The sequence below is a fragment of the Arachis hypogaea genome, chromosome 17, assembly GCF_003086295.3.
Source record: "Arachis hypogaea cultivar Tifrunner chromosome 17, arahy.Tifrunner.gnm2.J5K5, whole genome shotgun sequence".
NCBI lineage: Eukaryota > Viridiplantae > Streptophyta > Magnoliopsida > Fabales > Fabaceae > Arachis > Arachis hypogaea.
In genome coordinates this window covers 124,192,970-124,265,058 of record NC_092052.1, presented here as the reverse complement: position 1 = coordinate 124,265,058, position 72,089 = coordinate 124,192,970, and the positions used below count along the sequence as shown (strand labels likewise).

Sequence of the window (72,089 nt, the reverse complement as noted above, 5' to 3'; positions counted from 1 at the left end):
TAGTGTCAATTTATTTATTTGGTTATTGACTTTTTTACTTTTATTTAGTAATTAATATTCTATATATATAGCTATCCGGTTTATAAATGAAAAATTTATAAAGAATTTTTATACTTAAAAAATGATATACATTCTCAAAAGTTTGTGTTGATTATTGTGGTGAAGCTGTATAGAACTTTCCGATTTGTTGAAATGAAAAACAAAGGATAGGGTTTTTGCTTAAAAGGAAGAAGACCAAGTCGTCTGGTGTTTAATGCTAAGCGCGGACGCACCGTAACGAATCCAAGATTTTTGTGCGCTCTCTCTTTGGAGTCAAACCTTGACTTTATTTGGTTTTCTCGTCCACATGCTTTCAGGCTTCGTTCGGCCTTCTTTGAATTTTCTTTAACCCCAATCTATTGGCTGACTTGGGATTTGGGAAATAAAAATTTAGAGAAAATTTTGGTAACAAAAAATATCCAGTCATAATTAGTCAAAATTTTTCATAATTTATTTTATTTATATTATTTAATAATAATTTTATTTTTTATTTCACTCTTTTATCATTTTACTTATCATATTTTAATTAACTTTACTTATTAATAATATTAATATAATATTATATCCCTTATTATTAGACATTTTTGTAATTAATACTTAATATTTATTTTTATAATTTAATTTTTATATTTAAGAATATATTAAATATTAATAATAATAATAATAAGAATGGACGGTAATGATAATATATATTAATTGAGTTAATTGCAATTAATTCTTTATTTCTCTTAAGGCATTTAATATCAACTAATAGAGATACAAAAAAAATCATTAACTCTTTGTTTCCGTTAAGGCATTTTAATTACACTTACTTTTTTGTAATATATACCTTCCATTAATTCAATTATGATCATTAAAAAATCATGACTCTAATACCATTGCAAGCACAATAGTGTATAAGCCAAAAACTTTTACAAGAAGTCGCATTTATTGTAACACCCTATCACACAGGGCTTTACACCTATGATGTAAAACAGAAGTAGCGAGGCGCTACGATCTCTAAAAATAAAATACATACATATAATAGTAGAAAGAATATAATAAACTAGGAGCCTTGAAAATTGGGTAAAACAAAAATTCGTAAAATAAAAAGTGCAACGCTCAGGACGTAGAATTGCTTGTGTGCTAAGAAACCTGAAAGTTAAGGATAAGAATAAGCGAAAGAGTAAAAGAAGGCAAAGGAATACAACATAACTAGCTCCTGACTCAGCCTGCGAATCCAAAGGCTGGCCAGAGGATATATATATAGGTATCCCAAAATACATCAAAATACCAAAATGAGTTCCTATCTCTCCCTCAACCTCTAAGAGGAACAGCATACACAAGTTACTTGGAGAGTAAACTAAACACATATATACATATATATATAAACAGGAACCCAAAATACACCCAGGTGCTACTCTGCTTCAAAGATCCAGGCGCCTAGCGAGGAGCCTCTCGACCTGCATCTGAAAACAACAACATAGTATGGGATGAGAACTGGAGGTTCTCAGCATGGTAAAGGTGCCACGCGTATAATAAATAAGGTCCTAGGAATGCCAGAGGCAATCCTAGAACTCCGTTATCACAATTACAGAACTTAATCTCTAAGTAAAAGCCATAAATAGGGGTAGGTGTTCTAAGTACACTATAATCTTTTGTCTTAAACTTAACACCTAACACTCAACCCATTCACCATTCCTCCATCTCTCCGTCTTCCATAAATTCAACAGAGACAAGCAACCAAACAAATTCACGCACAAATAATAAGCAGATAGTGCAAATAGTAAGAATAGCAGGTAACAGGACATATATGTTCAATTAGGCAATCTCAGATAATGCATAGCAATCACACAAACAAATGCACATGATGCATGTCTGTCCTATGGCTGATGAGGCTCATCTGTCGGTTATCCAGCCAACCCGACAAGTCCGAAAACCTTAGACTGTCCCCCGTCGCGCATCTCCAAGAGTCTATGCATAGATTTCACAATCAATTATCATTCAAATCACTCAATGGGGGCTATCCATACCCGGGAATTTATACGTGTCCGGTCACCCTTACGACGTAGGTTCAACAGAGTATCGAGATTCAACCTGGAACATGTGATGGCGAGCCACGATTCTGTTACCCAGGGAAACTCGTATCTCAGATATCATTCATAAGCCATTTCATATTTATAGTAATTATTTAATCATCCATCAAAGCCATGGCATATTAACTTCATTCATTAACCACTTTTCTTTCCCACTTTTCATCACATTTATCTCTTTCTTTACTCCCAAGTTACCTTAAATTCCTAACTTCATTTAACTACTGGACTTGGTACTATACTTTAAGTCTTAAAAGGAAGAAAATGGAGGTTTAGAAGGAAAATTTTGGTTTAGAACAGCTAAAATCCGGATTTGCAGCAGGCGGTGGTCACGCGTACGCGTATGCCCCGCACACGCATGGAGCGAACAGCAAGTCACGCGTACGCGTGATCATGCGTATTAGCTTTTCACGCGCACGCATGGCTTCTCGCGCATGCGTCGCTAAAATGCCACGCCACGCATACACGTGGGCCACGCGTACGCGTGGATGGACGTTTTCCCAAAATGCAGAATGCCTAGAAAAGTTGTTACAACCAGATTTTGTGACCTTGCAAGCACAGTTTTTATACCAAACTTCCATCGTCCATAACTTCCTCTACAAAATTTCGTTTTTCACAAAATTAGTATCGTTTAAAAGCTTATAAAATCATCTTTCATTTGAAACAAAGCACAATTCCATCCAAAATTTGAGGGGTAAGTTATGAACTTTCAAAGTTCACCAAAATTCACTTTTTACCATTTCACTTCCAAACCTCATTTTCACCAATTCCATATTCCTTACCATGAATACCTACATATCATTAACATATAAGCCCATTTCATTAACAACCTCTACCAAATTACCTTTAACCAATTCAATAAGTCTTAACCACCAATCTATATCAACATATATCTACACTTTACATATATTATCCCTTCAACACATACATCAACTCTTTATTAACACATATCAACATCTTCATCAACCCCTCATTAATGATCTCAAGCACACATATTTAATACTAACAAATCATGATCATAACTTCCAACACTAGCTCAATCACAAGAATACATACTCAACAATTTCAACAACTCACAAATTCCAATACAAGTTCATCCATAAATTTATCCAACAACTTCACAAGACTAATCATGTAATGCAACTAACCAATTCAACTTAACCTATGGTTCTTCTAGTCTAGGTTTTCACAACACTTTAAATGTTAAACGCGTGAAACCTAAACCATACCTTGGCCGTTCACTTTATTCCACTCAAGGCAGCCTCACAAGCAAGAACCCAGCCCCCTCCAAGCTCAAATAGACTAGCCACCAATCGAGCTTGAATCACCAATATCCCTCCAAATACTCACTTTTCACTTCCAATGCATATATGATCTTAATTCATACCTAATACACACATATATTACAATTTCAGATTTTACCTAATTGATTAAAATTAAATTTAAGTTTAGGAAACCTTACCGCTTCTACACATGTAGCAACTCAAATCCAGTAAGCTCTACAAGCTAAATCGAACCTAGAACATCAAAATTGAACGATTTTTAACATAATTGTTCATGAATTTTCGAAATTGGGAGAAGCTGGCTGAGAAGGAAATAGTGAGTTACCTTCCAAATCATTCCATGGGTTTCGTAAAGCTCGTCGCGGCGAACGCGTAGCCGCAAACGGTTCGTTAATCGGAATTCCGGATTAAAAGTTATTGATAAATCAAATTTTGGGTGATGATTTGAAAGTGTAAGGCCCACATCGGTTGGGGAGGGGAACGAAGCATGCCTTATAAGGGTGTGGATACCTCTCCCTAGCATGACGTGTTTTGACGAGTGAGTGTGGGGGGCTTCGGCTAGCATCCCTATCGTCAAAAGTAAAATCGTGAGGCCTTGTATGCCAAAGCGGACAATATCGTGCTAGCGGGTGGTCTGGGCTGTTACAGATGTTATCAGAGCCGGAACCCGGATCGATGTGCCAGCGAGGGTGCTGGGCTCCCTTAAGGGGGTGGATTGTAAAGCCCACATCAGTTGGGGAGGGGAATGAAGCATGCCTTATAAGGGTGTGGATACCTCTCCCTAGCATGACGCGTTTTGACGAGTGAGTGTGGGGGGCTTCGGCTAGCATCCCTATTGTCAAAAGTAAAACCGTGAGGCCTTGTATGCCAAAGCGGACAATATCGTGCTAGCGGGTGGTCTGGGCTATTACAGCGGACAATATCGTGCTAGCGGGTGGTCTGGGCTATTACAGAAAGCTTCACACGTTCTTCCTCCCTTTGCTGAGCTTTCAGCGCTGTTCAACATGCAAAATGAGAGAGAGGGATCTGAGCTCTCTTTATTAAGTGAGTAAGTTGGGCCCACAGGCCCGGTTCGGGTCCAGTTCGATCGGTTCGCCCCGTTCGTTCCAATTTTGGGCCAAATTTTTTGAATTTGGTGTCAAAATTCTCGTTTTAACGAGCTCTATCTTATTTTAATATTAGATTTATATTTTTAATTTTCCTGATTAAAATTCGATTTATTGACTAATTATTTACCGATTTTAGCGGGGTTTATATTTATCATTGCAAATAATATGGCATTTGAATTTGACTTTAATACGGTACCTATGGTAGAAGGTGGTGATGAAGAATTTGAACAACAGACGGACTCACCCGACGAGGTTATTCTCAGTCAACCAATTTTCAAGAATATGGAAAACACACGAACTTTGATGAGGTATAGTAATAAACTGATTTAATTTTTTTTTTTGTATTTTTATGTACATTTATAATTATATTGTACTAACTAAGTTCATACATATAACATTCATATGTTCATATACATAATATCCATAATTACATACAACTAACATCTAAAATTTAAATTCATGTTTATTAGATATTACATCCATACACATCATTTTTTAGTTATTGCATAAGTAACTATAAAGTTAACACAGATATTTTTAAATTTTATCATAATTGAATTTAAAAAAAATATCAAATTTTTAAATTAATTTATTCAATTGATAAATTTATTAATAACATCCATAAATTCATACACATAACATCTATTATTTTATGATAATAACATCCATAATTTGTACTCATAATATTCATAATTCCATACCTATGATGTCTGTAATTAATAAATTTTTATAATTAATATTATCAAATTTTAAACTATACGTCTTATTGTATTTTCTAAATTATCTCATGTGTGCACTAATAGGTCATGATTTTAATTATTTTAATATTTTTATTTAATATTCATATGTATGCTTATTTATTGATTTTAATATGATGAGTTAATAATTATTTTTAAAAATTTATTTTTTAATTTTTATTTATATTTTATATTTTATTTTTTATTTTTAATAGTCTATATGTAAAATATAAGTTGTATGGTAAAAATTGTTAAAAATTTTTAATTTAATTTTCATATTTTTTGTAAAGAATTATTGCATTTTAATAGATAATAATGTGATTGAGAGATGTTAGGAATTTGATTTAAAAAAAATTAAAATTAATTTTAAAAATAATATTAATGACTCCAAATAGATAACAAAATAGTAATAAGTAAAAAAAAGATAAATAATAAAAAGATGTTTGCCATTTACTTATTAAAAAAATAAAAATTTTTATTTGACATTTTTATATTATAATTATTCTTTAGATAGCTAGCAGTACTCAAAAATTTAATATACTCCCTTCGTTGCGTATGAAATTTGTATGGATCAAAACTCTGGAAGGATTAATTAATTAATCTATTATCCTATTTTTAACTTTGAAGGACAAATTTATGATTTTAAATTTTTGAATGATGACTTGTCCTGCTGCCTATTTTATTAGTTAGGAACTAGATTAAGAGTTTATTATTATTAGAGTATAGCATCGCATGAGATGTGGTCTAGTTAGTCTTTATAAGAGCTTGATTAACTCCACTTATATTATTTAACTTGTCGGATTGAATTAAATGCATTCAATAATAAATAATATGGTGTTGTTTCTAATTTTTTATTTTTTCGTGCTGAGGTATAATATGTATTTTTTTTTTTTTTGTCAATAAGTATAATATGGTTTATCTTGTAATTCTTTTGTTTTTATGGGAGCCCAACGCATTCAATTTTCTTTTTCTAATATTAGCGGGTAACGAATTTTGTATCCAATAAAGAACAACCAAAAAAATTTTCTATATCAAACAAATTAGTCCCTATTAAAAATATTCATTACTTTTTAGATCTGATAAATTAATTTTTAATAAAATATATTAAAAAATTAGTTTATTATTATTTAAAATATAAAAAATTTAATCTTTGAATTATATTTTTTAAAAAATTAAAAACTAATTTATCACTTTTTAATAAATGTTGAGGATACATTTATTTTTTTATTTTTATCCGATATTAATTTGTCTAATATTTTAAAAAATCAAGAACCAATTTATTAATTTTTGTAGTTAGAAATTAATTTATTATATACACAATTGTTAGAAACAAATTTAAATATCACTCAGTTTGTTTTATATAAAATAGTAAAACACATAGACGATTAATGGGAAAAAGTTACTTATTTTTTTTAAAAAAATAACATTTATATCATTTTTATATACATTTCTTTTATATATTTTTTATGATATATAAGATAAATCTTTTTTTTTTCTCACTTCTTATCAATAATTTCTATTATTACAAATAAAAAACACTTAAAAAATATACACAATGTTATATATAATATTTTTCAATTTTTTTTATTATCATGACTCGTGAAATATCAGGCTTTTGGCTCAAGTTAGTTGGCTATTTTTCTATTATAACTTTATAAGGCTGATTAATAGGTAGAATTTAATTTTCATATGCTGAAAATTTAATTATAAGTATATGTAATATACTAATATTACATTAATTAAAATAATTATTTTTTTTTCTAAAAAACATTTTTCACTTATTCTCCCCAGTCCCCACTGTCTGATCCTTTCCCGTTCCGAAACCCAGCCAGCCACCGCCGTCAGCCACTTCCGCTGTCCACAACCACTGTCTGCCTCCATGTAAGTACTGCTTTCTGCTTCCATGTGATCTCTTTCAAATCTTGTTTTTCTTCTCTGTTTTCCTTCGCTCATAAAAAAAGAGAATGGTTTTTGTTTCTTTCACCGAATCACTGTGTATGTGATTGATTCAATTTCTATTATAATTAACTCTTTAGTCACTTCTTGCTTCTCACACTCACATGAGTTGGTCCCCTTGCTTTTCTCTTTAGAACTTGGACCAACAATCTCCATGAGTTTCACTCAGCCATTTATCCCCTTAACTTGAAGTAAACTTCCATTTGAAATTCCGAAGATTCGTTAGAAGAAATTGTTGTTGTTATTGTTGTTGTTGTTGTTGTTGTTGTTATTATTATTGTTTGGTTTCCCACGGTATCCTTGGCCTGCTACTAATCTTTTGCAGATCGGAATTCCATTAAAGGTTTGCTGAGCAATGCACAAGGCGAGATTCGCCCGCGTAAGCAGGCGAGTGAGCTAAGCTAACCACTCGACCAGCCCAAATTGGTTATTATTATTTATTATTTATCCCCAAAAGGTTCATAGTTATAATGTGTGATTTTAATCTTGCATAAACTGCCATATTGACGTTCTAAATATTAGTTCATTGGCAAAATAGTCCTTACTTTGGGTGGATTTGTCAAGCAGAATTGGGTAATGAATATGTGAAGGACTATTTTTTGGGAACTAATCTTTGGAAGGTCAAAATGATGATTTTACTATTGTGAATCCGTTGCCATTCCTAAGTATGACTTCGCTTCTTTTTTCTTCTTTTTATGATTTTTGACTTACTGAGATGCACATGCTTTCTTAATTTAGAGTTCTGGTAGCCTTCCCCTCAAGAGCCATAGAAGTTGTCTCCATGGCTATGCCTACAAGGGCCCTCTTCCAGGATTCGCTGCGATCCAAAAGCACCCCACTCTTCAAATTCATGTTGTTCCTCTTTTTACTGTCTATGGTATAGAACAACAAACTATTCTCTCATTGTTTGCAACTTCCTTTACCTTGCTTTTGTCCTCTTCATTGGAGTGAAAGTGAAAATACTCTAAACTCAATACTTGAATTCACCAACATTGATCAGTTTCCTAGCTAGATTTCTCATTTATCAGTAAACCCTCTTATTTATTTTAATTTTTTCTTTGATGTCTGGCATTATTTCCACTAGGTGCTGGGACATGAAACTGTGGAAGTGGAGCACTACCCGCTGGTTGTGAGTACTTGGCCATTTGTTGAGGCCGTTAGAGCTGCTTGGAAGGTTGCTGATGGTGGTTCAACAGCTGTGGATTCTGTGGTTGAGGGTTGCTCAACTTGTGAGGAACTGAGATGTGATGGAACAGGTGCAAACTGAAACTATTTCGAAGATAACTTGGATTTTTTTAATAAGTAACACGTTTTCTTTTTCCTCTTGGTTAATTGCTTGGTTGGGCTACTGATTGTTCTTCATCATATTTGAGTCATTGTGTATCGAATTTATTTTGATTAACATGTTTTTCAACTCTTATTGAGTGTTTGATTATAATAATACTTTACCTAAGAGGTTTCATAGAGTGCACTATAAACAACTTGCTTCTCTTTTTGCTTCATCGTAGAATATCATTTAGATTGCTTCAAACAACCAGTTTGTTAGATTGTTTAGCATTGCACACAATCTGTGTGTTTTTCTGCTTGATATAATAACTATTCAATTTCATTGGAGGATTTCATATCGATGATAAAGCTTGTTTAGTTGGGGATTTATTAAATTTTTTTTTCAATTTTGTCATATATGGAAGGGGAAGAATAGATTTCAATGCTGTTCTCTATACTGAGATTTTCTCTTCTGGAATTTTTTTTCCCTGCCTTCTGCATATCTTGTTCCAAAAAGTTGGTCCGGGTGGAAGTCCAGACGAGAATGGAGAAACTACAATTGATGCTCTGGTCATGGATGGGGTAACGACCAATTACCATGTTCTATAGTAATTGAATTTATTAGTATTTTCTCTTTCTTGTGATACATTTTTGTGTATCGGCATGACTTTTGGTCCAATCTTCCTCTAAGGAGATACATAGGCGACTATGGAAGTAGGAGCTGTCGGTGCCATGAGATATGTAAAGGATGGAATCAAGGCTGCTAGGTTAGTAATGCAACATACTGAGCACACATTGCTGGTAGGAGAGAAAGCATCGTCATTTGCGATATCAATGGGTCTTCCAGGACCCACAAACCTGAGTTCATCAGAATCTATAGAGAAGTGGGCTAAATGGAAAGCTAATAACTGCCAACCCAATTTCTGGAAGAATGTCTTACCTGAAAACAGCTGTGGTCCTTATCGCCCGACAAGTTACCTGGAGCATACCGACGAAACGTGCTTGAAGACTTATCCGATGCAAACTACTGATTTAAGATTTCTTGATCTTGGTCATCGGATCCATGATACTATATCAATGGCCGTTATTGATAGAGTAAGATTTTCATAAGAAATAACATAAAAGTTTATCACTTTTATATCTCATATCGCCGATGCAAATAACTTTTTATTTGGCATAGATGGGACATACTGCTGTTGGCACATCGACTAATGGGGCGATGTTCAAGATTCCTGGCAGGTATGCTTGTCAAAGCCAAAAATTTAAGCAGGCATATCTTTTCATTTCTTCAATGACTGGTTTTCTTTCTTTTTTAGCCAATTTTTGTCTTCCTTTTGTAAGATGCACTTGTGATTTATTTATATGTTTTCTGTTGTAAGAAGTGCATACTAACTCTCATATTTGCAAAACTTAATCTGTTATCTGGACTCTTATTATACTGAAGTTTCTTTTTATTTTATTATTTGCTTACAGGGTAGGTGACGGTCCGATAGTTGGATCGTCTGCATATGCTAATGAAGAAGTTGGTGCATGCTGTGCAACTGGGGATGGTGACATCATGATGCGCTTCCTTCCATGGTACCATACTGCTCCAAACTCCATAGTTTTTAACTGGTGTAGATCAATATCTAATTTGAGTTGCCTTTAGTTTTATTTTATTTTTAAACATTCAGCAGTAAAATCAGAAGTGTTGCTCCTGACGAAATTTGGTCTATTCATGTAGAGAGCAATGTCTGATCTTTCCAATATAAATTGAAGGCACAGAGATATGTAACAAATTGGCTTGATTCTGAAATGCAACAATGTAGTGCCATTCTGATAATACTAGTTCAGAGAAGCGTAAGAAAAGAACATAGCAATGATAGAGAGACAAGCTGGAAAAGAATAAAAAATGTGTTATTCAATTCTGTACTCTAGAACCATTTTGATCTGCAGAAAAAGTTAGTATTTATAGAGGATAAATGTTTTCTATACTTTCTTGCCCCGCATACTGAGCTGATATTCACGTCTTTACCATTGAATGGAAGTCATGGGTCATCAAGTTCACATGAAATTGGTCCCACACCCATCCAATGGTAGAGAAATGTTTGTTTGCTCTGTGTATAAAGTAAAAGTCAGTACAAATAACAGATTTCTTTATAAAGACTCAAATTGAGTGTTTTCGAGAGTCTCTGTTGAAGTTCCTTATATATATTCTTGCCTCCATTTCCTTATCAACCTTTAATACACAACCATATTCAATAATCGTCATTGAATTGCTAATTTTGTTTAAGGGAAATATTGGAAACCAACTTTTTCTAGCCACAATGAGCCAACATTTTTCTTTCCCTTTAAATTTCTCTCATCTCCCCTTAATCCTTATTCATCCACTATTCTGTTGGCAGATTACTGGTTCATAAAAAGTTGGTTTCCTCATAAAACAGGTTACGTTATATGGAAACTTTATGGAGACAAGAGTTTGTTGGTATTTGGAAACTTTATAAAGGCGAGACTCTGTTGAATTCTTTTACAGCACACTTTCCTAGCCCGTTAAAATAAGTGAAAGTAAGAAGAGAATGAACAGAGTATTGAGGGAATTTAGAACTATATCTAGGCCTGACTCTGCTGGACTCTTTCATAGCACCCTTTTCTTTGATAAAACACTTGCCTCTGTACTTTGTAGTTGTTTGTACCTGATCTTGAAATTCGAACTCCTTGCAGTAGAAGCTTAGAAACTAGGACGTAGAAACAGTATAATTGAAGTTAAGGTATAACATGGTACTTCTGGCCACCAGAATGATTTCCATGACACTATGACAGTGAACATTACGTGGAAGCAAGTCGTCATTCATGATTGCATATGTTATGATAAGCAACTTCATCTCCATGATATTAACCATGTGATTACATAAACATAACCTTAATGTTACGAAGCCTAGGATGCTTAGATGGACGAGTAGTCACACAAGATTAGCTAGGATTAGGAAAGATTGCATCAGAGAGTGTCTTGCAGTGTCAACTATTGAAAAGGTGATAGAATCATATCTTACATGGTATGAATATATTCAGAGAAGGTATGTCATGTAATGAGGAAATTATTAAAAGAGATCTAAAAATAAATGGTTTAAACACTGATGATGATTATGATAGGGTATTGCAGTGTCGTTTGATCGATATAGCTGACTCCATTTAATAGAGCAAGACTTAGTTATTGTTACACGTTTTTGACAACTTTGTTAAAATTTGTTAATCTTGAGAATTTACCATTATGGTGAACACACCTAATCCATCATCTGGAAATGTAAATGGAAACCCTTTTCCCCACTTCCATACAGCTTGAACTGAAAATAGACACTACTGTGTTGGTAATTCTATAGTATGGTTTACACACAGATTTATAGGGCAATTTGCCGGGGTTTGATTCATATATCTAACCCCTCGTAGTGACACAAGGCTTTGTTGTTGTCATAGTAGTCATCGTCCTTGTGTAGTTACAGCTTTAATTTCTAGTTTGTATGTGTTTCCTCTTAGTGTGTTTTCTTTTACAAATATCAAGATTAACAACAACCATATTCAATTTCAGTTATCAAGTTGTTGAAAGCATGAGGTTGGGAATGAATCCGGAACTTGCTGCGAAAGATGCAATAGGGGGAGTAGCAAGAAAGTTTCCAGATTTTATGGGAGCCATTGTTGCTGTTAACAAAAAGGGGGAACACCGGAGCTTGCCATGGATGGACATTTCAATACTCAGTGAGGAGCCCTGCAATGAAAGATGTGCAAGTCTTTACTGTGCTACCCTGAAAGGTAGAACACTATTCAATAAATTAGCCTTACAAATGTTAAGGTTAGTTAGTAAATTGGGGACTCTAAAGTGTGAAATATCGGGAATGTTAGAGAATTTGGTGTTTTACTTAGATGTGGGACTATTATGCAAATATGCGATACGCCAGGAGCGAATTGCAAATAACTATTATAAAGTATAAAAATACTTGATTTTGAAGTTTACCACGTGTGTAATTTCGTAATTTCACACGTTTAATAGTAAGGAGGATAGCTGCAAATGTTCATTGTGAAGAAGCCACCATCAATTTCCCGCTGTAACTTCTCACAAGATAACATATTAGCTGAAACAGTTGTTTTCATGTGAAGTTCATAGTTGAGGGCCATTAAATGAAGTTGATAGATGAAAATCTTTACGAAGATCTTCATATTTAGCCAAACTTATCAAATTATTTAACAGTTTTCAACTTCAACTTCACATGAAGACAAATATACACGAGTTTTTACCAACATATTAATATCAATCATTAACTTGTGCATAAGCCATGAGACTTCGATTGAGAGGATCTTGCAAGTTTGAGGATAATTTGAGAGTAAACTAAACTAACCAGTAACCACCACAAGCTTTGAGTGGTGCATTGGACACTGATAGTGTAGGTCGGAAGGTTGTTGAGGCAGTGGCAGCCTGAGGGCGAAGCTGACGGAGACAATTAACAATTGGATACTTTGAAGAAACAAAAGTTTCTTTATAGATAATTCTTTTATGGATAATTTTGTTAATTTTTTATTTTTTTATGGATAAAAATAATAATTTATTCAAGTTGAAACCATAAAATGTACATATACTGTAGATTATTTGTAGTGTTATCGTTGGTATCAACTACTTAGTAGGAATAGATTGACACCATTAATCTCACGCTAAATATTGCAATATTTAAGGCTTTGCACTCCACTTTCAAAATCAATGTGCTTTAGTATTTTTATTACTTTAAATTAATTAATGTTTAATTTTAAATTATAATTTCATATATCTTAAATAATTTTAACCAATCTAGTCAAATTAAACTAAACAAATTTTATTAAAAAATTTTTAATAACCATTCATTATAGATAAAAACAATATATATATATATATAGTAATTAATTTAGTGTCTGATTTTTAGTATACATATAATATTTTTTTATATATTTTTATTTGTTTTGAAAAATATTTTTTATGAAAAATTTTCTGATTTTTGCATAACCTTTCATGCAAAATTATAAGAAAAGATTGAAAATTAAATTTTTTTAGCTAATAATCAGCTAACATGTTCCTTTTTCTATTTTTTTCTTTAATATTTACTTATTCATTACTTTATTGACTAATTGTTAGAAAAAATAGATGATTCTTTGACAAAATCGTAAAATTATATATTCCCTTGATAAAAAACAAAATCAATGAATTTTCCCCCCAACTATAAAATAAAATTGAACAAGTATGATGATTATTGATTAGGTATAACATATGAGCAGATGCTCCATAATTTGGATGCCAGACAATTGCAAGGAAAAATTGCTTAAAACTGTGTCATATGGCTGCTATCACCAACCACTTTTTGCCTTTGGATGAAAAAAAGTGCGTCTATATATTATTATAATCAATTATGTTGGATGTGAAAAAAAAAATAATTATCAAATTAATTATTTATAAAAAATATATAATAAAATATAAAATATACATTAAAAATAATTTAAATAATACATATATTCACATGCAATTATATAGTAGTTGATTTTCTGTATGCACATAGTATTTTTGTATTATGATTTAATTGTAACATTTGTCCTCAATATATTTGAATTTATTCAATTTGTAATTGATGAAATTAAAATAAATAAATTAATAAATAAATAGAATTAATCTAATCAAATGAATTAATAGTCCAATATTCATTTTTTTATGATTTACATAAAACAAAACATTTAAAAATATAATGGACTTCCATGAAGCTACCCCTATAAACCGCCATAATTTTCCACGAAGATATCTTTGTGAAGGGGCAGAATATATTAATAATCAGCTGAAAACTTGAGAGAAGTATCTGTTTTCTCCAATGAATCATGTTTTTTGTGTGTCACCCGAAGAATAATAATGAAAAATGAAATCTGCATGAAAAGAAATCAATCAAAATCAAATCTCTAAGAAAGTTCAATAGGTGCCTAAATCAAAAGACCAAATGAAAATGCAGAAAGATTATATCTGTATGTAAAATATGAAAGTAGTCAAAAACAAAGAAATTTAGAGCAACCATGTTTTCGGCGCAGCATGCATGTATTGCCATTAGTCTTCGGAAAAGTATAGGTAAACAATGAAAATACTAAACAATATGAACAATAGATATATCGGATGTTTATTTTACTAAGTGTGTGGATGGTTATTCTAATATTAAGATTTAGGTGGATAATTTGGAAGTATAATGTATTTTAATTTAATTGGTAATTATTCATTTTATTCAAAATAGTTATTGGTTACCTAGCATTATCCTCTGCTCCCAATCAAGAACTGAAGATCACAACCAAAAAGGAAAGCCTAAGAATGTGCTTCTATACTTCTTTTTGTCTTAGGCTGTACCAAACTGCAACCACTTCTTCGGAAACAGTGACAATTTTACATGACAAAGCGTCTTCTTTTATAATTTATGTAATATTCTTTTTTTTTTTTTATCAAATTAGAGGATTTTATTTATTTTTTATTGAAAAATTATAAAACATGTACATATATCAATTTTTTAATAGATCCAAAAAAATAAAGAGACAATTAATTTCGAGAGAGAGAGAGAGATTATAATGTTGTAGTTCTATTTGGTTTGAACTATACTGCAATATCTGCAATTATTACTAAAAATTTGATTAATATAATATAACCTAATACAAAGAATTAAAAAAGACAAAGACATCCTAAGAGTGGGCCAATTTAACTGAATTTCAAAAATTATCTAATAAATGAAGGATATTTGTGAAATCTTTTTAACCATATATATTCTTAAACAATGTAAAATTTCTTAAATCTAAGTATGAATAAATGACCATTTGTATTTATGAGAGATGAAAACGCTGACATTTGTACCCATGATAGCCTGAAACTAAAGTTATACCCATGATAGATGCTTTCCGTGTGACAAAAATACCCTGACTTGGATTGAGTTTGGTTCGCGGGAATCCGATCCTACGTGGCACTCCAAACCCCCAAACCCTTTAAATATAATCTAATTTTAATTTATAATTTTATTCCCCATCTTCTCTTCCCCAATTCCAAACTCTCTGTCCCTACCACCGCTCTCATTTCTTGCTACCACCACAGCCATCAACATCATCGACCCACCGTTCTCCCTTCTCGACGTTTCTGCCTCTTCCTCAAGAGCCTCTTTCTCCTCTCATCCTCAACATCAACAACCTCATCCTTATTAAGGTTTTTTGAATCTTTCAAATTCCCAAAATTTTTCATCATTTCTCACTTTTCACTGGCGCCACTCACGAAGGGCGTAACCTTCCTCTGATCCCATCTCTGTAGGCGCTGGAAGCACTGGTTCGTCTGAGACAAAAACGCTGTCATCGTGGTAGCCGTTGTCGTTACCATTTTCTGCTACATGCACCAGTTCGAAGGGAGACTGGGAGTAGCTTGGATCCAGATCGCTGAACCCGAAGATGTCTAGTGAAGCAGACGGAGAAGTGTGGTCGACGACGGGGCATTGTCGCCGGAAAAGTTGGAGTAGCCGCCGTATCCGGAGAAGTTGTCTTCGTCGGCGTGGTTTTGGTGGTGATCGGAGTCGACGCTGTAGGTATCAAAAGCAGACATGTCTTCTGTCTCTATGTTGTTTTTGTTCTCTCTCTCTTCTGTACAATGATGGGTGCTTCATTTGCTTAGCTTAATTGAATAATTGTATTCAGAGAAAGAGAGAGATGCTATTAAAAATTAGAATGTTTATTTGAGAAATAAATATTACCAACACGTTCATATCTGCGTTCTTCAATCGCGGGTCCTTTTCTCCTTCACTTTGATTTTTTGTGTTACTGATTTGTGGAGTGCCTGATTTTTTTCAAAGTTTGAATTTTTTTTTTCCATAATTGATGAAGAGGAGAATGAGTCTGGGGAAGAGATAGATGAAGACGAGGGGGACGATGATGATGTTGTTTTCCTTGAGAATTCTTACTACTTGCACGGTTACTGGGCTGGCTTGGTTGACCGGTATGAAGAGATGGTTGAGAAGTACCATCCCAGATTTGGAGTGCGGAAGACGAAGGGGAGGTGGAGAAGGTGAGGATGAAGGAAGAGTGGTTGGAAAGCATGAGAGTGAGGAGGGTGTCCTTAATGGGGTCAGAGGTGGTGGGGAGGGAGAAGAGGGTGGCTTTGTCGGCGTGAAGGGCGGAGTGGATGGTGAGGGAGCGAGTATTGAGGAAGAAGGGGCCAGAGTGGGGTTTAAAGAGTGAAGAGTGGGGTTTGGAGAGAGAAAGAGGGGTTGAAGATAAGGAAGGGAGTGCCACGTAGGATCGGATTCCCACGAACCAAGCTCAGATCCAAATCAGGGCACTTTTGTCACACGGAGGGCATCTATCATGGGTATAACTTTAGTTTCAGGCTATCATGGGTACAAATATCAGCGTTTTCATCTCTCATGGGTACAAATGGTCATTTATTCATCTAAGTATACAGTATAAAATGTATGTAATATATATTAATAATATATATATTTTAATAATTTTAATTGTTAATCTCAATTATAAAAAGTATATAATATATATTAATTAAAATCAACTATTAAAATTACTGAAACGTCGGTATTTTAAGTAGAAATTTAGATCTTTTAAATTTTAAATTTTTATTTTAGAAGGTAAAATGTAATCTTTCGAATAGTTTCTCTCTCATATTTTCTCTTGGTCGTACTTATAAAATAAATGTGAGAAATCACATTATTTTATTTTTTAAAGTGAATTTCAAAATTTAGAAGATCTAAATCCTTAAATACATGTAAAAAAACTTTTTTATCCTACATTCATGATAATATTCCCAAAAAAGGGTCAAACCTACTAGCTTGACTAAACCCTAAAATGTTGAATTTCTATGCTAGTAGTATTAGCGAAATGGTAACTGTATGGAGTCAAAGTCATAATCTGCGACGATTCTATAGATTTTCATAATCTTGTCTTACTTACCTCGGAAACAAAAATCTTATTGAAGACGCGGTTCCACAAGGAAATAAAGTGGTTTGCCATTCACGCTGCAATCATCCTGAAGCAACAAGCTAATTTCCATAATTCAAATATTCTTGAACATATTATAAAATAAAAGATATATAAAATAAAGATGTATAAATAGAAGACTCTAGTATTAAAATAATTAACTCAATAATAATTTATATATATATATATAATAATATTATATATTGTAATATATATATATATATATATATATACAAAGATAGAAAGGAGTATAAAAAGTAAAGAGAGATAGAATAGTATTTGCTTTTATTATTGCTATGTGTATAAAGGGAGAGAGAATAATATTCAGTTGTTGTTGTTGTATAAACTGAAGCGAGGCTTCACCTATTTATACAGGTGATAGGCCTTAATTTTCAACCTTCATTAACTACTAATATGCTTTGAAAAGCAATTCCTTTAGATTAGGAAAAGTTAGCCGTCCAATCTCATAAATGGGCATTCAATTTGTTGTTATCATAACACTCCCCCTTGAATGTCCATTTAGGATTATTGCCTCGTTAAAACCTTACTAAAGAAAAATCCAGTGGGAAAAAACCTTAGTGAAGGAAAAAGAGTACAATATCCTTTAATGATGGGGCTGCCTCATTAAAACCTTGTCAAGAAAAATCCAATGGGAAAAAACTTGACCAAGGAAAAAAGAGTACAGTCTCCCCCTCTTGCTGACATTATTTAATGTCTCGAAATCGGCGCATCCCAATCTCATGTACCAGTCTTTCAAAGGAGGATTTTGGGAGTGACTTTGTGAATAAATCTGCCAGATTGTCACTTGAACGGATCTGTTGGACATCAATTGTCCCTTGATTTTGAAGGTCATGAGTGAAGAAGAATTTGGGAGAAATATGCTTTGTTCTATCACCTTTGATGTATCCACCCTTAAGGTGAGCAATGCATGCTGTATTATCTTCAAACAGGACAGTTGGAGCTATCATATGATCAATCAGTCTACATGATGATAGAATATATTGGATCAAACTCCTGAGCCAAAAACATTCGCGACTAGCTTCATGTATCGCAAGTATTTCAGCATGATTAGAGGAGGTTGCAGCAATCGTCTGTTTCGTGGACCTCCATGATATAGCTGTTCTACCATATGTAAACAGATATCCTGTTTGAGATCTCCCTTTATGTGGATCAGACAAGTATCCGGCATCTGCATAGCCAACTAGTTGTGACTTGGATCCATAGGGATAAAACAATCCCATATCAACCGTCCCATGAAGATATCGAAAGATTTGTTTGATTCCACTCCAATGTCTTCTGGTTGGAGAGGAACTATATCTTGCTAGTAAATTCACAGCAAATGATATATCGGGTCGCGTATTATTAGCAAGATACATTAGCGCTCCAATGGCACTAAGATATGGTACTTCAGGACCAAGGATATCTTCATTTTCTTCTTTAGGACGGAATTGATCCTTTTCCACATCCAAAGATCTTACGATCATTGGGGTACTTAAGGGATGTGACTTATCCATATAAAATCTTTTCAATATCTTTTCTGTGTATGTTGTTTGATGAATAAAGATCCCACCTTTTATATGCTCGATCTGCAGGCCGAGACAAAACTTGGTCTTTCCAAGATCTTTCATCTCAAACTCTTCTTTTAGAGTTTTTATAATTGTTAGAATCTCTTCAGGAATCCCAATGATTTTTAAATCATCAACGTACACAGCAATTATAATGAACCCAGATGTAGTTTTCTTTATGAAAACACATGGACAGATATCATCATTTTTGAATCCGTTTTTGGCCAGATACTCAGTAAGACGATTATACCACATTCGTCCAGATTGCTTTAGACCATATAAAGATCTTTGCAATTTGACTTAGTATAACCCTTGCGAATATTCATTGGATGGTTTAGATATCTTTAGTCCTTCAGGGACTTTCATATAGATATCCCGATCTAATGAGCCGTACAAATAGGCTGTTACCACATCCATTAGATGTATATGCAGTTTATGATATGCAGATAAACTGACCAAATAACGCAATGTTATCGCATCCACTACAGGGGAATACGTTTCTTCATAATCTATACCGGGCCTTTGTGAAAAACCTTGTGCCACAAGTCGGGCTTTATAGCGCACAACTTCATTTTTCTCATTTCGTTTTCTCACAAATACCCACTTATATCCAACAGGTTTTACATCTTCAGGTGTACGGACTACAGGTCCAAAGACTTCACGTTTTGCAAGTGAGTCTAATTCAGCCTTCATGGCTTCTTTTCATTTTGGCCAATCATTCCTTTGTCGACATTCTTCGACTGATCTTGGCTCAAGATCCTTACTTTCATGCATGATATCTAATGCCACATTATATGCAAATATTTCATTGACAATTGTCTTATTTCGGTCCCATTTCTCTCCTGTAAAGACATAATTTATCGAGATCTCGTCATTTTCACAATTTTCAGGTACCTGAACGTCTTCTGGCGTTATATCAGAATTTTGGACAACTGCAGGTGTCCCTACTATGTCTTTTTCAACAGGAATATTATTTACCTCTTTTCTCTTTCGAGGATTTTTGTCTTTGGAACCGACAGGCCTGCCACGCTTTTGGTGTGAATTTGCTTCAGTGGCTACTTGTCCTACTGGGACATCAATTCGAATTGGGGCATTTTCTGCTGGTATATAAGATTTAGTTATCCTCTTTGTATCGGAAAATGCATCAGGCAAATCATTTGCTATTCTTTGCAAATGTATAATCTTTTGAACTTCTAGTTCACATTGCCCTGATCGAGGATCTAAATGCATTAATGATGATGCATTCCAGTTAATCTCCTTTTCAGGAAGCTTATTCTCTCCCCCTAATGTTGGAAATTTTGATTCATCAAAATGACAATCCGCAAACCGGGCTTTAAATACATCTCCAGTTTGTATCTCAAGATACCTCACTATAGAGGGAGAATCATATCCAACATATATTCCCAATTTTCTTTGGGGTCCCATTTTGGTGCGATTAGGTGGTGCAATGGGAACATATATCACACACCCAAATATTCTTAAATGGGAAACATTTGGCTGCTGGCCAAAAGCTAATTGCATAGGAGAGAATTGATGATAACTCGTTGGCCTCAAACGAATAAGTGTTACGGCATGTAAAATAGCATGCCCCCAAACCGAGGTTGGGAGATTTGTTCTCATAAGCAAGGGTCTAGCAATTAATTGGAGGCGCTTAATAAGTGATTCTGCTAACCCATTTTGTGTGTGAACAAAAGCTACTGGATGTTCAACACTTATTCCATTAGCCATACAATAAGCATCAAAAGCTTGGGAAGTAAATTCACCAGCATTATCAAGACGAATTGCTTTAATTGGATTTTCTGAAAATTGTACTTTTAATCGAATAATTTGAGCCAGTAATCTCGCAAACGCCAGGTTGCGAGAAGATAATAAGCACATATGTGACCATCTCGAAGATGCGTCTATCAGGACCATAAAATATCTAAAAGATCCACATGGTGGATGAATAGGTCAACATATATCACCTTGAATCCTTTCTAGGAATTCAGGGGACTCAAATCCAATCTTTACTGGTGATGGCCTTAAAATTAACTTCCCTTGAGAACATGCAGCACAACAAAATTCACTAGTTTTAAGAATCTTCTGGTTCTTTAGTGAATGTCCATGAGAGTTTTCAATAATTCTCCTCATCATGGTTGTTCCCAGATGACCCAAACGGTCGTGCCAAGTTATGAATTCATTTGGGCTAGTAAACTTCTGGTTTATAGTGGCATGTGATTCAATTGCACTAATCTTGGTATAATACAACCCAGATGAAAGTGAGGGTAATTTTTCTAATATAACTTTCTTATTTGAATCATGAGTTGTGATATATAAATACTCATGATTTCCCTCATTCATAGTCTCAATATGATATCCATTTCGGCGAATATCTTTAAAGCTCAACAAGTTTCTTCGAAACTTGATAGACAATAGTGCATTATTTATTATAAATTTTGTTCCTCCAGAAAACAAAATTATAGCTCTTCCGGAGCCTTCTATCACATTGCCTGAGCCAATAATAGTATTAACATATTCCTCTTTTGGCACAAGATGGGTAAAATATATATCACTTTTGAGAATAGTGTGCGAACTTGCACTATCCGCAAGGCATACATCTTCATTACATATCCTTGCCATTCTCTTCAAAAACAAATAATAATAAAATGAGTAGTATGCACAGTTGAATTGAATACTTGATCAGAATTATTTTTCTAAGAAACACTGTACATAAAATAATGTCATATACTGAAATTTTATTTTAAAATTTGACACATTTAATAATTTCAAAATTCATAAACATTAATATTTCATTATTTATGTACATCACATTTGAAACTTAAATACATAGAAAATAAAACTTAACAATAAGTTCTTTACATTATTTATTTACATATATACTTCACAATCCCATATATTAAACTATTCCATCATTGATCAAATGACCAATATTTCCTTCAGGATCCTCAAAGAAATCAGATACATCATAATGAGTGGTGGAGTTCTCAGCATCATTTGAAACAAAATTTGTTTCCTTTCCTTTGTCGTTCTTTTTCAAAGATGCCTGGTAAAGATTGACTAGGTGCCTTGGGGTACGACAGGTACGTGACCAATGGCCCTTTCCACCACAGCGGAAACACTTATCCTCGGTTGATTTATTCTGCCCGATATTCCTTTCTTTATCCCACTTCTGGTGAGATCCTCTCTTTTGAACATAATTCTTTTTTCTTCCATAATTTTTCTTATTATTAAAACCTTGCCATTTACCTCTTCTGGGGTAATTTGCCACATTTACTTCAGGAAATGGGGCAGCGCCAGCTGGGCGCGCTTCATAATTTTTCAATAACAACTCATTGTTGCGTTCAGCAACAAGAAGGCAAGAAATTAACTCAGAATATTTTTTAGTGATTTTGCATGCGGTTTAGTTGGTGGTTTAGGGTAAGTGGTTTATGTAAGTGGTTTATTGTGTGATAATTTTTTTGGTTACCAGTATTGTATGTGGATCTAATAATGCGGTCCATTTAATGTGCAGCCACAGCGATGCATCAGGAGCATGCGGCGGCAACAAGGCATGCCACTCGATGAGCGTTATGTTCCCTACTTGCAGATGGTCGGGTTATACCATCTGGCTAGGCTGAACGATAGATGGTTCCGGTTAGATGAGCCCCTTGTCAGCGCCTTTGTCGAGTGGTGGCGTCCTGAGACGCACACCTTCCATATGCCCTTCGGAGAGTGCACGATCACGCTTCAGGACGTGGCGTACCAGTTGGGGTTGGCAGTGGACGGGCGTTATGTCAGCGGTTGCCTTACTGACTTCCATTTGTATATCGAGGGTGGACGTCCAGCTTGGATTTGGTTCCAGGAGTTGCTTGGAGTGATTCCTCCTCCGAGCCAGGTTTAGAAGTTCGCAGTAAACTGCACCTGGTTCCAGGAGACTTTCGGACAGTGCCCCAAGGGAGCCGATGAGGAGACTGTGCGGCGCTTTGCTCGTGCCTATATCATGATGTTGTTGGGCACTCAGCTGTTTGCCGACAAGTCTGGCAACCGCATTCACATTCGATGGCTTCCCTATGTAGCTAGGCTTGAGGAGATGGGTTCCTACAGTTGGGGGTCTACAGCATTGGCATGGTTGTACCGGTGCATGTGCCGAGTGGCAAACAGACATGTGGTCAAGTTAGCGGGCCCACTTCAGCTACTTCAGTCCTGGATCTTCTGGCGCTTTCCTAGGTTTAGGCCTGCTGGGTATGATACGTGCAGCTGGCCTTTGGCATCCAGGTACGCCACTCAGGCTTTTCTATTTCAAGTTGAGATAGCTGATGTCAGTGTATGATTGTACCGTATTACAAATCTGTCACACTTCTGATTAAACATAACACACTTGTGCGCTGCAGGTGGTCAGGTTACAGCCCTTCCTACAGTCAGAAGGGTCCTCGACTGCAGAGCACGAGACTGCAGATAGACATGTTACAGGCCAGGGATGTAAGTGTTGTTCCGGTTACTTTTATTTGAATAACTAGACATCAGATGTTTCTGTAGAGGGAGTTGACGTGACATATTTGGTATTTTTTTGTGCAGTTTATCTGGATGCCGTATAGCTCCCCTGAGGTACTCCAGGTTGTGCATCTGGAGGCGTTGGAGCCTCGACACATGGTGGTGTGGCGGTCTGTCACGTCGCTGATATACTTTGCCGTCATAGAGTGGCATCAGGTAGATAGGGTGCTATCGCAGTTCGGTGGTGTGCAGCCCCTTCCGCGTCCCGCCCTGAACATCGACTTTCTGATATCGAAGGATGGGAGAGGCGGTGATCGTTGGTTCCCGTCCACTTTACCGGATTGGCATATGCTTTGGGAGACTCGTGTGGACCACGTCCTCCGGCTCGATGTTGTTGCCGATCCTGGACCTTCGCACGCCTACCTAGACTGGTGGACTCAGCATAGAAAGAGGTTCTTGTCACCGGAGTTTTATCTGGGGGATCCGAAGGGCGTTCCTATTCCTATCGAGGCGTCACAGAGGGGTCCTGGCCGAGTTCTTGACATGGATCGAGTCGACGACGTCCCTGATAGGCGTCGGGTTGAGAGGAGAGCTCGTGTCGGGACACGACGGAGCCAGCGTGAGTGGAGGTGGCTAGAGCAGGCTATCGACGCGGCTGATGAGGCAGGTAAGGGTGGTCGTCGAGGACGAGGGCGTGGAGGCAGGCGGAGGGCACCCGTTGCGGGCCAGGACGATGGTCAGGCTGGTGGCCTTGGTGGACAGGGGTACGCCAGTGGAGATCCCACCGCCCATGGTGAGGCTGGACTTGAGGAGGTGCCGCTCGGAGATTACTTCGTTGGAGTTCCCCCCGACGACCACACAGAGCAGGAAAGTAGGCCATGGGTGAGTCCAGGCAGCACGTTTTCAGACTTACTTGCCGGTGTTGGATTTGATGGGGATCTTGGATCTCCCTTCTTTGATGACATCAGTGCCATCATGCATGATGATGAGGCCGTCCCTCGGCGGAGTCAGACGACGGGGACACAGGCACAGTTAGATGTCGATCTGAATGAGCCGCCCTCCGTGCCTCCTCCTGAGTATTTAGCTTTGGGTGGTACCCTAGCTTCGGCACATACTGCTGCGTCACATTCAGTTGTCGGCCCGTCGTCATCCCGACCGGTACATGTCCTGCCTAGGACGCTTGCACGGCCAGCCCCGCAGGACGAGGACGAGGACGAGGAGATCGAGGATAAGGAGCCGCTTATTCAGAGAGTTCAGAGGACACGGGTTCCACGTCACTGCTTCACGGGGTCGCACCTTTTTAGATGATTTCTGTGCCGAGTTGTATGTTACATATGTTCATCTATGTATTTTGCTATCAGTGTTACTTCGTATCCACCTTTAGGTGTATGTGTGTGTTACTCTGAAAACATCTGTACTTTGCATTTTGATGTTATTTAATTTCCGCATCATGTCTTGATTAATTTAACTCGTAGACTAATTTATTCCCATGCGTGTTCAACATACATTTCGTTTAATTCTGCTTAAACGAAACATATTCATCAATTACGATCCCATGCACATAACATATTCAACTCTGTTCCTTAGTAATTCGAACCATCTTGGTTCAATTTGCATTTCTAGTAATTCGAACCAATTAGGTTCGAACTATGTAATGCACAAGTCTCATGTAATTCGAACCAATTAGGTTCGAATTATGTTGAAATTGAGTTCGAACCAAATAGGTTCGAATTGTATAAAAACATGCTTTGGCTGATTCGTGAGTGAGTTTTCCATTTGGCTGATTCACGTAAAAAATTTTCTCCCATGGTTTATTTGTGTTTTTTACCCTAAAAAATATCTATGGATAAAAAGAAAAACAAAATTTATAAAAAAGTCCGTGTTCACCCTTCCAAATTTCGTGTCCATCATTGTCCTTCGTAAAAGAGTGGACACAAAAATATAAAAAACTGTCTCGGAGACAATGTGTTTCGTGTCCATGTCTCTCCTTCCAAACACATTTTAAACATGTATTGTCCATGTCTCTGTGTCCTGTCTCCAAAAACAAACACTACCTTAGGGACTGATTTGGATAATTACTCTTACGAAAATTATGGAATAGGAAGCATAATTCACAATGAAAGAGTGTATGAGAAGCACATGTAGCAATGGGAAACAATTTTTTTTTTTTAGTAGTTAAAACGGGGGTAGCAATGGGAAACATGAACACATGCAGTTTGCGCAACAAGTAGTGGACCGTGGAAATGTGTAAGAGAAACCCATCTGCCCATATAAGAGTGCACCTAGGCTTTGGCAAAAAATGTTACTAATAGACCTTGACCCAGAAGAGAGGTCCAGACCAAAAAAAAAAAGAAGAGGTGAAAATTGCAATGATGTGATTAGAAAATCATACCATATTTCTACTCAAATAAGATGAAATAACTGTCATTTTATCAAACTGTAATGTAATATTTTAATACATCTACAATAAAAAAATTAAGCATTCTTGACATTTATCTGCTATATATATATTGGTGCTGTCTATCAAGATTTTAAATTTGATCAAAATGATCAAATTATACCTGATCTTATTTTCACATTTTCAGTCATTTTCTCTTATTTAAATCATCTATATCCATCATTTGGTGTGTATATATATAAGCATTATTAACGATCCTCTATGATGCACAATTGCACATGAATTATGACAAGTAAAAATGAAGCATGCAGAATCGCGAATATAGTTATACACATGGTATAGATTCATAGAAATAGAACCAAACAATAGAATGTCTTCACTAAAGTTTCACATTACTAATACTTCTCCTGTCTCTTTCTTATTTTATGGTAAAAAAGAAATTGTAATATACAGATTAAGAAAGAAGAAGAGTGTTTTAGTTGAAGGATTACAACAAAAAAAGGGAGAAAACTTTTTAAAATACAGAAGCCCAAATGTCCCAAAAAATAAAAATTAGACGAAAGCTAAGAACAGCTCAACCACTCTAATAATATGATCAGAAAACTTTTTTTATGAACCAAGTGCAAAATTCTGTAAATAAGCATAGAAAACCAATCAAATGCACCTTCATTATGGCAAAGAGGCATAGCTTCATAGCACCCTATGCTCCTTTCATCTCCTAAAATCTCCCAAATAAATTATGAGAATAAAATTCAACATAGGGATCTAGAAGGACATCCCAATACTTACAAATGATCCTAACAAATTTCTCCAAACAACCTTGTAAGTTGCAACCTCACAGCAAAATATAGCTAACACATTCTAGCACCAAGTGGAAGAACCGAAAGAATACCTTGTCCATGCCATCCAAGTGTATTAAGAATCATTTTCTTTTGTTCCAGGAATTCCCAGTATTCCACACTCAAAAAGAAAACCCTTATAAGGCCAAAAATTTAATGAAGATGCTCATGCCATATTTAGAAACACTGAGAAGCAGCTACCTAAACTATAATACCAAATCATGTTGGCTACTTGCTCACTAACTTCACCATATTTTGATAACCAACCTTCTATAAATTTGTAGAACAAGATGAATCTGCTGCTATGACGGAACCAAATCCGATTTTAGACAAAATACACCAAGAAATGGTCCACTGTCAATTGGTTAACATTTCCAAGTTCACTAACTGGATAGTATACAACGTAGAAGCATACCTTCACAATGGATAAACTGTTTCCGGTTGAAAGATCCGAGGAAAAAGTGCACCTTGATGTGTTTACACTAACATGGTTAAACAACAATTTCTTTAACATGCTTTTCACTGCACCTCATGAGACACTCTCTAACAATATCCTATCAAATTCAGCTGCATTCAAATTTAAATTATTTGCAACAGATTTCAGGAAGATATCCCACATGTCATCATCAACTCCAGCGGATACAGCCAATGCAACAACCTTGTTAATTTCTTCCACCATCCCTCTTGCACAAGAAAGCCCATCAATCAATATCGTGTATGTTGATTTATCAGGCAAACATCCACTTTCAAACATCTCTTATATAATCCTTATTCCCTCCTTCACGTTACCAACCTTACAAAATCCTTCAATCAACATATTATAAGTAAATGCATTAGGTACGCGACCCTTCTCCACCATATCATCCCACAACCTAGCAGCCTCACAGAGCTCCCCTTTCTCGCAGATTCCGACAATCAATGTGTTATATGTCAATAGACTTGGAACCGCACCACCCCCAAATTCATCAAGCGCCTTCCTTGCCTCAATCACCTTCCCCTTCTTACACAGCCAATGAACAAGAGTACCCGTGACAGCATCATCGCGGCTGCAATTCATCCTCAAGAGCTTCCTCCAAACCTCACAAGCGTTCTCAACATTCCCTTCCTTGCACAACATATCAACAACCCTACAACACAGTGCCGAACTCGGCACATGATTCTTCCCAAGCATATCGTCGAGCACATTAAGTGCCTCCCCGGACTTCTTTCCCTTACAATACGCCACAATCATAACACTATAAGTAACCTCATTAGGCTCAAGCCCATTCTCCTCCATCTCATCCATCACCTTAATTGCATCAACAAACATCCCTTGCCTACAAAACCCACTCACCAAGACAGTGTAAGTAGTTGCATTAGGTAACCACCCTTTCCCCAAAATCTCCATAAAAACCCTCTTTGCACCCCTCATGTCACCCCTCAAAGCATACCCACCTAAAACAGTAGTGTAACTCACCACATTGGGCACCACACCTATTGCAGGCATCTCATCCAAAACCCTAACCGCTGCATCTATATTGTTCCCTTTACAAAGAGCCTTCCGTAAAATATTGCAACTAACCACATTGGGCACAACCCTAAATTTGGCCATACAATTCTTAAAAACAAAATGTGCTAAATCATAGCGCTTGCACTGAACCAGGGCATTAAGCGTGGCATTCAGGGCCTTCGTGGAGGGTTGAATCCCAAAAGATTCGATCCTCGTGAAGGTCCTGAGTGCCAATTTTGGGCGTGACGGTGAAGGACGTGAGAGTGGTGGGTGCAGGAGAGGCGGCAACAGTGATGGCGGCAGAGGTTGCGGCAGAGGTGAAGAAGGGGTGGGAGTGATGGAGGATGTGTGTGGAACGGGACATGCCTGCAATTGGCAACTCCTTTTCCTAGTTACATATTCATAACCTGCAATTTATGGCTCATTCTAAGTTTTTTTCAACAGCAGAGGTGGCGAGAGAGACGTAGTAGTTAAAGCATGAACGCTGTCCGGCTCCGCAGGTGAAATTGTTGCCGTGAGTGAAGGTTGGGTTTGGTGGAGACCAATGAAAACCAGATCAGTCCTCAAACCGCACTAGTCACTGGTTCACTGGTCCAACCGATCTAACCGAAAAAATTGTTCCATAATAAAATAATAAATAAATTATAAATAAACATCCTAAAATATCTTTCAAATTTAAAACCCTATATAAAATATCACCAACTAAATGTAATTAATCATCAAAATATGCAAAAACTTGCTGCAAATTTGTTGACAATTAACATAATTATACTTCCATTAAAAATAGCTGGATTGAATTACAATTCACAAACCTACCATACTCAAATTATGTTTGTTTTTTAAATCCTTCACTATTCTCATCTTTCCGTCACCCCATAACCCCCTAACATTCCAAGAACTGAAATTCATTTAGAACTATTAGTACACACCTGTTTTTAGTTTTGGGTTTGTAACGCCTCATCTTCGCCTTTTGTTTCGCCAATTTCCTCCTCAGTGCTATTTCTTCATTCTGTGCCTGAAAAATTGCCATTATGTCATCTTCCTCATTGTATAACACAGCACCTGATTCCTTTGCCAGCTCCCAGGTCAGTTTATTTTCCAACATCTGGTCCTCTAGGCATTGAGAGTCACTGACCTCGCCCTCTTTGTCACAGTCACGCTGCCCAGGTCCGGGACTTCCACCACGTTCCACAGTCCGTCCAACATCCCCACTACCTCCATTGTGGGCCAGGGCATTCCCTCGACTAACCCCCAGCCCAACGTCATTTCTGTCTGGGTCCTCGAATACTACTGTCGCATCAATCACCGGGACCATAGCCGGCTGCCATTCGCCCTCCATCAGAATATCATTCCCCTTTCCAATCACCCCTCCTTCCACCAACCTCGGATCCACACCGCTACTGGTGTCATCTTCAACAACCCAACCTGGTGAGGTGGCTTCCTCGCCAACAACGCCAGCCCCGTCAGTTCCCCCTCTCCAGCGTCTCCCTCAGTTCGGGCCCAGCCATCCCGACCACGGCCCAGGCGCCTTCCTCGTTCCCTACCGTTGCCGCCTCCGACGTCGGTGTCAGCGACCCCGTCAAGTGAGCTCACCCCAACCAGGTCTCCTTGCTGCTGCGCAGGAGGAAGACGAAGTCTCGGACCCCCCTCCCAAACCGAGTCATGTCCATCAGGCATAGGAGTGCGGCCCAAAGCGGGTCCAAAGTCCCTTGTCATGCTGTTTTTTTTCCTTAGCCCAGCCCTTAGGACAACCTTCTTTTTTTGTTTTCCTTTGCTAGTAGCCCTTTGCAGCCCATCAGCCCCTTCCAGCCCATAACACCCAGCACGGTAATTACAAGTAACCGTTCTGTCCGAGTCAGCCTCATAGCTATCACCGTAATCACCTCTAAAATTAAGGATTCCTTGATTGATGCCAGTAACGGTATGATATGTTCCTAGTTTTCCGCAATTGTGATCGGTATTGCATTCCCCATTCATTCAAAATATCATCAGAAATTATTAATCTGCCCTTATCCTCTTCCTCTCCCCGTCGCACCACCATCATCAACCCTTCATCATGGCCGTCCACCTTAGATGGGTCCGGCTGCCTTCTCTGCCATGTATCCTTTACTGTACTCGGATTTGTTATATCATGGCTCAAGATCTCACAGTTGGTGCTTTCGTTATCAATAAGAACCCCTTTACACTACATGTTACACGCTTCATGACCAACCTCCTTGACCAAAACGTCATATCTCTCCGAATCAACTGTTATATGAATCCTCTCTTGAATCACTTCCATGACACATGTATCAATCTGCACTCGACCTACCGTGAACGTGCTGCACAAATGGAGAATGCATGGCTACCTCAACTCATAGGAGACAACCTCCGACGACAAAGCCTGCTACATACTCCTGTGATCCCTTCCACTTCCACTAGACGACAAATTCAACATCTATGTTACCACTCAAATATATAACTATGTTCATGTTATTCTTAAACCTGCAGATACCAGCAATAATTACAAGTTGGATTTTTTTTTTGAAATAAAAAGCTCAATACAATAAGGTGGAGCATCAACAAAAAAGTACTAAACACATGAAATAAACTAATTTTTAATTTTTTTGACTAAAGTCATCAACAACCCAAAAGATCAAATATCAATCGACTCTTTGTAACTCCTAATCGACCTGTTGACTACTCCTGCAACACCCGTTTCTTTATTTCTGAAGATTCTGTCATTCCTTTTTACCCAAATGCTCTAAATGATAACAATAAAACCAAACTCACCATCATTCTATCAAATCGATTGCACGATTGACTCCTGAACCACGTAAACTTACGGTCTCTATATCCACTAGTTCCATATTGCTCTTAACACATTAGCGCCTTTTCTTTCTTCCAACTGTACAACCTCATTGAAGACACCCATGTAACAAAGTGGAATTTGACATATTCTCGATAAAAAAACTCAACTCTTCCCACGCAACAAGCTTCTCTTCCCTTGTATATACACCATACACCAAGCAAACCGCACAACTGAAAATTATTTTTTGTCAATTCCCCTTCTAAACACAACCATCTCTCCTCTTTGCGACAATTACTCGACCTAAACATCATATCATCCCCAGTATTAATAAACCTCCAGAAGCACCTTTCGATCCCACAAATTCCAAACCCACCGCATCATTACCCCAAACTTGCATTACATTAAACTTAGTAATCACCTCCTTCTTTATCTCTATCAATTCTAACATATTCACATTATTTTTACACTTAAATTTTTACCATTTTTCACTTTTCAACACCCCCTAAACCCCTCGTATTCCACGAACTAAGATCATTTAAAAACTCTATTACACACCTTATTCCGGTTTTTGGGGCGGCTCCTTCTTGCTTTCTCTTTCTGTTTTGCTTGCCTTTTTTTGTGCCAATACTCCATTTTGAGCTTGAAGAATAGCCATAATGTCCTCATCCTCGTCATATAAAATAGCTCCTGATTCGACCGTCAGATCCCAAGCAGCCCTATTTTCAGCCATATCTTTATCCTAACTTTCTCTGTGCTCATCTTGATTAGTTTCACCGTCAACATCCTGCTCTGAGTCCCCCGAATCTTCCAAATCTTTTACAGCCCCTTCATTAGGGGTGAGCACGGGTAGCGGGTACCCGATTACCTGTCCGAACCCGAACCGAACTAATTAAATTGGTTCTAGAACCAACGGGTAATCGGGTTCAACTCAAACCAAACCGATGGTCTTTGTTAGTGATTGGTTCGGGTATCGGTTCTGGGGTGCGGAACCCAAACCAACTCGCGAACCCGATCATATATTAATTAAATAAAAAAATAAAAAATATATATATGACTTTTTCATTAGACAAAGATTATTCACTATTAATATCTTTGGATTTTAATGAGTTTAGTTTTTAATGTATTTAGTGTTTAATATGTTTGGATTACTTTTATTGATGTTACATGTTTATTGTACTTGTTGAATTTTTAAGATAAAAATTTGATTTTTTTTTATGAATTTCAAAGTCATCGGGTATCCAATTACCCGAACCGAACCAATTCGTTCTTAAACAGTTTGGTTTGGTTCGGGTACATGTACAAAAAAATACAAATCCAAACCAAACCGAACCAATTATATTTTAATTAGTTCGGTTCTAGTTTTACCATGAATTCGAACCAAACCGATCCGTGCTCACCCCTACCCTTCATCTTCCAACCCAATTTTCTCCACCACTGTATTCTCATCCTCTAAATCTGAATCCTGCACTGCATTACCTCTCATTAGACGTATGACAACATACTGCTTACCACTCCCCTCTAAACTAGCGTGGATCTCATTAACTATACTTGGTAGAATGTTTTCCTCCGCTGTGCTGTTCGAACAATTACAAGTTGGATTGTTGAGCATTAAATTGATCAATTAATTAATTAATAAACCATAATAATAATAATAATAATAATAATAATAATAATAATAATAATAATAATAATAATAATAATAATAATTAGGTATAGGATAAATATTTTAAGATTGATTAAAAACATTTTTAAAATGATACGATCATTAAGTATAGGATCATTTTGAAAAATAATATTTACATAAATTTTTATGTACATCTTTTTCTTAAATTCTTCCTTATAGTATACAAGACAATTGTTCTGTATTTTATATTTTTCATTTTTTATCAATTATTTTTAACACAAAACACAAAAGATTTTCTATATAGCATAACTCGATCCCATTATAATATGTTTAATATGAAAGTCATTAAAATTTCACTCTTTTTCAATTTGTTATCCTCTTTATGACTTTTGCGATTTAAAATTTCATTTTTACATCTTGAAATAAAAAATAGAGTAATTACTTAAATCAGTTTTTAAGTCAAATATTTTAGTCTCTTAAATTTTAAAATACATAAAATAATTCTTAACGTTTATTTTTGTCAAACAATAATACAGTCCCTTTTCGTTAGTCACTAATGGTGACTGTTGATGTGAAACGTTAACTTACACACATAGCCGTTAAATATCTATGTATGTATTTTGGACAAATCAGTCCCTCAATTGAAGTACAAAATAATCTTCAAAGAGTTTAAAAAAAAATCAAAACAGTCCCTGAAAATTTTAAAAAATTTTAAAATAGTACTTTCGATTTATTTAGATATAATTATTTCTAAATTAATAAATTTTAATTTCTAACATTTTCGATCTATTTATCTCAAATTTAATTATTTACATATAAAATTTTTCTATGTATTTTCAAAATAAATTATAAATTAATTTTGAAAAAGTATTTTTTCAAAAAAAAATTATTTTTGAAATAAATAAACCAATATTTATTTTTGACCATGCACAATATTAATTTAATGTAATTTATAAGTATCATATTCTATGATCATTCTTTAATGATAAAGAAGAGAATGAGTATTGCTGTTTAAAGAGATAGGAAAACTTTCATTTAACATAAATTGTTCACATAAACAATTAAAAATATTTGTACAAATGCTTATGAACGCAATATTTTGGAACTTGCATGCAATGTGAACCAATTCATATATATGAAGTCAAATTTGTATGTGTTGATCAACCACAAGATCAATATAAATGATTTACAAAATTTCAATGTGAAACTCCTCGTACTTTGCAATACTTGAAAAAGAAATGTCTTAACAAATCCTAAGTGTTCTGTTTATATTCTTTAAAAAATTTTGGAATTTAGTTGTTGTAATGTTGCACAAAGTAGGCTTAGAGTTAAAACTGTTTGTGTTATCACAGTTAGCAATTATGCTAAAAAAAAAATATTTTTTTCACATAGGAATATTTTTCTAAGTTTATTTAGGGTCAATATCTTAGGAGGTTAGGTATATAAATAATGACCTTCATAATTCAATAACCTCTTAAATTTAGTTGTTATTATTATGGTTTCTACAACACTTCAATGTAGATATCATATGTTAATGATTAAATAATGTAATTTCTGATGACATTTTAGTGTTAATAAATAAAATTATATTTTGGTATATATTTTATTAATTTTTGTATTCTTTATTTATTGTATATTTTTAATAATATTTTATATTTTTATTAACAAAAATATTATAAGACGATGATTTTTGACAAAAATAAAAAATATTCAAAGAGATTATTTTAAAAATTTTCAGGGATTATTTTGAGTCTTTTTTTAATTTTTCGAGACTGTTTTGTACTTCACTATGGGGACTGATTTGTCCATAATACATACGTAAATACTTAACAGTCACATGTGCGAGTTAACATTTCACATCAGCTAGGACTAGACGTGAGTAGGGTCAGCCCATATAACCCGCCAAAAAAGGCGGGTTGGGATGGAAAATTGGGACCGCCAAATAACGAAAGCTCGCCTAACCCGCACCGCTTAAACCGCGTATTTTGGCGGGGCAGAGCGGGCTTCTCCTTCGAGTTTAGTATTTTTTTGGTAAGGGAGTATTTTTACAATTTTTGGGTCAAAATCTAACTTTCTCCCACCCAACTGACTAGAGAATGAAGATGAAAATTAAGTGTTTTGAATTATGTTCATTTTGTTTTGGAGACAATATTTATAATTATGTTTTGGATTATGTTTATTTTACTTTGGAGACAATATTTATAATTATGTTTTGGATGAAAACTTAGTTTATAATTATGTTTATTAGATATTTATAATTACAAACACTTTAATGTTTGTAAATATAAAAATTATAATCTTTTTATACTTTTTAAAATTATAAATTTATTAAAATGATTGTAAAATTATATATATTATTTAATAGTTAATAGTAAAAAAAAAATAGGAGAGCCCGCCAGCCAGCAGTTAGGCAGTGCAAGGTGAGATTTTAGGACCGCTTCACTAGGCGGGGCGGAGCGGGCTTCCTCACTTGCCACCCCTAGACGTGAGTCAAGCTAGACCAAGTTTAAACTCGACTCATGAAAATTGAGCTTGGCTTATGATTCGACTCATTAACAATTGAGCCTATTTCTTAAACTCAAGCTCGGCTCACCAAAATCTCACGAGCTGGTTCAAATAATAGGAACATAATTTATAATTTTATATCAATAAATTATAACATATATTTTAAAAATATTTAAAAAGATCAATTTTATATATTGTCTATCTATCAATAAATTATAAATTTTTTATTTATATCCTACATCAAAATATATACGAAAATAAATATAAAATTTCAAATAATTAAGATCATATATATACGAACTCAATTTCAAATAATTATCCAAGCTCAAGCTCAGTTCATTTAATTTACGAACTCAATTTCAAGGTTAAACTCGGCTCATCAGCTCACGAGTTCAATTTATCAAGCTATTAATGAGTCGAGTTCAAGCTGGCTCATGAGCTAGCTTGACTCACTTCCAATCCTAGCCGTCACCGTTAGCGACTAACAAAGGGAGATTGTATTGTTTAACGTAAGTAAATATTAAAAACGGTTTTATATATTTTAAAATTTAAGCGACTAAAATGTCTGATTTCAAAACTCTTAGGGACTGATTTGAGTAATTACTCTTACGAAAATTATGAAATAGGAAGCATAATTCACAATGGAAGAGTGCATGAGAAGCACATGTAGCAATGGGAAACAGTTTTTTTTTTTTGGTAGTTAAAACGGGGGTAGCAATGGGAAACATGAACACAAGTAGTTTGCGCAACAAGTAGCAGACCGTGAAAATGTGTAAGAGAAACCCATCTGCCCATATAAGAGTGCACCTAGGCTTTGGCAAAAAATGTTACCAATAGACCTTGACACAGAAGAGAGGTCCAGACCAAAAAAAAAGAAGAGGTGAAAATTGTAATGATGTGATTAGAAAATCATACCATATTTTTACTCAAATAAGATGAAATGGCTGTGATTTTATCAAACTGTAATGTGATGTTTTAATACATCTACAATAGAAAAAATTAAGTATTATATATATATTGCTCCTGTCTATAAAGATTTTAAATTTGATCAAAATGATCAAATTATACTTGATCTTATTTTCACATTTTCAGTCATTTTCTCTTATTTAAATCGTCTATCTCCATCATTTAGTGTGTATATATATAAGCATTATTAACGATCCTCTATAATGCACAATTGCACATGAATTGTGACAAGTAAAAATGAAGCATGCAGAATTGCGAATTATCTATACACATGGTATAGATTCATAAAAATAGAACCAAACAATAGAATGTCTTCACTAAAATTTCACATTACTAATACTTCTTCTGTCTCTTTCTTATTTTATGGTAAAAAAGAAATTGTAATATACAGATTAAGCAAGAAGAAGAGTGTTTTAGTTGAAGGATTACAACAAAAAAAGGGAGAAAACATTTTAAAATACAGAAGCCCAAATGTCCCAAAAAATAAAAATTAACCGAAAGCTAAGAACAGCTCAACCACTCTAATAATATGATCAGAAAACTTTTTTTATGAACCAAGTGCAAAATTCTGTAAATAAGCATAGAAAACCAATCAAATGCACCTTCATTATCGCAAAGAGGCATAGCTTCATAGCACCATATGCTCCTTTCATCTCCTAAAATCTCCCAAATAAATTATGAGAATGAAATTTAACATAGGGATCTAGAAGGACATCCCAATACTTACAAATGATCCTAACAAATTTCTCCAAACAACCTTGCAAGTTGCAATCTCACAGCAAAATATAGCTAACACATTCTAGCACCAAGTGGAAGAACTGAAAGAATACCTTGTCCATGCCATCCAAGTGTATTAAGAATCATTTTCTTTTATTCCAGGAATTTTCAGTATTTGACACTCAAAAAGAAACCCCTTGTAAGGCCAACAATTTAATGAAGATGCTCATGCCATATTTAGAAACACTGAAAAGCAGCTACTTAAACTATAATACCAAATCATGTTGGCTACTTGCTCACTAACTTCACCATACTTTGATAACCAACCTTCTATAAATTTGCAGAACAAGATGAATCTGTTGCTATGACGGAACCAAATTCGATTTTAGACAAAATACACCAAGAAATGGTCCCATGTCAATTGGTTAACATTTCCAAGTTCACTAACTGGATAGTATACAACATAGAAGCATACCTTCACAGTGGATAAACTGTTTTCGGTTGAAAGATCCGAGGGAAAAGTGCACCTTGATGTATTTACACTAACATGGTTAAACAGCAATTTCTTTAACATGCTTTTCACTGCACCTCATGAGACACTCTCTAACAATATCCTATCAAATTCAGCTGCATTCAAATTTAAATTATTTACAACAGATTTCAGGAAGATATCCCACATGTCATCATCAACTCCAGCGGATACAGCCAATGCAACAACCTTGTTAATTTCTTCCACCATCCCTCTTGCACAAGAAAGCCCATCAATCAATACCGTGTATGTTGATTTGTCAGGCAAACATCCACTTTCAAACATCTCCTCTATAATCCTTATTCCCTCCTTCACGTTACCAACCTTACAAAATCCTTTAATCAACATATCATAAGTAAATGCATTAGGTACGCGACCCTTCTCTACCATATCATCCCACAACCTAGCAGCCTCACAGAGCTCCCCTCTCTCGCGCATTCCGGCAATCAATGTGTTATATGTCAATAGACTTGGAACCACACCACCCCCAAATTCATCAAGCGCCTTCCTTGCCTCAATCACCTTCCCCTTCTTACACAGCCAATGAACAAGAGTACCCGTGACAGCATCATCGCGGCTGCAATTCATCCTCAAGAGCTTCCTCCAAACCTCACAAGCGTTCTCAACATTCCATTCCTTGCACAACATATCAACAACCCTACAACACAATGCCGAACTCGGCACATGATTCTTCCCAAGCATATCGTCGAGCACATTATGAGCCTCCCCGGACTTCTTCCCCTTACAATACGCCTCAATCATAACACTATAAGTAACCTCATTAGGCTCAAGCCCATTCTCCTCCATCTCATCCATCACCTTAATTGCATCAACAAACATCCCTTGCCTACAAAACCCACTCACCAAGACAGTGTAAGTAGTTGCATCAGATATCCACCCTTTCCCCCAAAATCTCCATAAAAACCCTCTTTGCACCCCTCATGTCACCCCTCAAAGCATACCCACCTAAAACAGTAGTGTAACTTACCACATTGGGCACCACACCTATTGCAGGCATCTCATCCAAAATCCTAACCGATGCATCTACATTGTTCCCTTTACAAAGAGCCTTCAGCAAAATATTGCAACTAACCACATTGGGCACAACCCAAAATTTGGCCATACAATTCTTAAAAACAAAATGTGCTAAATCATAGCGCTTGCACTGAACCAGGGCATTAAGCGTGGCATTCAGGACCTTCGTGGAGGATTGAATCCCAAAAGATTCGATCCTCGTGAAGGTCCTAAGTGCCAATTTTGGACGGCCAGCAAGGCCGTACCCGCGAATAACCGTTATAAGCGGTTGTTCGTCGGTGATACGGGGATCACAGAGGATGGCATCGATTTGGGGGAAGTGGCGGGCACGGGAGAGCTTGAGAATGATGGCGTTGAAGGGAATAGGGTGGTGGGCGAGGTGGTTGTTGATGCTATTGGGGTGGTGGGTTAGGGCGTAGTGGAAGATTTGGAGGGAGAGATTTGGGTCGTGTTGGCGGAAAATAAAGGAGGCAAGGGTTTTAGGAGTGAGGCGGCGGGGCCAGGGGTGCACTGGGGGCGTGACAGTGAAGGATGTGAGGGTGGTGGGTGCAGGAGAGGCGGCAGCAGTGATGGCGGCAAAGGTTGTGGCAGAGGTGAAGAAGGGGTGGGAGTGATGGAGGATGTGTGTGGAACGGGACATGCCTGCAATTGGCAACTCCTTTTCCTAGTTACATATTCATAACCTGCAATTTATGGCTCATTCTAAGTTATTTTCAACAGCAGAGGTGGCGAGGGAGACGAAGTAGTTAAAGCATGAACGCTGTACGGCTCCGCAGGTGAAGTTGTTGCCGTGAGTGAAGGTTGGGTTTGGTGGAGACCAATGAAAACCAGATCAGTCATCAAACCGCACTAGTCACTGGTTCACTAGTCCAACCGATCTAACCGAAAAAATTGTTCCATAATAAAATAATAAATAAATTATAAATAAACATCCTAAAATATCTTTCAAATTTAAAACCCTATATAAAATATCACCAACTTAATGTAATTAACCATCAAAATATGCAAAAACTTGCTGCAAATTTGTTGACAATTAACATAATTATACTTCCATTAAAAATAGCTGGATTGAATTACAATGCACAAACCTACCATACTCAAATTATGTTTGTTTTTTAAATCCTTCACCATTCTCATCTTTCCGTCATCCCGTAACCCCCTAACATTCCAAGAACTGAAATTCATTTAGAACTATTAGTACACACCTGTTTTTTAGTTTTGGGTCTGTAACGCCTCATCTTTGCCTTTTGTTTCGCCAATTTCCTCCTCAGTGCTATTTCTTCATTCTGTGCCTAAAGAATTGCCATTATGTCATCTTTCTCATTGTAAAACACAGCAACTGATTCCTTTGCCAGCTCCTAGGTCAGTTTATTTTCCAACATCTGGTCCTCTAGGCATTGAGAGTCACTGACCTCGCCCTCTTTGTCACAGTCACGCTGCCCAGGTCCGGGACTTCCACCACGTTCCACAGTCCGTCCAACATCCCCACTACCTCCGCTGTGGGCAAGGGCGTTCCCTCGACTAACCCCCAGCCCAACGTCATTTCCGTCTGGATCCTCGAATACTGCTGTTGCATCAATCACCGGGACCATAGCCGGCTGCCATTCGCCCTCCATCAGAATATCATTCCCCTCTCCAATCACCCCTCCTTCCACCAACCTCGGATCCACACCGCTACTGGTGTCATCTTCGACAACCCAACCTGGTGAGGCGGCTTCCTCGCCAACAACGCCAGCCCCGTCAGTTTCCCCCTCTCCAGCGTCTCCCTCATTTCGGTCCCAGCCATCTTGACCACGGCCCAGGCGCCTTCCTCGTTCCCTACCGTTGCCGCCTCCGACGCCGGTGTCAGCGACCCTGTCAAGTGAGCTCGCCGCAACCAGGTCTCTTTGTTGCTGCGCAGGAGGAAGACGAAGTCTCGGACTCCCCTCCCAAACCGGGTCATGTCCATCAGGCATAGGAGTGCGGCCCAAAGCGGGTCCAAAGTCCCTTGTCACGCTATTTTTTTTTCCTTGGCCCAACCCTTAGGACAACCTTCTTTTTTTGTTTTCCTTTGCTAGTAGCCCTTTGCAGCCCATCAGCACCTTCCAGCCCATAACACCCAGCACGGTAATTACAAGTAACCGTTCTGTCCGAGTCAGCCTCATAGCTATCACCGTAATCACCTCTAAAATTAAGGATTCCTTGATTGATGCCAGTAACGGTATGATACGTTCCTAGTTTTTCGCAATTGTGATCGGTATTGCATTTAACCCATTCATTCAAAATATCATCAGCAATTATTAATCTGCCCTTATCCTCTTCCTCTCCCCGTCGCACCACCATCATCAACCCTTCATCATGGCCGTCCGTCTTAGATGGGTTTGGCTGCCTTCTCTGCCATGTACCCTTTACTGTACTCAGATTTGTTATATCATGGCTCAAGACTCACAGTTGGTGCTTTCGTTATCAATAAGAACCCCTTTACATTGCATGTTACACGCTTCATGACCAACCTCCTTGACCAAAACGTCATATCTCTCCGAATCAACTGTTATATGAATCCTCTCTTGAATCACTTCCATGACACATGTATCAATCTGCACTCGACCTACCGTGAACGTGCTGCACAAATGGAGAATGCATGGCTACCTCAACTCATAGGAGACAACCTCCGACGACAAAGCCTGCTACATACTCCTGTGATCCCTTCCACTTCCACTAGACGACAAATTCAACATCTATGTTACCACTCAAATATATAACTATGTTCATGTTATTCTTAAACCTGCAGATACCAGCAATAATTACAAGTTGGATTTTTTTTTGAAATAAAAAGCTCAATACAATAAGGTGGAGCATCAACGAAAAAGTACTAAACACATGAAATAAACTAATTTTTAATTTTTTTGACTAAAGTCATCAACAACCCAAAAGATCAAATATCAATCGACTCTTTGTAACTCCTAATCGACCTGTTGACTACTCCTGCAACACCCGTTTCTTTATTTCTGAAGATTCTATCATTCCTTTTTACCCAAATGCTCTAAATGATAACAATAAAACCAAACTCACCATCATTCTATCAAATCGATTGCACGATTGACTCCTGAACCACGTAAACTTACGGTCTCTATATCCACTAGTTCCATATTGCTCTTAACACATTAGCGCCTTTTCTTTCTTCCAACTGCACAACCTCATTGAAGACACCCATGTAACAAAGAGGAATTTGACATATTCTCGATAAAAAAACTCAACTCTTCCTACGCAACAAGCTTCTCTTCCCTTGTATACGCACCATACACCAAGCAAACCACACAACTGAAAATTATTGTTTGTCAATTCCCCTTCTAAACACAACCATCTCTCCTCTTTGCGACAATTACTCGACCTAAACATCATATCATCCCCATTATTAATAAACCTCCAGAAGCACCTTTCGATCCCACAAATTCCAAACCCACCGCATCATTACCCCAAACTTGCACTACATTAAACTTAGTAATCACCTCCTTCTTTATCTCTATCAATTCTAACATATTCACATTATTTTTACACTTAAATTTTTACCATTTTTCACTTTCCAACACCCCCTAAACCCCTCGTATTCCACGAACTAAGATCATTTAAAAACTTTATTACACACCTTATTCCGGTCTTTGGGGCGGCTCCTTCTTGCTTTCTCTTTCTGTTTTGCTTGCCTTTTTTGTGTGCCAATATTTCATTCTGAGCTTGAAGAATAGCCATAATGTCCTCATCCTCGTCATATAAAACAGCTCCTGATTCGACCGCCAGATCCCAAGCAGCTCTATTTTCAGCCATATCTTTATCCTAACTTTCTCTGTGCTCATCTTGATTAGTTTCACCGTCAACATCCTGCTATGAGTCCCCCGAATCTTCCAAATTTTTTACAGCCCCTTCATTAGGGGTGAGCACGGGTAGCGGGTACCCGATTACCTGTCCGAACCCGAACCGAACTAATTAAATTGGTTCTGGAACCAACGGGTAATCGGGTTCAACTCAAACCAAACCGGTGGTCTTTGTTAGTGATTGGTTCGGGTATTGGTTCTGGGGGTGCGGAACCCGAACCAACTCACGAACCCGATCATATATTAATTAAATAAAAATAAAAAATATATATGACTTTTTCATTAGACAAAGATTATTCACTATTAATATGTTTGGATTTTAATGAGTTTAGTTTTTAATGTATTTGGTATTTAATATGTTTGGATTATTTCTATTGATGTTACATGTTTATTGTACTTGTTGAATTTTTAAGATTTTTTATGAATTTCAAAGTCATCGGGTACCCAATTACTCGAACCGAACCAATCCGTTCTTAAACAGTTTGGTTTGGTTCGGGTACATGTACAAAAAAACACAAATTCAAACCAAACCGAACCAATTATATTTTAATTAGTTCAGTTCTAGTTTTACCATGAATTCGAACCAAACCGATCCGTGCTCACCCCTACCCTTCATCTTCCAACCCAGTTTCCTCCACCACTGTATTCTCATCCTCTAAATCTGAATCCTGCACTGTATCACCTCTCATTAGACGTATGCCAACATATTGCTTACCACTCCCGTCTAAACTAGCGTGGATCTCATTAACTATACTTGGCGGAATGTTTTTCTCCGCTGTGCTGTTCGAACAATTACAAGTTGGATTGTTGAGTATTAAATTGATCAATTAATTAATTAATTAATCCATAATAATAATAATAATAATAATAATAATAATAATAATAATTAGGTATAGGATAAATATTTTAAGATTGATTAAAAACATTTTTAAAATGATACGATCATTAAGTAAAGGATCATTTTGAAAAATAATATTTACACAAATTTTTATGTACATCTTTTTCTTAAATTCTTCCTTATAGTATACAAGACAATTGTTCTGTATTTTATATTTTTCATTTTTTATAAATTATTTTTAACACAAAACACAAAAGATTTTCTATATAGCATAACTCGATCCCATTATAATATGTTTAATATGAAAGTCATTAAAATTTCACTCTCTTTCAATTTGTTATCCTCTTTATGACTTTTGCGATTTAAAATTCCATTTTTACATCTTGAAATAAAAAATAGAGTAATTACTCAAATCAGTTTTTAAGTTAAATATTTTAGTTTCTTAAATTTTAAAATATATAAAATAATTCTTAACGTTTATTTTTGTCAAATAATACAGTCCTTTTTCGTTAGTCACTAATGATGACTGTTGATGTGAAACATTAACTTATACACATGGCTGTTAAATATCTATGTATATATTTTAGACAAATCAGTCCCTAAATTGAAGTACAAAATAGTCTTTAAAGAGTTTAAAAAGAAAATCAAAACAGTCCCTGAAAAAAAATTTAAAAATAGTACTTTCGATTTATTTAGATATAATTATTTCTAAATTAATAAATTTTAATTTCTAACATTTTCGATCTATTTATCTCAAATTTAATTATTTATATATAAAATTTTTCTATGTATTTTCAAAATAAATTATAAATTAATTTTGAAAAAGTATTTTTTCAAAAAAAAATTATTTTTGAAATAAATAAACCAATATTTATTTTTGACCATGCACAATATTAATTTAATGTAATTTATAAGTACCATATTCTATGATCATTCTTTAATGATAAAGAAGAGAATGAGTATTGCTGTTTAAAGAGATAGGAAAACTTTCATTTAACATAAATTGTTCACATAAACAATTAAAAATATTTGTACAAATGCTTATGAACGCAATATTTTGGAACTTGCATGCAATGTGAACCAATTCATATATATGAAGTCAAATTTGTATGTGTTGATCAACCACAAGATCAATATAAATGATTTACAAAATTTCAATGTGAAACTCCTCGTACTTTGCAATACTTGAAAAAGAAATGTCTTAACTTAACAAATCCTAAGTGTTCTGTTTATATTCTTTAAAAAATTTTGGAATTTAGTTGTTGTAATGTTGCACAAAGTAGGCTTAGAGTTAAAACTGTTTGTGTTATCACAGTTAGCAATTATGCTAAAAAAAAAATATTTTTTTCACATAAAAATATTTTTCTAAGTTTATTTAGTGTCAATATTTTAGGAGGTTAGGTATATAAATAATGACCTTCATAATTCAATAACCTCTTAAATTTAGTTGTTATTATTATAGTTTCTACAACACTTCAATGTAGATATCATATGTTAATGATTAAATAATGTAATTTCTGATGACATTTTAGTGTTAATAAATAAAATTATATTTTAGTATATATTTTATTAATTTTTGTATTCTTTATTTATTGTATATTTTAAATAATATTTTATATTTTTATTAACAAAAATATTATAAGACGATGATTTTTGACAAAAATTAAAAATATTTAAAGAGATTATTTTGAAAATTTTTGAAAATTTTCAGGGATTATTTTAAGATTTTTTTTAATTTTTCGAGACTGTTTTGTACTTCATTATGGGGACTGATTTGTCCAGAATACATACGTAAATACTTAACAGTCACGTGTGCGAGTTAACATTCCACATCAGCTAAGACTAGACGTGAGTAGGGTCGGCCCACATAACCCGCCAAAAAAGGTGGGTTGGGATGGAAAATGGGGACCGCCAAATAGCAAAATCTCACCTAACCCGCACCGCTTAAACCGTGGGCTTTGGCAGGGCAGGGTGGGCTTCTTCTTCGGGTTTAGTGTTTTTTTGGTAAGGGAGTATTTTTACAATTTTTGGGTCAAAATCTAACTTTCTCCCACCCAACTTACTAGAGAATGAAGATGAAAATTAAGTGTTTTGAATTATGTTCATTTTGTTTTGGAGACAATATTTATAATTATGTTTTGGATTATGTTTATTTTACTTTGCAGACAATATTTATAATTATGTTTTGGATGAAAACTTAGTTTATAATTATGTTTATTAGATATTTATAATTACAAACACTTTAATGTTTGTGAATATAAAAATTATAATCTTTTTATACTTTAAAAATTATAAATTTATTAAAATAATTGTAAAATTATATATATTATTTAATAGTTAATAGTAAAAAAAAAAATAGGAGAGCCCGCCACTCGGCAGTTAGGCAGTGCGGGGTGAGATTTTAGGACCGCTTTACTAGGTGGGGCGGAGCGGGCTTCCCCACTTGCCACCCCTAGACGTGAGTCAAGTTAGACCAAGTTTAAACTCGACTCATGAAAATTAAGCTTGGCTTACGATTCGACTCATTAACAATCGAGCATATTTCTTAAACTCAAACTCGGCTCACCAAAATCTCACGAGCTGGTTCAAATAATAGGAATATAATTTATAATTTTATATCAATAAATTACAACATATATTTTAAAAATATTTAAAAAGATCAATTTTATATATTGTTTATCTATCAATAAATTATAAATTTTTTATTTATATCCTACATCAAAATATATACGAAAATAAATATAAAATTTCAAATAATTAAGATCATATATATATATATATATATATATATATATATATATATATATATATATATATATATATATATATATATATATATAATCGAGCTAACTCACGAGTTAATGAGATGAGCTTATCCAAGCTCAAGCTCAGTTCATTTAATTTATAAACTCAATTTTAAGCTTAAACTCGGCTCATCAGCTCACAAGTTCAATTTATCAAGCTATTAATGAGTCGAGTTCGAGTTGGCTCATGAGCTAGCTTGACTCACTTCCAATCCTAGCCGTCACCCTAACGAAAGGAGATTGTATTGTTTAACGGAAGTAAATATTAAAAATTGTTTTATATATTTTAAAATTTAAGCGACTAAAATGTCTGATTTCAAAACTCTTAAGGACTGATTTGAGTAATTACTCTTACGAGCATAATTCACAATGGAAGAGTGTATGAGAAGCACATGTAGCAATGGGAAACAGTTTTTTTTTTTTTTTTTTTTTGGTAGTTAAAATGGGGTAGCAATGGAAAACATGAACACAAGCAATTTGCGCAACAAGTAGTGGACCGTGGAAATGTGTAAGAAAAATCCATATGCCCATATAAGAGTGCACCTAGGCTTTGGCAAAAAATATTACCAATAGACCTTGACCGAGAAGAGAGGTCCAGAGTAAAAAATAAATAAAGAAGAGGTGAAAATTGCAATGATGTGATTAGAAAATCATACCATATTTCTACTCAAATAAGATGAAATAGCTGTGATTTTATCAAACTGTAATGTGATGTTTTAATACATCTACAATAAAAAAAAATTAAGTATTCTTGACATTTATCTGCTATATATATATATATATATATATATATTTTGGTCCTGTCTATAAAGATTTTAAATTTGTGATCAAATTATACCTGATCTTATTTTCACATTTTCAATCATTTTCTCTTATTTAAATCGTCTATCTCCATCATTTGGTGTGTATATATATAAGCTTTATTAACGATCCTCTATGATGCACAATTGCACATGAATTGTGACAACTAAAAATGAAGCATGCAGAATTGCGAATACAGTTATACACATGGTATAGATTCATAGAAATAGAACCAAACAATAGAATGTCTTCACTAAAGTTTCACATTACTAATACTTCTCGTGTCTCTTTCTTATTTTATGGTAAAAAAGAAATTGTAATATACAGATTAAGCAAGAAGAAGAGTGTTTTAGTTGAAGGATTACAACAAAAAAAGGGAGAAAACTTTTTAAAATACAGAAGCCCAAATGTCCCAAAAAATAAAAATTAGCCGAAAGCTAAGAACAACTCAACCACTCTAATAATATGATCAGAAAACTTTTTTTATGAACTAAGTGCAAAATTCTATAAATAAGCATAGAAAACCAATCAAATGCACCTTCATTGTGGCAAAGAGGCATAGCTTCATAGCACCCTATACTCCTTTCATCTCCTAAAATCTCCCAAATAAATTACAAGAATGAAATTCAACATAGGGATCTAGAAGGACATCCCAATACTTACAAATGATCCTAACAAATTTCTCCAAACAACCTTGCAAGTTGCAACCTCACAGCAAAATATAGCTAACACATTCTAGCACCAAGTGGAAGAACCGAAAGAATACCTTGTCCATGCCATCCAAGTGTATTAAGAATCATTTTCTTTTGTTCCAGGAATTCCCAGTATTCGACACTCAAAAAGAAAAAGAAACCCCTTATAAGTAGGGGTGTCATCGGTTCGGTTTGGTTCGATTTTGGACCGAAAACCAACCGAACCGACCTGATCGGTTGTACGTTGATACTAACCATTCGGTTGGCTGTTTTCTGGACAACCGAACCGAACCAAACCGAACCAACAGCAGTTTGGTTCGGTCGGTTTTTTTATACCTAATAAACAGAATTTAAAATATCATAAAATGAAGTTTAAAACCTTCAATAAACTAGAATAACAAGAGTATATCACATCCAAATCCAATACAAATTCAACTTAATTAAATATAAAACAAAGGCAATTAAAAATGTCTAGCAAAACAACAAAAATAAACACACTTTAAACCGCAACAGTCACTTTAAAACAAATAAAAACCAAACAGCCAGTCAACCACCATGCTTAATCTGAATCCACACCAGACTCATCCTCATCTTCTCCGGTTGGTGCAATTTCTACAAAAATAAAACAAGAAAATCAATATAGATTATAAATATAATATAGATTATAGATTATAAACAAAACAATAAGAAATTAGCATTTTTAATTCATGAACAAAACACCAAAAGTTTTGTTTCCAGCAACAAAACCACAACAGCTCATAAGCAGCTTATGAAAAATTAGCATTTTTAATTATATGCAGCCATATATATGCAGAACAAAACCACAGCAGCTCATAACAGTACAACTAGCTAGTTTATTTGCATCATTTAATACTCACTAACTGCCATATAATCAACAGATTTTAAATTCATTAACAGCTCTAACAGTCCACCAAAACAAGCATCATTGGATGTAAAAACAACATATTCTAACAAGTAGAAGGCAAGTTATTATTTCACAAGCAATGTATTCAATGAATGTCTCTATTTTTCATCCAGGAAAAAAATTAAAATAAAAAATAAAGCGATGCATTATCCAGCCAATTCTATTTTATATATAACAAGATCCATCCAATTCTATTTTATATATACCTTGTTATGTATATGACATTATTATTACAGAAAATTACTCTACACAAATGACTCTAATGATTCATCCATTGCACAAAATCTTCACATTAAAGGATCTTGGTTCCTTATCATATTTTCTTGGAATTGAAGTTCATAGAACAGATTCTGTGCAGTTTGTCCCAAACAAAATATATAATAGACCTTCTATCAAAATTGGGAATGAGTGAAGCTAGTCCAATGCCTATCTCAATGATTTCATCCCTAAAATTACTATCAACTGGATCAGAGAAGTTTAATAGTAACGAAAGTTAGCCAATTCATGGGTTTAGAATCTACTTCAAAAATTAAACATCAAACTTCATATTAGAAACACTGAGAAGATGCTCATACCATAATTAGAAACACTGAGAAGCAGCTACCTAAACTATAATACCAAATCATGTTGGCTACTTGCTCACTAACTTCACCATATTTTGATAACCAACCTTCTATAAATTTGCAGAACAAGATGAATCTGCTGCTAAGACGGAACCAAATCCGATTTTAGACAAAATACACCAAGAAATGGTCCCCTGTCAATTGGTTAACATTTCCAAGTTCACTAACTGGATAGTATACAACGTAGAAGCATACCTTCACAATGGATAAACTGTTTCCGGTTGAAAGATCCGAGGGAAAAGTGCACCTTGATGTGTTTACACTAACATGGTTAAACAGCAATTTCTTTAACATGTTTTTCATTGCACCTCATGAGACACTCTCTAACAATATCCTATCAAATTCAGCTGCATTCAAATTTAAATTATTTGCAACAGATTTCAGGAAGATATCCCACATGTCATCATCAACTCCAGCGGATACGGCCAATGCAACAACCTTATTAATTTCTTCCACCATCCCTCTTGCACAAGAAAGCCCATCAATCAATATCGTGTATGTTGATTTGTCAGGCAAACATCCACTTTCAAACATCTCCTCTAGAATCCTTATTCCCTCCTTCACGTTACCAACCTTACAAAATCCTTCAATCAACATATTATAAGTAAATGCATTAGGTACGCAACCCTTCTCCACCATATCATCCCACAACCTAGCAGCCTCACAGAGCTCCCCTCTCTCGCACATTCCGGCAAACAATGTGTTATATGTCAATAGACTTGGAACCGCACCACCCCCAAATTCATCAAGCGCCTTCCTTGCTTCAATCACCTTCCCCTTCTTACATAGCCAATGAACAAGAGTACCCGTGACAGCATCATTGCGGCTGCAATTCATCCTCAAGAGCTTCCTCCAAACCTCACAAGCGTTCTCAACCTTCCCTTCCTCGCACAACATATCAACAACCCTACAACACAGCGCCGAACTCGGCACATGATTCTTCCCAAGCATATCGTCGAGCACATTAAGTGCCTCCCCGGACTTCTTCCCCTTACAATACGCCTCAATCATAACACTATAAGTAACCTCGTTAGGCTCAAGCCCATTCTCCTCCATCTCATCCATCACCTTAATTGCATCAACAAACATCCCTTGCCTACAAAACCCACTCACCAAGACAGTGTAAGTAGTTGCATCAGGTATCCACCCTTTCCCCAAAATCTCCATAAAAACCCTCTTTGCACCCCTCATGTCACCCCTCAAAGCATACCCACCTAAAACAGTAGTGTAACTCACCACATTGGGCACCACACCTATTGCAGGCATCTCATCCAAAACCCTCACCGCTGCATCTACGTTGTTCCCTTTACAAAGAGCCTTCAGCAAAATATTGCAACTAACCACATTGGGCACAACCCTAAATTTGGCCATACAATTCTTAAAAACAAAATGTGCTAAATCATAGTGCTTGCACTGAACCAGGGCATTAAGCGTGGTGTTCAGGGCCTTCGTGGAGGGTTGAATCCCAAAAGATTCGATCCTTGTGAAGGTCCTGAGTGCCAATTTTGGGCGGCCAGCAAGGCCGTACCCGCGAATAACCGTTATAAGCGGTTGTTCGTCGGTGATACGGGAATCACGAAGGATGGCATCGATTTGGGGGAAGTTGCGGGCACGAGAGAGCTTGAGAATGATGGCGTTGAAGGGAATAGGGTGGTGGGCGAGGTGGTTGTTGTTGCTATTGGGGTGGTGGGTTAGGGCGTAGTGGAAGATTTGGAGGGAGAGATTTGGGTCGTGTTGGCGGGAAATAAGGGAGGCAAGGGTTTTAGGAGTGAGGCGGCGGGGCCAGGGGTGCACTGGGGGCATGACGGTGAAGGAGGTGAGGGTGGTGGGTGCAGGAGAGGCGGCAGCAGTGATGGCGGCAGAGGTTGCGGCAGAGGTGAAGAAGGGGTGGGAGTGATGGAGGATGTGTGTGGAACGGGACATGCCTGCAATTGGCAACTCCTTTTCCTAGTTACATATTCATAACCTGCAATTTATGGCTCATTCTAAGTTATTTTCAACAGCAGAGGCGGCGAGAGAGAGGTAGTAGTTAAAGCATGAACGCTGTCCGGCTCCGCAGGTGAAGTTGTTGCCGTGAGTGAAGGTTGGGTTTGGTGGAGACCAATGAAAACCGGATCAGTCATCAAACCACTCTAGTCACTGGTTCACTGGTCCAACCGATCTAACCGTAGTTTAACCGAAAAAACTGTTCCATAATAAAATAATAAATAAATTATAAATAAACATCCTAAAATATCTTTCAAATTTAAAACCCTATATAAAATATCACCAACTAAATGTAATTAATCATCAAAATATGCAAAAACTTGCTGCAAATTTGTTGACAGTTAACATAATTATACTTCCATTAAAAATAGCTGAATTGAATTACAATGCACAAGTTAAAAATAGAGAATATTGTCTTAATGTAGCTGAGTCAAAAAGTAAAACAAAAAATGATAGTGTTGCACAACAAACACACAACAGAGCCTGAAACAAAAAGAATCCAACACGGAAGAGGGGCAGTGAGTTGGCGGAGATCGAGAGCAGGGACAGTGCAACCAAACAATGAACAAAACAATGAAAACAGAATCTTTTTTATATAACAGAACAATCAAAACATGAATCATACAATCACTAATTGCAAATTTTTTCTTCATAAGAACAGAACAATGAAAACATGAAGCATATAATAAATCAAAAGATCACAAATTGCAAATTTTTTAATAAGAACAGAAGTTAGAACAATGAAAACTGAAGAAGATTAACAGTTTTCAACCCAATTTTAACAAAGCTCATCACAATGATTAACAACAAAAAAAAAAAGCAATGAAGGAACAGTGAATCAGTAGCATAGGCAGTGCAAATTCAAGAAACTTTAATAAAATTTAACTACAGAAACAGACAGTAAAGCAGTAATAGAGTTATCAATTTAAAATTTATCATTAAATACAATCAGTGAGCAAAACTAATCAACCAAGCACTGACTGGGCATTTGAAAAAAGAAGAAAGAATCTTTCATTTAAATCACAGCAACAACACAACAACACCAATAGGAACATTTAAAACAAAGCAACCAAAAAAAATATCTCAAAATCACCATTGCTGAAAACAATAATTTGATACGTGTATGCTCAAAGAATAAAAGCTAAGCTTCCAGGAAAGTGAAGAATACCCAAACCAAAGAACCTTCAATCACAGCTTAAACCAAGAACAGAAAATCACAACAAAATGAAAAAAAAAATTAAAGATAACAGAACAACAACACAAGAACAATTAGCAAATTAACAAGTTCACAATAACAGTTAAAATTTACCAGTGTGCAAGTGGAATCATTATGCTAATATGTTTTCTGCAAAGACGCTATTTGTGCAGCTAAAATTTCCTAATTACTAAGATCCAACTATTCTTAATTTCACATGCAATCAACTTACCAAGTTTCTAAAAGCTAGAAATTATAAAACCAACCAGAAATATGGTTAAAGCATTTCATCAAACATGTTGAATGCGGTAAAATTAAAACGAAATAAGAGAACTCAAAGCTTAATATCAATGTGATAGAGAAGAGAACATAACAATTGTATAATCTATGAAAAAAATCCAAACCACTACCAAATCAAATAGTTACTTATTGTAAATTTGTAATAGAAATCAGAAGTTGCAGAGTTTGAAGCAGAGTATTGGTGGCGGGTTTAGGGAACTCACGGCGGCGACAAAAGAGAGCAGTTCGACGGCTAGGTAGAGCGCGCGGGTTGGTCACAGAGTTTGAAGCAGAGCAACGTGGCTTCCAGACGAACGCGAATGCGAACTCGAACGGTGAACGGTGAACGGCGAGTGAACGCGAACGGTGAACGCCGAGCGAACGTGAACGGCGAAGAACGCGAAGGAATACGGCGGCTGAGCGAAGAGGGGAACGTGAACGGCGAAGAAACGGCGGCGGAAGCGCGGCTGAGCAGACAAAGACGACGGACGCCGAGCTCAAGGAAGCAGCTGCAATCGGTGACAGCGAACAGGGGTTGAAGGCTTGGAGCACGACGGAAGCTAGATAGACGGACGGACGGCGGCAATATGCCACTCCTTGCGGCGGTGGTGTAGGCTTAGTTTTTGTGATTTTTGTGATTATGAAAGAAGGAAAGGGAGAAAGAGAGAAAGGGGGAAAGAAAGGAAGTAGTAGCTTGGCTTTTGGGTAAACCGGCCGGGTCTCGGTTCGGTCCGACCGGATACCGGTTTAGCGGTTCTTCAACGATTTTCTAATCACCAATTTTACATGTCTAACCGGATTGTTAATGTTATCGGTTCATAATTGGACCGGTCTAATGGCTGTTCATTCCAATTTTCAGAAATCATGCTATTAATAGAATATTTTAAATATTTTTATTTAAAAATAAATCCATTAAAAACTGAAATTCTTTATTTTTTTAAATTTAATTTATTATCTTAACATATACCCTTTAAGTAGTGAGCTGAATTAGACTAAATTCAAACTCGACTCAAAAAAATTGAACTTGATTCACGGCTCAACTTATTAATAATGGAGCCTATTTCTTAAGCTCAAATTTGGTCACCAAAACTTCATGACTAACTTGACTCACTTCCAACCCTACCTTTTAATAAATTATATTTTTATCAAAATATTTAAAAAAATAAATAATTAATTTATCTTTTCAAAGATATCGTTCAATAATTTTTTAATTATTAAATTATAATTTTACCAATATTTTCGTTAACAATTATAATTATATTTTACTATTAATTTTCCGATATCAATATATATTATTTTAACATTAACTAAAAAAAAATATGGTAAGATTATTTTCCGATATATATATATATATATATATATATATATATATATATATATATTAACAGTAGTAAGATTTTTTATATTTAATGTTAAAATAATATATATTAATATAAAAAAATTAATAATAAAATATAAAAATAATTATTAACAAAAATTTTGATAAATTACAATTTAATAATTAAAAAATTATTGAAGAGTATTTTAAAAAAATAATTTAATTGTTAAATTTTTTTAAAATTATTTTGATAAAAATATAATTTAATCAATAAAAAAATATTAAAAAAATATTTTAGTAAGCAAAATTTAATGACAAAAGAATAAAATTTTTGCTAATAGGGTATTTTTATAAAAAATACTTTTTTTTTTCGAAAAATGAATAAAGCTAACATTAGTTAATACAAAAAATTTAAAATAAATTAAGGATTTTAGATTTTTTAAAAATTATAAAAAATGTATTTTTTACAAATAAAAGAGATGAAAGTATCATTTTAGCATATCTAAAAAGAAAAAAATAAAATTTTCTTATACATTTATTATTTAGAGTTTATTTTTTATTTTTTTACTAAAAATAAGAAAACTTAAACCTGCAGTCAGTATGAAAAAATTATCTCATTTGAACTATAACTCATTTACACTCAAAATTTAATTTGAATGCACATATAAAACTATCTTACACTACCTATATATGATGAATGCTAGACATGTATTCATTGTTGTGTTGGTTGGGTCAGCTATATTCATAACTATGTATTTTGGGAATTTAGAGACAGTTCCATATACCAAGAGAAGCCACTGGATTTTGTTATCTAAAGCCATGGTGAGGCAACTTGGGGAGGCTGAATTCGAGAAACAGAAGGCGAGTTTCAAGGGAGTGTGAGGATAAGGATGATATCAATGGAAATCATTGATACCTTGCAGAGAGGGTTGAGCAAGGAACAAGTTTGGAGTGATGTTGGTTATGTCACAGGGTTTGAAGGGGATACTGAGGAGACTTTGAAATCGTTGACTAATGCTAGTGCTTATTGTAAGGCAGAGAGTGGTTGGCACAAGGAAGATGAAATCCTTGATGACAGTTGGGTTCAGCAAAGTAGAAAGGAAGGGCCAGCTACCTCTCATCTCGATGGATTGAATTGGGAGGTGCTTGTTGTCAATGATTCGGTTGTCAATGCCATTTTGCTACCTGGTGGTAAGATTGTTGTATACAACGGATTGTTAGAGCATTTTAAAAGTGACGCTGAGATTGCCACTATAATTGGACATGAGGTATAATTGTGCTTTGTTTTTTCAGTTTAGGGTTTAGGGTTTATTAATTCGTCTGAAAGATCTCTGTGCTGATTTGTCTGTGTTTTCTTCTTAATTAGGTTGGGCATGCTGTGGCCAGACACATCGCTGAAGGTTTGACGAAGAATAGCTTCTTTTTTCTTGAGGCTACCATTCTATCGACGGTATAACTTGGTCCATGTCTTTCTAATAAGTCAATTTCAGCGGGTGGTTCTTTGATTACACTTGTTGCATTTTACTTAACATCATGTTTGCCATCACTGTCAAAATAGTGTAGAATGCTGTCGTGGATAAGAACTCCATTTCATTTACCATATGCTTTACCATAATTTCAATTAAGTGAATGATAGATTGATAGTTGATATCTTTTCTGAATAAAATTTCTGAGCGAGATGGGATTTAATAATTCATTTGAAACTGGTCTTGTGATACAGTAATCAAATTTTGACATGTCTTTTCTCAAGACATCCTCAATTGTAGTACCCTTGAGACATTATTGTGTGCCATCTATCAGCATGTCAATGTTGTTTTAAATATCGGATTATACTTAAATAATCATCTACCTGCTGCTTGTACTTGTTTCTCTTGGTAGATATTGTGGAAACTTTTTCTTCCTTCAATTTTTCATAACTAAATCCTGTTTTCAGGATGGAAATGGAAGCTGATTACATTGGCCTGCTCTTGATTCCGCCGGATATGATCCACAGGTGGCGCCCACAGTGTATCAGAAACTGGGAGAAGTCAACGGTGACTCGGCACTTATGGATTATTTCTCCACTCATCCATCAGGAAGAAAGAGAGCAAGGTTGCTCTCCCAGGCCAAAATAATGGAAGAAGCATCCACTATATACAAGAATGCTAGGTCTGGAAGAAGTATTGAAGGATTTCTTTAGCAGAACTTATATTGCCACACCAGAATCAACAAAGAACCTGTAGATGAAACTTAAAAGAATTCTGTTTTGGCCAAAAGAAAAGCTAGGGAATTTTCTGTATGATGAAATTTTGAACAATTTAGTTTCATAGATAGATGTTTGTTATGTAAAGTGTTAATTGTACAGCGCTTCAAAAGAAAATTAATGATTAGATCATCTGATGTAACATCTCAAAGGTATTTCTAAGGTAGAAGTGACTATTTTTTCATTGCTCAATACATGTTATTGCAACAACCAAATCAAGTGTATGGTTGCTACTATGCTCATATAAAAGGTTAAAAAAGTATTGTTCAATGTATTTTTTAGGAGTTTGCTCGTGATGGATTAGGTTGGAAGGCTTTTGATTGCGTTACACTGTTGAGAGATGGAGAAAAGGTGGTGCTGCCTTGATATAGTGAAAAGCTGTTTAGTCAATTGAACCTCAAGTTTATGACTATGCATGCAAGGTTGATATTGTTATTGAGCCAGGTTCTTTGAGTGAAAATCATGCTTACAAAGGATTATATGAAACTGTTTTTTTTTTTTTGGGTTTTTTTTGGGGGGGGGGTGTTGATGAGGGTAAAGGATTAGGAGAAAAGACTTTCACAACCGGTAAAAAAAAAAGGAGAAAGGATTCTGATGGGTTCAGCCTCAATAGATGGAGAATGGAGATGATGGTATTGATGTTGATAAAGGAGGTGGATGAGAAACAGAAAAAGAATGTGAAGAGGATGATGGTGGGATTATGCGGGGTAATTTTGGAACTAAACTATTTTGACCATAAAAAATTTGACAAAAGTGTAAAATTAGAAGTTATTTCAAAATATAAAATATCTTTTAATCTACTTAAGAATCTTTGAAAATAGTATACTATAATTCTCAAAAATATTATTTGCACACTAAAATTAGTTATTAAAATTAGTCACAATATAAATTCTTTAAATTAATTTTTTTATACTAATTTTGAAATTCAAAAAATTAGAATAATAATTTTTTTTTTATATTTAACGAATCTATTTTTTAACTAATTCATTTGAGTTGGCTTCACTTTTGTTGATGTTTTTAGTAGAACCGATAAAATATATATTGACCTATTAGTTTGTCGTCTGCAATATCTAATATTATGTCATATGGTAAATAACATTTTTCATAAGAAACTAGTCAATTTACGGAGAAAAAAATTCGTCTATTGACCGGAAACAGAGCTCAACGTAGAGCCTTAAAGCCCCACAGGTGGGTGAAATGGTGGAGAAATAAATGGTCAAGTTAAATTCTGAAAAATCGTTTATTCTTTAAATTTATTTTTGAAATTTATTTTAGTTAAATTTATTTTTTAAAATTCTTAATTAATCATAATAATACTAATAGATTAATAATATCAAAATTTGTTAATATAATATATTAAATAACTCTACAATTATACCGTCTGACTTAGCGCAAAAAATAAATAATAAGATTTAAAAAAAACAATTTGTATAAATTAAATTTTAAATTTTTTTTAATGTTTAAATCAAACTAGCTGATTCCAATCCGAAGAATTTAAAAATTTTAGAACATACAAATTAAATACTTCTCCATCCAACATTTTTGTAGATTTTTTTTTTTTTTTGTAGAACTTACTTTCCAACCAATATATCCATCATTCTCTCCAATCAACGCCATAAAAAAAAAAAATAGCCCAAAGAGTATTGGACGGAAGTCACGGAACGTGATGACGGTAATGTTAACATGTAATGACCCCACGAGAGAGAACCTCTTTTTTTTTTTTAATTGTTTTATATGACGAACTGTTTTTTGGTATTATATGTGACGAGCTTTTATAAATCCCATCTTCAGTATAAAAACAAATTAACAAATTACAATCACAATGACTCTTAATCCATATCCATTATTGCACTGAAAGAGTAGTGCAAGCCCAATTGATGTTAAATGTTGATAAGTTGATTATCCACAAACATTAATAGACAAAGTGAATAAAAAAATTATCAATGAAAATATGTAATATTAGAAGCATGTACACGTCTATCCAGAACGAAAAATACATGTACACGTGTTAAGCCCATATTGGCCCATGAGTTTCCATCCATTTCAACATCAAAACTCGGTCTCTCATTCACATTCGTTGCTACTTGCTACATCTCGTCCATAGGTTGGTTCTTTTTCCTCGGAAATTATTCGACCCACTAGTTTTTTTTAATCATTTATATTTGTATTCATATTTTCAATATTTAATTTAGGACAAATAAATTAAAAAATAATTTTTTTAAATAAGTTAAATAAATTAAATATAAATGACATGATTTATGGTTATTTAATTTGGATATATTGGTTATTAAATATATTTATTGACGTTACGTAATTAAATACACGTATAAAATTATTTTATGTCAATAATATATCAAAATCAAATTCTTATTAATGATTTTATGTCAAATTAATAATGTATGAATAATTTAACTGGAATTAAGTTATGTTTTCAACTCCCAAACTTATAAATTATAAATAAAATTTATTCAATATTCAATATTCAATCTATTATTAAATTGGTTATAGTAACTTCAATTAATACTCCTTGCAAAAAAACCCTAAATCTAGTAGTCTTTCTTTGTAAGATTAGCAGAAAAAGAAAGTTACTAAATGGTCATAATAAGTGCTTAAAAAATGCAACAAATCTATAATCAAATACATATGTTCATTATTCTTTTTGGCAAATTCCTTTGTATCTAATTTGAACTCAAATCTTTGTATTCGGACTCATATTTTCCGGACAAATAATTTAGTTAAAAAGTATTAATTAAGAGAAGAAAAACAAATAAATTTAAAATAATATATAAAATTTCTTTCAATTTAATATTTTTAAAAAGTGTTCTACTTGTTGTTAATAAAACTCATAAATAAATAATTTTAAAAAAAATGGTGAAGGAATCTTTCCCTTTGGTTTTTTTTTTTTTTTGGGTCACCACATTATTCCTAGTCATGCTTCAATAAATAAGGTAGTAATTTGGGTCTTTTGGGCCCGATAATAAGATAATTTTATATACCCTGCGCCAATGATCCAACTTACTAAATTAAAATATTAAGACAGAAAGCCAATGAATTTTAGCTCACACGGTATTCCGTCCCTTTTCTATCTCAAAGATCTTGGGCTCAACTCTTATAAAAAAATTGATAAATATATGAGGAATATATGGGTGTGTGTTGTACTTATTATTGAGAATTATCCAATCTATTTAAGGTACTTAGGATTGAGGGTTATCTACTAGCGAAGCTTGAAATAAAATTTTGGAGGACAAAAATTTAATATAAAAATTTAATAATAATATTTATAAATATTAAGATAAAAAATATAAAATAATTTATAATGGGTTCGAAATTTATAATGGTACTCTTCGAGTCTTTAGTGGCTTAAAATCTTCAATAATTAAATCAGAAGTAAATTTTTTAGCAATTTATAATATTTATTGAATTTTTTTATCAATTTATACAAATACAATAATATCAATACTTAGTGAATATTCTAATATTTTTATCATATAAAAAATTAAATTAAATAAATAAAAAATACCTAATTTTTTATTTTTTAATTTTAATGTGTTGTAAAAGCTAACATAGATCCACCCAATTCGGTCCAAATTCAACATGTTTTTAATGTTTAAATACTAAAACTATTGTGCAATAAAAGTAAGAGATGAAGATCAAAGCTGGATATTTTAAGTCATAGTAAAATTCTTGAGCCAACTGAACTATTCTTTTATTTTTTGAAAACTTACTACTAATTTTTTTATAAAAAATTTGGGAGCTATGGCCCATCGTCTCAACTAAGCTCCGCTCCTGTAGCCATATTTACAGGTATTTGCACACAAGAATTAATACAAATTGCACCCATATTTACTAAAATTTACACACATAAATTAATATAAGTTGCATCCATATTTTGCAGAGTTTGCACAAATAATTTTGTGCAAACACTTGATAGCAATAATTTGTACTCATATTTAAAAGTATTTGCACACAAAAAATATATAATTTATACTTACATTTATAAGAGTTTGTATACATAAATTAATACAATTTGCATCTATATTTTTTAAAATTTACACACGTAAATGATAATTTAGTATTTATGATGGTCAAATAATAGCTAAAATTATAAAAAAAACTGATGGCTACATAGAATTTTTTATACACTAATTTATTAATCAACAATAAATTTTTAAATAGAGTTTTAACCAATAACAAATGAGGTATTGGCATGTTGAGATGAGAAAATATAATATATTATATTTTTTTTGTAATTTTGCTTCTTGTTATACTAGAATATAGATATTAGTCTAGTTTGGATGGTTCATACCGTTATGTTGAATCTGGAAATTTGGATATTATAAATAAAATAAAATAATGTAGCTATCCTAATTGATACTCACGTATAATTGCGATGAGGCCAAAAAGTAACAAACATAGAAGTGAGAGAGATACACAGAACTAGAAAGTTGGCAACAGACTTCCATAATTTCACAGATCACAATGTGCACAGATAAGATAAAGGCAGCTACTCCCATGAAGATGCCAAAAACATCTTCTCATGATGATCCTTGTTTAAAAAGTGTAACTTATTTATTTTGCAACACTTTAAATAAAGGTAACACTTTTACTTCAAATAAAATCAAGTCCTACAATCTATCATCCAATGGTCAAAATGATATATCTTCACATGATGACAATCATTAAATCTTCATTGGAGTAGCCACCTAAGATAAAATCATAAAATTCATACCATATAGTCCAAGAACAGCCCGTGACTAATGGACCATCCCTGCTTCTTTTCTTATCACACATATCTCACTCCACACAAATACAAATCTAACAGGCCAACTTCACTAATTTTTAATTAATAAAAAAAACTTAATATTTATATGCATTTATTTTTACATAAAATTAATAATTAAAAATTATTAAATAATTTAACAAAATCAAATTATTGTATAATAATTTTTAATTATTAATTTCACATAAAAATAACTACATATAACTTCTAGTTCACACTTTTATATGAGCTAATTATTGGTCAAAAATAATAAATTCTGATCGGATTTTGGCATCTCTGAATTTATTATCAACATGCAATGATGACCCTAATAAGCATACATTAATTAATTAACATCACTTGTACTCATGCTACTAGTGGCCATCCCATTCAAGCTGCATTGACGGCAATTTTCATGCCAGATTCACAGTGACCAGGGACGTTACATATGAAGTAATTTGCACCTCTTGCGATCTTGATTTGGTCCTTCCCTGATCTGAACACTTTAGCACCTCTTGGGGTCCTGCAACTGCTGTATCCACTTCTATCCACAGCAACCACGTTGTGTGTGCTTGAATCATAGTTGAAAACTGCAACATTAACATAATCTCAGTAAATATGTATTTGATCTAAGACTATACTAAAAATTATGAGTAACACATAATAAAAAGGAAGCTAATTAAAGTTACCTAGCACGTCACCAGCTTTAAAGGTTTTTCCTTTGGGCCAAGAATTTGTGTTGAAGGACCATCCACCAGGTCCTCCAACAGTGTAAGTGGCTGCATTTGAAGGTTTCACTAGAAACAGCAGACACATAAGAGAGATCAAGGTGGCCATAACCATAAGTAAAGATGCACTGCCTCTTCCCTTAGACATTTTTGTATGTACTCTCCAAAGTGATGCAGATCTTGGCTATAATTAACAATATAAGTAGCAGATTGAAGGTGAAAGATTCTGTGTGTGTTTTTGTAAGGTTGAAAAGCTTAGTTTCCCTTTGGTCTTTTTATAAGGGTGGTTGACTCATGATGCATATAAAAGATGGAATGTAAGGACAAAATAAATAAAAGCAGAGACTTATTGTTAGTGACTTAACTTTATTTTAATAATTCCTTAATTAACTACTAGATAATATACTACATTATAACCGCCACTTTTAATAATTTTTTTTAATGAATTTAATTTTGATGTCATGAAAGTGTAAAGCATTTTACATAATCGTTAAATCGCATCCGTTCTTTTGAATGACTATTTAGACTATTAATATAAAAAGTAGTTATTTTTATCGATGTGATATTACATAATTAGATACACGTGTAAAATTATTTTATATTGATAGTACATTAAAATTAAATTTTTTGTTAATTACTAACAAAATTTAGACTATGATTCAGATAAAGTACATTTCATAAATAAATTTGATTAAAAAAGTTAAGATGTTAAAAACTACAAAAATATTAATCTAGTTAAAAAGATACTTGTTAAGACCATTGTAAAGAGAAAAATATTATCAAAAATGGTTAGAAAACAAAATATATTTTTAGTGCATTATTGCTTAAGACATTCTTGAAGGTAAATCCAAAATTTATCTTGAGGAGCTCTTGGCATTAACCATTATTAGAAGTTAGATAAAGTATTTGATGGACCTATCTAGAAAAAGTCCATCCAAGGTGAGATATTCAAAATTGTCCTATTTATTATCCTGTACTTGCCTATTGAATGCAAAACTTCATATGTTTGTTAAACCTTAAATGACCCCACTTACTGAGATTCTAAGTTAACCCTAGATTTTATCTAATAAACACATATAAGATAATAAATTAGGACAAATCATAAATATTTTAGAAAACTCTTAGATATATCCGTTTATGAGAGTTCTATCGAATATTTTATTCATAGTTTTCAAAACTCAAACATCATCTCACAACAAATTAGTGTGTTTTTATGATGTTTAATTTTTTAACGATTTAACATAAAAGTAAAAAAATAAGATTCACCTTAACTTCTCTTATTTTTTAGATAATTTTTTTATTTTTACGATATTTCTTAATTCGACAAGTTAAGGATTAATCCGTTGCGGATCGGAGTTCTACTTAAGAGTTTGTCGCTGGTTAATGGGTTTCTGCATGTATGAGACAGAATTTGAATTTTTAACACTTATTTAAATTGACTAATAAACTAACTACTAGACGAATCCAACTTAATTATCTTTTAGATAATTTAGATATTAATGTATTAGACTTTAAAATTTACCTCAAATTAAAGCCCAATGAATTAAGGGCTTGGTGGTTTGAGGAATATGCTCACAGTACCCTATGGAGTCAAGGGTTTAGGCCCATCTGCCACAACTTTAACGGGCAAATTAAACATGAAATCCGGGGAGCTTAATTGAGTAGTGAGTTATTAATTTGGCCCATGAGGGCTGTAGCTTTTAAAAAGGCATGGAACATTATGAATTGCACCGTTGACTAATGACTACCACACTTTGATGAATGATGAAAGTTTGTGTACCCCATACCTGAGCCTTGATGGGACATCACTTGTTACAATAGGTACTACTTTTTTTTTAATTTTGTGTCTAGAAGACTAATTAAGTTTTCTATTAGGGCATCAAGGGAGTGCAAAATATTGAGAAAACAAAGTAGTAATAATCAAGATTTCAAGAATATAATAACAACCGCCGACAACAATAATCACAAATAAACACAATTAATTAAGATTTGAAAATTGGTAATAGATAAAGTGGAGAAAAAATTTAGTCTATGAAAGACGAAAATCCTTAACAAAGCTGATAAACTAGTTCTTCTTAAATTTGTGCCCAATAGTTTATCAGTTTACTACTTGAATTTGTATAAAATGTTAAAAGTGGTTACGAAAAAGCTAATTAAATTACAAAAAAAATTTTTATAGAGTAAAGAAAATGATAAGAATAGTATGTTTCTCGTGAAATAAAAAATGGTACAGACTCTGAAAAAGTCAAGTGGATTAGGTACAGGCTATGCATTGATAAGAAATACATCGCTTTTGTTTAAGTGGTGGTAGCGTTTTTTAAAAGTGGAATGTCCTTTGTAAACAAAGATTGTGTGTTCTATTAATAACTTAAATTCCAATGAGATGTTATCTATTCATATTTTACCTACAAGAGGAGATTCATAAAAAGATATATGTCAGCTGCAGATTAGTGAGCAATGGGTGATGGATAAGATGATTAGTGGTTTGACTATAAAATTAGAGGATGGAAGGAGAATTCACTTCTGAAAAGATATATAGCTACGATGTGGTTCTTTGAAAGATAGTTTTTCAAGACTTTTCTCAGTTTCAAATAAAAAAGGATCTGTTACAGGGGATTGTAAATTTTGGAATGGGCTAATGTGGATTTAAAACTTTCAATGGAGGAAAGATCTCTACCAATGAGAGTTAAAAATTCTCAACCAACTTCATGATATACTAAGATCAATTAAACTAACAACTGGTAGAGAGGATAGGGTGGTGTGAAAATTTGATAAAAGAAAAAGGCGTATATTCTACTAACTTTTTTATTCCGATTTTGCAGGAAGAAACTCTTCCAAAGGACATAACAAGCTACAACTACATTAGTGTAATTTGGAGAGGGTTGGTTCCTCCAAGAATTGAACTGTTTGCATGGTTTGTTTTGGTTGGCAGGTGAATACTAAAGAGAGATTGAATAGGCTAAGAATTATTAGTCCTAGTTATAATATTTGTGTTTTGTGTAAGAAGGATATTGAGTTCATTCATCATTTGTTCCTTGGTTATGAGAGTTTACCTTGCAGGATTGGTGTGCACGAATGGCACTCTTTGGTAGAGCGTGAGTCATTTCGGAGAGCATCAGACAACACTTTGAGAGTTGGACAGGAGAGCCTAGTAACAAAGAAAATTGTAAAAAGTAGTTATTTGAATTATTTGCAGTAACTTGGAATATTTAGAATGAAAGAAATGAAAAAATTTTTAGAAATAAAAAGACAGGTGTTAAAGTCCTTATTAATAGAACCTTCTTAAGTTATAAAGAGTAGTATGGTTCTGACCCTTTTAATTATTGATGACAATATCGAAAATGACAAGGAATTTTTTGTAAATTATTTTTATTGTTTCTTAGTTTTGTTGTTCTATTTTTCTTGGTGTCTGTGTTTGCTTATGTTGCTCCACCTTCTTATGTTGAATTTTTTATTAAAAAAAAGATGTTCCTAATATGTACTTTGAAAGATATTTTTTTTACTTTAAAATAATCTTATTCATATATATTACTTCCTCCTTTTGGCAGTGATGTTAGGATTATAAAATTATACATAAAGAATACTATATTAGGACTTAGAGTTTTAAGTTTGGGAAAAGTATAGGTAGACAATAATGAAAATACTAAACAATGTGAACAATGGATATATCAGATGTTTATTTCACTAGGTGTGCGAATGGTTGTTCTAATATTAAGATTTAGGTGGGTAATTTGGAGGTGTAGTGTGTTTTGATCTGATTGGTAGTTGTTCATATTGTTCAAGAAAGTTATTGGTTACCTAACATAATCCTTAAGTTTGTGTCTGGCCGTTACTAGTTGTTACTATAATTATTTGATCAATTTTTCGTAGAATTCTTGTATCTAATACGTATAGTAATAGTGCATGGATAAATAGTTATGCATACTATTGTAAGAGTGGCTTTTCCTAATGAGTGTACATCCAGTCTCAGTCTGATAAAGATCTGGCCAAATCTAAAGATTTTTGGTGAATTATTTTGGCTCAATTTTAAAGTGGTTCAGATTAGACTTGGAAAAAAATGTCATTTGAAAAAAAACTACTCAACCAGGTTCGAATCAAAGCTCGAGTCACCAGTCACCAGCCTGGCTCTGCGAGAGACTACTTAAACAAAAAATATCTTGCACATTGCATTTACTATCCTCTCAAATCTCAATTAGGGTACGTCTCTCACTCTCAGCCTTTTTTTAGTGTCAATCTCTATTTCTTCGTACTTAATCTTTACTGAGACACTCACCATCACCAGCCCCACTCGATCTTTTTCTCCATACAAAATATTACTCTGCTCGACTGCTTCTTCTTTGTGTTGCACTGCTCGAAGACTTCTTCTAGCAATGCTCTGTTCTACTTTACATGCAAAGTGCAAACCTCTTCGTGCTGCTCAGACTCAGTTCAGTCTCCACCAGCATCCTGTGCGAAGGTCAGACTCACCACCCCCAATAGCTCCTGCAAAGCTAAGTTATACCGCTTTTCTACTTTACCACTCTATTGCCTCACCGCCATCTATTTTGCATAATTTTTTTGCGCTTCTACTCTATTTTGCATTGTCGCCACCTCTGCTGAGTCGTCGTTCCTAAAGCTTGCGTAGTTCTAGATTTGTTCCTAAAGAGTGCTTTTTCTTGCCCTTTTTTTCTATTAGATTTGTTGTGGTGATAAATTGTTTAAGTTTTTTTGTGTCCAATAATATTATTATGATCTATTGATTGAATATATGTTGTATATAAGTATATTAATTTTGGTGCTGATAAGTAATGATTGTTTCTCTTTTTCAATTCAGACTCGAGTTTAAACCCGATAAAAAATAACCCGAAATATAAAATATTTGTCGGGTTTAAGAAGTGAATAATATGACAAAAAAAATGGTTTATATTCTTTTTTGCTATAATTTTGTCCATTTAGGAATGTCAAAATATTAGAATTTTTTAGAATAAAGTGAACAATTGAAAGAATACTTGGGTATAAGTTAAGACCCTAGTTAGTCAATGGTATATTATTAGAAGAAAGGAAAATTTTGAAAAACTTGAAGCAATACAAGGGAGTGAAAATAAAGGATGTGTGTGGTGGCTTTGCATGATATATGGAACTGAAAATAGTAGATATGTGGGGGATTTTATCTAACTAGAGGAAGAAAAGTGTACAGTATTTTACGGGAGAAATGTCTTAAGAAATATACAAATGGGGATGCTTTGCTAGATGGAATACAAAAAGCTTTGTAATTTATGTTTGAAGAAGTGTATGTTAAGGAAGAAGATAAGGTGATAATGAATAATAAGAACATAGTTTAGTGGATAAAAGGAAAAAAAATATGTTGGGATAAAAGGTTTTTGAGAAATAGAACTATGAACATGAAAAATATGGTAAAATATGTGAGCATTGAATTTAGGTGTGAAAAGAAATTCAAATTCAAGAAAGAATGGATACAAAGGATATAAAATGAGAATGAAAATTCGACAAGATGTGCAGCTTAAAAAGTGGCATGAAAAATGATAAAACAGGGACCATAGACAATAAAAATTGAGACTACAATGAAGAGTAATATATTTAGACATACAAAGAAAATTAAGAAATAAAAATGTTTCGTAACCAAAGAAAATTAGTCAAAATCAGTCATAACTTACTTTATTTAGCATTCATTAATTGTTGTGACAATTAATGAATGTTAAATAAGGTAAGTTTTGACTTTTTTTTTCTTCCTAGCATTACCGATTAAGAAAATATCGGTGTGTAAAAAGAGAAGAGCACAAAAAATTAAAGGAAGATTCAGAAAGAGCACGTTATATTTGAGCAGTTGTTTAATTAATGTACTATTTATGTTTATGTTTTTGTTGGTCGAAAAATATCCTCGAAAGGATAAGCTATTTCGAAATGCTGGAGAGATGTTAAGAAGGAGCAGAAATCGAAAAGATACATGTACCAGTGTTAAATGGAAGTTATCTGACGTGTACTCGATTTTGATACCTTAGCGAATCGGTAAAATAATTCGAATAGAGGATCGAATGGTGCTTTCGAAATGGATAATCGAGCGGTTACACGGAGAAGGGAGTTGAAGGCTTTTCTCTGAGTTAGAAATTTATTGGTAACGTTCATTAGCAAAAGAGTAGGAACGGTTACCAAGGAATGCGCATACAAGGCGGCATTGTACAATTAAGAATCGGTTACAGATTTGGGTTATAAATATTAGTAAGTTTTAGGAAATAGAGGTTGGAACTTTTCTTCAGAAATACACTCAAGCACACTCACATCCCCAGCGAATTTCTGAGTCTGCATTCGAGTTCGATTTCTGTAGGGTTCCTTCCATTGCCTTTAAATTTTTATTTACACTTTCTGTAAAACTTTACTTTTTCTGTCTAATTTATCTTTAAGAAATGTTTGATTTTGTTTGTCCAATTTACATTTTAGCATCTTTAATTTCTATGTCAAAAGTCCTTTGATTCAGTCGAAGGCATTTTACCGCTTTGTTTAAATTCAATGCAAATCATTTCGATTTCAGTCAATTTACTTTTTGAATCTTTTCTTTTACACTTCTTTTATCTTTTTGGCACTTTTCGAACTTATTTTTTGTTTTAATACTCGTCTGATTCGAGAACCTTTGATGCACTTATAGAACTGGTACCTGCAAAAGAGGAGTAAGTTTTGCTCCTAGATCGTTAGAATCGAACCACCATCGATTTGCTAAAAATCGACAAAACAAATTGGCACACCCGGTGGGACAATTTTAAATTGAAGTGTGTCAAAAGATTAATATTTTGATGTCATTTGGTGTATGCAATTGAGAAGTGGAAGGATTATTCACATGGCTGATGAATTGTCAATTGTGAATGGTGGTTCGTCCGCCAATGACAGCATACCAGTAACTGTGCAAACTTTGGAGGTTACTTCACGTTCGGAAGGTTTGGGTGTAAGTGAAAGTATAGTGGTTACTAGTGTTTAAACTGAAAATACTGGATGTAATATTCATCCATGTGGTACTTTACCATCAGTCCATCCTCCAATAACCACTAGTTGGCCTCCTTATGGTCTTCCTCCCGGTTATACTCCACTGGTGAGTGATTTTGTTCTTCCTGTTCGTTTTGGGAGTGTAAACGGAGTAAATAATTCTCAAAACCTACAACAGTATTCTGAGTTTTTTTGTGATTATAATGTGGGCTCTACATCGAATGCCTCTAATTCCATGGCAGTATTTTGACAACATATAGAGGAAAGTCATCATGATTTAGTCAACTTATTGACTCAATAAATGACCACAATTCTTAATCCCATGATGACTGATCATGAATCAAAATTCGAACGCCTTGCCAGACAAGTCGAACGGATTGCTCGAATCATTGATTATGATGAAGGTGAAAGGCATGAGACCGGTGGGAATAATGAAGGGTTTGAAAATATATTTCAAAATGAAAACAACGTTTTAAATAGAGAGAATCCTCAGATAATTTCACGTGGCCAGAATGCAGATGATGTTCTAGCTAGATTACGTGCTAATCATGGTGGTGAACGTTATCAAGTCACAAGAATTGTGGAAGAAGTGCTCAATCGATTTGGTTTGAACATTGATTTTATGAACCGGCCCCATTTTGTGTATGCTTTCCCTCAAGTTGTTCAAATGGATGAAGTGCCAAGAGGGGTGAAGAATCCAAAAATAATCACAAAATTTGCAAGAGAAGTCGGAGAGTCAACCACTGAACATGTTGCTCGATATTTGGTCGAGATTGGGAATCTAGCCAATGATGAGAATTTGAAGATGAAGTTTTTTCCTTCTTCGTTAACGAAGAATACGTTTACTTGGTTTTCGAATCTTAGACCAAATTCGATAACGACATGGAATCAATTGGAAACTGCTTTTCACGCTTAATTTTATCGAGGGGAATTGAATGTGGCAGTTAGTGACCTAGTTGCTTTGAAACGTGAGGATGGTGAAACCATTGATGACTATATGATACGTTTTAAAAATGATAGAAGTAGATGCTATGTGTCATTACATGAGGGTGAAGTGGTGAAAATAGCGGTTATGGGTTTAGGGTTCTATATGCGTCGAAAGTTGCTTAATGTGCATATCCCTGACATAGCCCATTTGGCTGAAGGGTTCGTCAGGTTGAATTAATGAAGAAAGAAAAAGAGAAATATAGGAATGAACAGAAGTTAAAGAGTAAACCTTTTTCTCAAAAGGAGAAAGTTGCTTATGTAACCATGGAGTCCACAGAGGAGGAGTTTGATCTCGAGGCAGAGGTCGATTTGGCCGAACCTAAGAAAGGTCCTCCATATGTTTGTTCCCTACTCAAAAAGCTTCATAGTAATGAAAAGTCAAATGATTCAAAACTAAAAAGTGGAAAAAAATATAGTTTTGATATTTCAAAATCTGATCAGATTTTCTATTTGTTGCTTAAAGATAAACAATTAATTCTGTCTGAGGGTAGAACTTTACTTTCGGGGAAAGATTTAAAAGGGAAACCTTATTGTAAATTTCACCAAGCAACCAGTCATTCGACTAATAGTTGTGTTCGTTTCAGGGACCTGATTCAGGAAGCCATCATGGAAGGACGTCTGAAATTTGATGATGGGAAAAAGGAAATGAAAGTTGATGTTGATCCTTTCGACGCAGAAGCTGGTTTTGTTGAACCATGCTTTGGAGTAAATATGGTTGAAATGTCATATGATTTTGACGTGGCTCTAGATGATTTCGAGTCATAAGTTCAATCAGTATATCCTCGAGTAGGAGATGGTCTGCTAGATTTCTTGGTGCAGCAAAAGATCAAAGATCGTGATGTATCTTAGTGTTCACGGTGTAATGTTGTATTCGATGCTGAAGCTACAGCAATCTTTGAAAAAGAAAGGATAAAAAATGAGTTAGCTCATAGAGAAGAGCAAGCTCGTCAGAGGCAACCAATTCGGCATATAGAGGGGCAAAGTTCCAAGGCCCCTCAGCAAAATACTATTGCACCGTTGAGCCATTCTCGGGCTATAGGTGTCCAGTGGATTCGGAATTGTCAAGAATTCTAGAATCGAGATGCTCATTATCGACGAAATCCACAATGGGGACATCGAGGACCTCTTCGAAATCAGTATCCCTATCAACATGGTCGGGCCAGAGGATACCCAAGGGGTAGAGGAAGAAGAAATCTAAATCAGAATAAGAAGCCTCAGTCAGACAAAGGAAAGGAGGCAACACCTTCGGTGCATTCCCGAATAGTCTTTCCTTCTGATGGAGAGACGTGCCCAAAGGAAATTTTGTCCCCTGCAAAGTTGGAGAAAGGTAAGGCAATAGATTATTCTCCAGGAACTGATAAAAGCAAAGAGGCCAATTTGGATGAAGAATTCTTCGAGGAAGGAGATGATGAGATGGTTGGAACTATTTCGATTATTCCAACTGAGTATTTGGGCGAGTATGAAGGCGATCCCGAAGAAGATTATGACATGGATACTGAAGAAGCCTTTTCTTTCATCCAATATGAGGATGAACCAAGGTATTTTCTGAGGCCCACTGAAAAGCAAAAGTCCCATCTCCGCCCACTTCATGTTACTACTACTTTGAGTGGGATTAAAGTGAATAAAGTTTTGATTGATGGTGGAGCAGCAATTAGTTTCTTGCCAGAAAGGATGCTGATGAAGGTTGGAAAGCATCCTGATGACTTGGTTCCCACCAATATTGTTGTAACGAACTTTAGTGGCTCTTCTACTCCTGCAAAAGGTCTGGTTACTTTGTAGGTGAAAGTGGGGTCATCTGAGCGAAACACTGTGTTTGTGGTGGTGCCATCGAAAGCAAGTTACAATGCTTTACTAGGTCGAGGCTGGATTCACAGAGTTGGGCTGTACCATCTACTGTGCATCAAAGTGTCCTCCTTTAGACAGAGGATGGCAAGCCTAAAATTGTTAAGGCAGATTTGAATCTATATGTCGAACAGCTGCATGTTGATTTTAGGGTGTATAGCCCAAAACTGAATCCTTTAAATGTTGACAGGGCGTTGAATTTTTATAATTGTGAGTGCTGTTACTTGTCTTCGGAGGGCCTGATAGTGAAGTTGCGTTATCCACACCTCGATATACCCCCGACTGGTTGGGATTGTTCATCTTGAATATATTCGAGATGGTATTCGATGGGCATGCTCAAGACGTCTCGAATTACCTGGTAATCTTAAATAATTATATAAGTAATTTTCCTTTAATAGAGAATAAAGTTGAAGAAGTTGAATCAGTTAGGAATGTGTTGTCTGCTTGTAGTAGTTACAATTTGATGTCTTCAATCGAATTTAGTCATGGTTTAAGTTTTTCTTCATTATGTAAAGTGAATGATACTGTTAGTCGAACTGCAAATCTAATAGTAGAAGTTCATTGTGTTGAAAATAAAGCTGATGTTAATCCAGCAAATGATCAAACCCGTTCTATTTATAATGAATCTGTTGATTTCTCTTTTGATTGCATCTATAATTTAGAACCTTTGGGTTTTGAAAAATATTCAGTAAAAGATGTGAATCATTTCATGGGGTTTGAATCTCAAGATCCTTTAGAAGAAATCAATTTAGGATCTTTTGATGATGTTCGAATTACTTATATATGTAAGAATCTTGCGGATCCTTTTCGAACTGAACTTTTTCATCTTTTACATGAATTTAAAGATTGTTTTGCTTGAGATTATCATGAGATGCCTGGTCTTG

At 34.6% G+C, this 72,089-nt stretch overlaps 5 protein-coding genes and 2 pseudogenes across 6 annotated transcripts in view; 3 read left to right on the top strand and 4 right to left on the bottom strand.

The window, feature by feature from the left end:
• Positions 1–11, bottom strand: part of LOC112766004 (uncharacterized) — a 1,517-nt gene extending 1,506 nt beyond the window's left edge. Inside the window, exon 1 of the mRNA XM_025811857.3 lies at positions 1–11. This exon is cut by the window's left edge and continues 1,506 nt beyond it. The gene's annotated coding sequence lies outside the window, so the exon portion shown is untranslated.
• Positions 12–6,977: 6,966 nt separating this feature from the next.
• Positions 6,978–12,446, top strand: LOC112765894 (probable isoaspartyl peptidase/L-asparaginase 3; annotated as a pseudogene).
• A 13,886-nt stretch (positions 12,447–26,332) lies between these two features.
• On the bottom strand, positions 26,333–28,803 carry LOC112763838 (uncharacterized). The gene has a single exon (XM_072223539.1). The coding sequence runs from the start codon at positions 28,299–28,301 to the stop codon at positions 27,468–27,470; it is 834 nt and encodes a 277-aa protein (XP_072079640.1). The 5' UTR covers positions 28,302–28,803; the 3' UTR covers positions 26,333–27,467.
• Positions 28,804–47,715: 18,912 nt separating this feature from the next.
• Positions 47,716–53,028, bottom strand: LOC112764531 (uncharacterized). Of its 2 annotated transcripts, none has more exons than XM_025810187.2 (3): positions 52,582–53,028; positions 49,093–51,082; positions 47,716–47,961 (listed from the first exon to the last, which is right to left on the bottom strand). In XM_025810187.2, exon 2 carries the CDS (start codon positions 50,818–50,820, stop codon positions 49,207–49,209), a length of 1,614 nt encoding a protein of 537 aa, XP_025665972.1. In that variant the 5' UTR covers positions 50,821–51,082; positions 52,582–53,028; the 3' UTR covers positions 47,716–47,961; positions 49,093–49,206. The 2 variants fall into 2 exon arrangements, with proteins under 2 accessions (XP_025665972.1, XP_025665973.1); XM_025810188.2 differs by having other exon boundaries at positions 48,945–51,082; positions 52,582–53,017.
• A 1,340-nt stretch (positions 53,029–54,368) lies between these two features.
• On the top strand, positions 54,369–56,132 carry LOC112763836 (mitochondrial metalloendopeptidase OMA1-like; annotated as a pseudogene).
• A 4,332-nt stretch (positions 56,133–60,464) lies between these two features.
• LOC112766625 (basic blue protein) lies at positions 60,465–61,684 on the bottom strand. The gene is made up of 2 exons (XM_025812521.3): positions 61,366–61,684; positions 60,465–61,266 (listed from the first exon to the last, which is right to left on the bottom strand). The coding sequence occupies exons 1-2, from the start codon at positions 61,550–61,552 to the stop codon at positions 61,067–61,069; spliced, it is 387 nt and encodes a 128-aa protein (XP_025668306.1). The 5' UTR covers positions 61,553–61,684; the 3' UTR covers positions 60,465–61,066.
• Positions 61,685–72,076: 10,392 nt separating this feature from the next.
• The window catches only part of LOC140180738 (uncharacterized), a 1,453-nt gene continuing 1,440 nt past the window's right edge, over positions 72,077–72,089 (top strand). Inside the window, exon 1 of the mRNA XM_072222024.1 lies at positions 72,077–72,089. This exon is cut by the window's right edge and continues 324 nt beyond it. Coding sequence (XP_072078125.1) covers positions 72,077–72,089 — 13 coding nt within the window.

Bases quoted from the DNA above. Each gene is read 5' to 3' on its own strand.
- LOC112766625 (XM_025812521.3), bottom strand. From the start codon at position 61,552: ATGTCTAAGGGAAGAGGCAGTGCATCTTTACTTATGGTTATGGCCACC. The intron at 61,267-61,365 runs GTAACTTTAATT...TTAATGTTGCAG, and splicing joins TAAAGCTGGTGACGTGCTAG to TTTTCAACTATGATTCAAGC.
- LOC112764531 (XM_025810187.2), bottom strand. From the start codon at position 50,820: ATGTCCCGTTCCACACACATCCTCCATCACTCCCACCCCTTCTTCACC.
- LOC112763838 (XM_072223539.1), bottom strand. From the start codon at position 28,301: ATGGCCAAATTTAGGGTTGTGCCCAATGTGGTTAGTTGCAATATTTTA.